The 72089-nt window shown below is 38.1% G+C and overlaps 3 protein-coding genes across 17 annotated transcripts; 2 read left to right on the top strand and 1 right to left on the bottom strand.

Annotated features, from left to right (window-relative positions):
- Positions 1-22201: 22201 nt before the first annotated feature.
- LOC141608247 (uncharacterized) lies at positions 22202-36563 on the bottom strand. The gene is made up of 5 exons (XM_074427610.1): positions 36057-36563; positions 33999-35948; positions 28029-28069; positions 27902-27937; positions 22202-22742 (listed from the first exon to the last, which is right to left on the bottom strand). Exons 1-5 carry the CDS (start codon positions 36561-36563, stop codon positions 22202-22204), a joined length of 3075 nt encoding a protein of 1024 aa, XP_074283711.1.
- Positions 36564-54700: 18137 nt separating this feature from the next.
- On the top strand, positions 54701-66380 carry LOC141605967 (transcriptional corepressor LEUNIG-like). 15 transcript variants are annotated; one of them, XM_074424909.1, is made up of 18 exons: positions 54701-55158; positions 55709-55806; positions 55950-56059; positions 57432-57719; positions 58346-58434; positions 58518-58608; positions 59011-59095; positions 59451-59500; positions 61540-61833; positions 61905-62072; positions 62479-62724; positions 63138-63255; positions 63626-63741; positions 63826-63975; positions 64362-64517; positions 64740-64856; positions 65075-65284; positions 65946-66380. In XM_074424909.1, the coding sequence occupies exons 1-18, from the start codon at positions 55127-55129 to the stop codon at positions 66087-66089; spliced, it is 2562 nt and encodes an 853-aa protein (XP_074281010.1). In that variant the 5' UTR covers positions 54701-55126; the 3' UTR covers positions 66090-66380. The 15 variants fall into 15 exon arrangements, with proteins under 15 accessions (XP_074281010.1, XP_074281013.1, XP_074281016.1 ...); XM_074424912.1 differs by having other exon boundaries at positions 54761-55158; positions 61908-62072; XM_074424915.1 differs by having other exon boundaries at positions 54915-55158; positions 61908-62072; positions 64365-64517.
- A 434-nt stretch (positions 66381-66814) lies between these two features.
- LOC141605969 (protein PGR) lies at positions 66815-71066 on the top strand. The gene is made up of 5 exons (XM_074424923.1): positions 66815-67208; positions 67466-67579; positions 68384-68606; positions 69327-69575; positions 70666-71066. The coding sequence occupies exons 1-5, from the start codon at positions 67063-67065 to the stop codon at positions 70795-70797; spliced, it is 864 nt and encodes a 287-aa protein (XP_074281024.1). The 5' UTR covers positions 66815-67062; the 3' UTR covers positions 70798-71066.
- The last annotated feature ends 1023 nt before the right edge of the window (positions 71067-72089 follow it).

Genomic DNA, 72089 nt, shown 5'->3' with positions numbered 1-72089 from the left:
GCTACCCTCGCCTCGAGGGCAGCAATCTCGGCGTCCCGGACCTCTAACTCCCTCAATAGGCAAGCTATATCCTCCTGGGACTGCGCCAGCTCACGCTCCAGGTCGCGCTCCCTCTGCGAGTGACAAAGAAATGCCTCATTTCAATAAATTCATTCAACTATTTCAAACAAAAATGCGAGAAATTGCAACAAAATTCAAATAAAGAGAATGAGAGGTTCATACCTATCGTCCTCGACCACCTGTAAGCGCCACGATGGTCGTGGCCCATAGCCAGTTGGCCACTCTCCACAACGCCACATGTTGTGACGGCGCCACCTGCATTTCTAAAAAACAAAAGGTTTTCAATAAAGAACAAAATGCATTCTTATGTAACAGAGACAGCAAAAGATAGCCGAAGCTGGGGGCTTACCCTCCTCACTAAGTGCTACCACTCCTCTAGGCCAGCATCCGTCACCTCCTCGCCGAAGTCACATATCTTGGAGATTGTCGTCATCCCCACCGTGTCAGTGTACTCAAGGGTCTCTTGGTACGCTGGGGGAACGACGCCTGCCACCTCGACCTCCTGCAAAGCTCAAATGAATTCCTTATTCGACGATAATTCGTCAGTTTGTCAAATTAAGTCAAAAGAAAAAGAAAACTACTTACCACGACCGGCCAATACGCCAGCCTCTGGCGAATAAACAGAGAGTACTCCTCACTAGGAAGGAGAAGAGCGTCACCACCAACGTCTGCCAAGTCGACCTCTCTCTCAGCATCCGAAGGCTCCCTAAACATTGTCCGCGGAGGATCAACGGGAACTGTGAAAGTTTCGCGAGAGCAATGACGAGTCAAGCGCTCACCCAGGTATCACACTAGACCCATAGGCATCCTTAGAAGCAACCGACTCGAGCTCCTGGGTCGAAGGACCTCAGCCACGAAGGTCGGAGCGTCGGGGTAGTCCACCCAAGGTTTGGGCACCCACTAAAACAAGCAAACGAGGGGTCATTCCTATGATCGGCTCTAAGTAGGAAAGGGGTCATTCTTATGATCACATCTAAGAAACAATGAATAACAGTAAAGGGAAATTAATTAAAGATACTTACATCACTCAGCTTCAGGGCACTCACACCCCGTTGACAAACATCGTAAGAAGAGCGCTGACTCTTCCTACGACACACCATCCAGTCCCTCACGACTGGGCAAGCCCTCGGCTCTGGCTCCGTCCTCTTGGTCGCGAAGCCCGAAAAGTAGGAGTACACCTACACCTGAAAAACAAGACAATCGATAATGATCTTTCACAATTCCATAGCAAATACGAAGTAATGATCTTTCATGATACGCAATAAAGATTCATACCTCCAACAACAGTCCAGGACCTACAGTAGCAGGAGAAGTCCCCTTCTCCATCAGCTCAGGATGAACCATGGCCCTCATATAGCGAGTGAGGACCGCAAAGCCAGGAGTGACCCAATCCCACCGACCTAGGTCACTCAAGTCAGAAAGGAACGGAAGAAGCTTCGTCGATAGCCTCTCCCCCTTGTCTCCGAGGTAAAGCAAAGACAAGAACCACCAGAGCCACATACGAGCCCTCTACTCCGCAATACAAGCAGGAGGAGCCACCTTCCTCCCATCCATCGTCACCAACGTCGGGGTCCTACCCATAAAGTAGTCCCTGACATAAGTACTCGGCACCAACCCGGGAACGCTGGCAGCATCCTCTGCCAGGTTCCAACCGATCAGCCTCTTGGCCTTAGCCAAGTCCACCCTCATGGCCGCCAATGGCCACACCATAGCCTCCTCTCCACACGGCAGACCAGAGATCATGTCGTAGTCCTTCAGAGTGACCCCGACCTCCCCGAAAGGCATGTAAAAGGTCGAGGTAGTGTCCCAGTACCGATCAAAGAAGGCTCGAATCAGGCAAAGGTTAGCCCGAAGCTTCCTTTCCTTGATCGCCCTCCATGCTCCCACCAAGGCTCTAAAGGCTCCTAGCTCGATGATGGCCTTCTCCTCCTCCGTCAAAGCTCCGTAGGCCTCCATCATCGTCGTATAGCCGTAAATATGTTCCCGACCTCCGATATCCATTCGACGCGAAGCTATCTTTAGCTCAAAGCAAAAGACAAATGAAACGGCAACTGAATAAAGAAAAATGATGAGGAAATAACAAGTTCAAGACTTACCATACTCCTCGCCGTCCTGTAAGATAGGTGGCTCTCTGCTGCCCAAATGAGATGCCGACCATCCCATTTCTCAGCCCACTCAGGTGCCCCCACTAGCTGGCGACCACCTCGTCCGACGTTGGCCCGCCTCGGGACCTCCTCGACGACCTCCTCGAAAACCTCCTCGACCACCTCCTCAAAAGTGAGAGAAGGGTCGAAGTCGGTGTGCACATCCATGGGAGCCCTCCCCGACATAGAAGCCATGTCACCTGCAAAATTAAAGTAAATTAGGCCGCGTCAGATGACGACGAGCCTCAGTGAAGGTGGTTTTAAGCCTTTTCAAGCCTCAAAAATGGCCTTTTCTGCTATCTTTGGCTATTTCTTTCAAAACCCGGACACTCGTGTGATAAATTGGGTCAAGTTAAGTCTAATTCCAAGCCTAGTCACGGGTTTGAGTCGAAATTTTGGCAGCATTTCGCTATAATGGCGATTATGCTCGAGAAAAGTGTCCTAAAAAGGCCGTCACAAATCAAAAATCCGAAATGGTAGGAAGTTTACCCATCACACAGGATTCCAAAAACCAAATTTCATCAAAAATAGGCAATCCTAAGGCCATTTTCGAAGTGATTTTCGAAATAGTTGAGGAACCGTCTCAATTTCACTCAAATGCTCAATACTCAACGAAAATTCAAAAAGAATACATGGTTATGTTCCTAACATTACCAATTATCCATTTATAATGTCAATTTTATAAGGCAAATCCATTTGGGGGAAAAGCCCCAAATTTTCGAGATAATTGGGTTGAAAACCCTAATTTTTTCGATCAATGTCAAGCAAATACAAGAATTAAAGCAAGGATAAGACACATACCTCGATTAGTCATGATTAATGGAAGGATTTGATCAAATTTTGACGGATTTTGGTTGGAATTTGAGAGAGTTTAAGAAGTTTTTGTGATTTGGTATTATGAATAAACACGACTTCTGTCGAGTTTTTACTCAGACAGGGACGAGCTCAGGAAAGGACACAGCAAATACTGCGCCTCTTCCAAGAGTCGCAGCTCTTGCTGTGCCTCTTCCCCAGCTCAATTTTCAAAAGTTCGTCATGAGTTCGTTATTTGTGGACCCATCTTTGGTGTGCCTCTTCTCCAACACCATATATCATATATTTGGATTCTTGGGAATTTATTTTTGTCCAGACCTGTATTTTCTTCGAGCAGACTGTGAATCGTCGTAGTACTTTATCAAGCCCAGCAAGCACTACAACAGATACAGCCTATAACAACGGTTAAAAACCGTTGTTATATAGAAAAGCGGACGTTGTTAAAGCGTCTGTTGTTAAAGGTTTTAACAACGGCTGGTTTTATTAAGAAACCCGTTGTGAAAACTATTAACAACGGTTTTAAGTATAAAAAACCGTTGTGGAAAGGGTGACTAAATTTTGGTGGGAAAGTTATAACAACGGTTACAGTATAAAAAACCGTTGTTATAACTAAAGACAACGGGTTTTTTCTAAATAACCGTTGTTGTTTATTTTTTTAAAAAAAAATTAAATTAAATATTACTAGATGCATGCATAATTACGGCCCGTTATAATTCTGATGCATGCATTATTACTGCCATCCCTATATATGAATGGACAATATATGGAATGAGAAGGGTTATAAGATTTGAAGCAGAGATATGAATACATGCATTATCTCAACCACCGTTCCATCATCTCACTATCTCCAAACCTAACTGCTAAAACAAACTCCAAACCCTAAATCTTTCAAACAAACTCCAAACTTCATCAACAAAATGAATGATACCATCTGTAAGACTGTTACTATGACCGAGCACAACAAGAGTTTCATCCGCCGGTTGCTCGACATCGAGGACAGGTTTAGGAGCTACCTTGTGGAAGCTCGATTCGCACTCAAGGACGCCAAAAAAAATGGCTTGACAGAGCAGCAGTTGTTGCAGCTATATGACGATATAGCAACTGCTGAACGAAACCTCCAAATAGCTAAGGAGGAGAGGATGGATATCATAGAAGAGAATAAGACTCTCTATGCATATCTAAGAATTGCATTTTTATCAATGTAATTCGTTTTTTAATTTATGTATATATATATATATATATATATATATATATATATATATATATATATTAAGTTTATCATGCATTCCTCTCTATCATCTTGCTTCTTCTTTGTTTTATTTTATTTAATTTGTTTTACAAGCTAATAAACGCAGAAAAACAACAGTGACAAAACTAATTAAGTGAATAATACTTAGAGAAAGAACATAATGATCGATAAAAACACATGCAAATGAAATAATTAGATAAAGAAAATAATGACTGAGATGACAAAACCTAAATTAAACCATGCATATTTACCTGATAATTAGAGAAAGTAAGAGACGATGAAACCAACAGTGACGGTGAGATGATAAAGCGACGATGAGAAAGAGAGAAAGAGACAATGAGAAAGTGTGTGTTTGTGTTTGTGTTTGTGTTTGTGTTTGTGTTTGTGTTTGTGTTTGTGTTTGTGTTTGTGTTTGTGTTTGTGTTTGTGTTTGTGTTTGTGTTTGTGTTTGTGTTTGTGTTTGTGTTTGTGTTTGTGTTTGTGTTTGTGTTTGTGTTTGTGTTTGTGTTTGTGTATGTTAGTGTTTGTGTTAGGTTTGTGTTTTGTGGCTGTAGCTGATCTGTGTTTGTGTGGTTTATAGTATGGAAAGTATTGACAACGGTTGTTAAACAAAAACCGTTGTCATTACAGAAAATATTAACGGGTCCATAGTAAACCGTTGTTAAAAAGTATTAACAACGGGTTTAAAAAATAACCGTTGTAATTACTTTTCACTAACTTTGCGCCAATTTTGCGCCAAATTATTAACAATGGTTGTGCATGTTTGACCCATTGTTAAAACTTATAACAACGGTTATCTAACCATAACCGTTGTAATTAATTTTAGTAAAATTCGCTTCATCCGTTCTACAACGTCTTATGGTGATTTTCGTGAATAAGCGTTGTTAAAGGGGCGTTGTAGTTGCCTGGATTTGTAGTAGTGAAGGATATTTCATCAAGACTTCGCTTGCAGCAACGAGCGGATTTTCGACAGGTGTTTCGACACGCCTTATAAATACCATATTATTTTTCCCAGCGAGAGTTCATGACAACCGATTCTACTTCTAGAGATATGGAGTTCTCTTGAGACCGACGCAATCAGATTTACCCCAGCAGTTTCTACCGACGTCTTGTTGCCCTCAATATTATGTTTTGTTTCCCCTTGGAGTTCGGCAAAGGTATCGTTCTCCGGATGTTCTCATACCAACCTTCTTCTAGGTTCCCAACCTACCCATATTCCCACGCCTAGCCTTCACCTATAGGATCATAATCCTTTAGGATCGCCTTTTTTCTAGGTTCATACGCCTAAACCACGGTCACCCTTAGGCCGTCTTTCTCGCCGATGTTTTCCTCTTACGGTCCCACGCCCCTAGCACAACTCTTATATATCTTTTAGGTCCTAGCCTTAGCTCCTACGCTTAGCCTTATATCCTACGCACCTCCGGAAACATCTCATAAAAGAAGTCTCAGGTATAATTTCTTCTTATGGATGGCGAGCTTCCATACATAGTCTAATGGACTTTAAACGACCCTCCCCGATAGTCGACAGACTCTAAAATGTTCCCGGCGACAAGTCCTTGGCTCAGACCCCTTGATCCGCCTCGCGTCGCCATAGTCGTCAGGTTGTAATCTTCGATTGACCTTATGGCTATACTTTGACTTTCGCCTTGTCCAAGCCTCGGTCAAAGTGGGGGCTCTGTAGATACCTCATTTTTGCACCTCCCGCAAACCACCCGGTGATGATTGGGCCGCATGTTTGGTACACGGAACGATTTATGATAGTTCATAAGTTTATCGTCAAGTGATAGCTCAAATACTTGTGTCTACCTCTTGGTCATCATCTACGGGCCATTACGGTCGTTTTAACAGTAATTAGAGTTCATTTGGAGTCCGGGTCAAAAACTGTTTCATCTTCTAATAAACCATTTAAAATGCCGAGTTGGAATGCTCTAGAATATTCCGGATATTTATTCCATAATTCAATTTATATTCTTTTGGTATTATATTTCCCGAAAATCTTATTTTAAGGAATAAGGAAGTCGAGATCTACCGCAATTCCATAAAAGAAACGCGGAAATCTTTCTTTCGCAGGAGGAAACCTCTGGGGAAAGAACGCAGCACCTGCTGCGCCTCTTCCAAGAGTCGCATGGCTGTTGTGCCTCTTCCCCAGCTCTTTTCTGCGTATTTTAAGATCTTTTCGAGATTTGTTTCCAAAGTTTTAGTCATTCCATAATTCCTCCGTGTGATTAGTATAAATAGGGACCTTCGTTCCTCATATTTCTCACGCGAGTGTCCGCCCTTCTCTTCTCCCTTTGCATTCTAAGACCGTGCTCCAAGCTTATTGACATCTACGTGCTTGATCAATCGACCACGTAAGCTCGGATCCTTCTGGGTACCAGTCATGTTGCATGACCGACCAATTTGACCAACTACACCTCAATTAATCAATCAATTTACTCTAAATCCTCTTACGAGGGCACTTTTATCATACATTTGAGTCAAGCAATCACTAAACGTTAACGAAGTTAATCTCGTTTCGTCAAACATGTAAGTCTGAGGGTGTAAATCCCATCTTTTATTATTGTATTTTATTATTGTACCAATTAATGTAAGGTTTATCTCAAAAATATGCTTAAGAACGATTTCTAAAAACCATTTTATCAAATTGTTTTTACGGATTAACTATAGGCAGACGTCGAGAAGAAACACAGCAACTGTTGCGCCTCTTCGAAGAGTTGCGGCATCTGCTGCGCCTCTTCCAGAGGTTGCCGCAGTTCCTGCTTTTCTTCTTCTTCTTCGCCTCTTCGTTAATTCGTTTTCTTTTCTTTTCTTTTTCTTATTTTCTTCTTATTCCTTCACATATAATTATAACATGTGTTCTTAATAATTTATCGTCTTTAAATCCGACTTAAATCTCTTATAATCAATATTTGCGGGTTTTCGCCAACAAATCAAACCCGGATTTTGGAGATTCGATTTGTTCATATCAAATCTCTAGATTCGATTTTTGTATATATTTTCATCTGTTTATCACGACTTTCGTATTATTTCTGTCTTAATAGTTTAACCTAAATAACCCTATTTAATTTCTAATTCGTCTTAATTCGTTCTAGTTTGTTTTAATTCGTTTTTACCGCTTTTATGACCAATTCACATGTTAATAATATGTTAAATCACTTTCATCCGAGTCAAATATCAATAATCGATCATTAAACACACCAATGAAATCAACTTTATACCTCGGTCAATCAAGGCAAAAAGCGGTGCTTGACATAGGTACTAAAGATAAGGGATCGTCTCCTTTAGCATCATATCGCTAGAATGACTCTCTTTGCCATGGATAAGGCCGTCCACAATCCAATGGTTATGAGTAAGGGGTGAGAGTACGTATTGGGAATCTCTTTAATCGAACACTAACTCCCGCCCGCGTTTGCGTCCTCAACTGATCGATCGTGGTTATTTAAGCGCAAGAGTTGATAAAACAGTTTAAATGCATGAATGCGCATCCAAAAGTCTTAACCTAACATGTGAAGATTTTCTAAGTCGGTTTGTTTATCCACATATCATGAAATTGATCTGAAATTTGGATTTAAGGGGTAATTTGCATGCAAGACGGAAATTAAACAACCATTTACCAAATTCGGGTTATGATGCTTAAGCCTTAACACGATCCATTTATTTGAAAAGGTGTGTTTAAAGGATAAATTGTGAAGTGCAAACTCGTCAATATGATCCGTCATGAATTTGAGTTTACCGTAATCGGGATCGTCCTAGACAAGTACCAAAACGAGACAGAATAGTGTCAGGCAGCCTCATTGGGGCGCGAGTCATTAGGCGATACATAGGGCTCTGTCCAGGTTTTAAAATATGAAAACAGACGGCCTCTTGGGGGTGCGAGCCATAGGGCGACCCAAGGGTTGTCTCCTTGTTGTTGAAAATGTTGTTTAAAACTGTTTTTGTGTTTAAATGATTTGCAAGAATGATTTGCATGACTCGGAATAATTACTATTATCTTAGTAATATTTGATGTCGGATTTGAAAGCTTGACACAAATAATTTACAAATAAAAATGTAAAACGTGTGTGCTTAACCGTTTCGTCACCGTACTCGAATTTAATCGACATGGTAGTTATTTTAACCAAGGGTGATATCCAATATGGTCAAGACAAAGATTAAAATAAAATGAAATAAAAGTGAAAGGAAAATGTATGATTTGAACTAATATATTAAGTTCATTTCTTTATAATTAGTCAATATTTATCATCATACTCGGATTAAACCGAAATGGTATAAAGAACCAAGGATGATTATGAATTTGACTAAAATGCTTGCAAATGTGAATAAGTGAGGAAAAATGCTAATTAAAAGAAAAAGGATGTTAAAATACCCATTTATTTTTAATTAACCAATAATTTCATCGAGTCACAGAATAATCCGTCATGGTATGAGGAACCAAGGATGATTTTGTGACACCCCCATATACCAAGGAGCCTTAACAAGACCTTCCCTAGCACATAAAGGCATCACCGTCTCAGTTGCCCGAGAACAGTAATTATCAAATGTCGATAAACGAACAATTAAAGTTACATTACAGTGATTAACAAAACTAAGAAATACAAAAGGTACAACTCGGACTACTATCCATTACGTGAACTACACTTCTGTCATGACTTATCCCGCCAAGTAACCAGCTATCATCCAAGACATCACCTGCTAAGACTGACTGCTCACCATAAGGAATCACGACAGACACAACAGAAACAAACAAGAAGACAAACCACACAAGGTCAGTAACTGAAGAACCACACCAACTATTGTTATCACAATATAATACAACAAAACACACACAAGCCACATCTCCTCCTGTCAATCACCGTCACCGACTGTCCACTGGACCAGCCCTGCCAATGGGGGATCGCAGTCGTACCCACCAAATCCCCGCTCATCATACCGAGCGATAACCATGTCCCATTAATATGCATATCCCCTCCCGTGGCGGGTTCCACGGAGGGCGAAACTAGGGCGTGAAGCCACTCCCGCAAGTGACTCCACTCAGCCAAGGACGCACCTCGAGAACCAGAGACAAACAACCACAATCAGTTGTACCACAATCGATGATAATCAAAATAATACAACACCAACCAATTACTACAACCAATCAGCCACACCGACACAACAACAATCAGACCACATCAAAGACACTCTAAACAACCAACAGTACTGAGTAGACGAACCTACCTTTAGCCAACCGCAGCGATTCCACGTCTGAGCACATGACATCAATCAACCAAGCAATACACCTATACAAACAGTACAATCATCTATCACTATTACTACAACTCAAACTGAAAACAACAACGACTATGATGATGATGATGATGATGATGACATACCTACGCATAGCAATCCGGCGTCAAGACCGCTACGCGACTCAAGCAACCCATCCCCATGGCACAAGCATCCTCAAAGGCTCCATTGGAAGGAACTATGGTGAAGGAAAGAACAAGAGGAGACATTTAGGTTTAGAGAAGAGAGGCAGAAATGATTTGCGGTTTCAAGAAACACGATTTATAATTCCCCGCTGGAAACCCGTTACTCGATATCCTACTCGATTAAGCCTCCAAGCTACTCGATCGAGTAGCCTCGACTAGATCGAGTACCACACACCCATAGCTTACCACTTAACAAGACATCACTCGTAAGGTTTCCAAAGGTCAAGACATGTGAGTAAGGTCGGTCAACGGGTCCCTAAAAGGACGGGTATTACATATTTTGGTAATGGTCAAAATATTTGTCATAAAAATGAATTAAAATGGTAAAAACCATAAATGGAAGGAAGTAAAAATAAGATAAAAATGTTGCGGAAAGATGAACACAAACACGTTGAGTTCTGGCCTGAGAAGCCATATGAGGCGCGAGCCCCTAGGCGAGACAACGGGCTTCTGTCTCAGCCAAAACTTAGTTTTGTCTCGACCTTTCCATATTTTGAATCATGTTATGCATTGTTCATGTTTATAAAGTCATGAAAACAGTAAAAACGTGAAATAAGTTGAATATTTACACCCTTAAACTTACATGTTATGATGGTTGTGAGGTAGACGACTTATTGAGACGGTTTTCTCGTTATGCGACTACTCGGGATCAACGAAGTTTAAAAGAGTGCCTTAAAAAAGGATTTTGTTTTGAAAAGATGTTGAAAATATGTTGTTTGAAAGCATGTTGATTAATGTTGAGTTGGTCGAATGGGTCAGTCGAATACACGACGACGGTACCAAACAAAATGTGTAAGGCTTGTGTTTTCAATCGGTAGGTCGAAAACACGTGTTGATTTTTTGATGTAAGAAGTCGAAAGGTCTAGAATTTTAAGGGAGAAGGAGGGGGCGGACTTTCGCGTAACCTAAAGACGTGAAAATGAGGAGGTATTTATAGAGAAATTTGGGGTGGTAGGTCGGTTGAGTTTTCTTGGAGGTTAAGGAGGAAGCCTAAAGAGGCGCGAGCAACTTAGTTCCCCAATGGGCTGTCTTGTCCTTTTCAATTTTGACGTGGCCTTTGATCTATCTATTATTTGGATGGTTTGATTTGTGATATTCAAATAGGATGTCGTGTAACAATATGGTCATCTAATAAGATGGTATTTGGGTGTTATTTGGGGTGGCATTTTGTGCTTGACTCGGGTTTTATTCGTGTTGAGTCGGGATTGAATTTTGAGTCGGTTTTTGGCCCGATGTCGGTTTTGACTCTAATTAGTATTGTTTTAATGCAAATGACGTGACAAAGCCATTCATGGCATTATTTTGACATTCGAGACTCAGGTTGACTCAGATTGACTCGGGTTGCAGGTTTCTTGGTCGGTTTTGGGTCCGAATACGGTTTTAACTCTAAATAGTGTTGTTTTAATACAAATGAAGTTTGAAAACCGTTTTTAAAATCATTTTTCATATCCGAGTAATGCATTAAACCGTCTCATATATAACCAATCCACGCACGCATGTTAAGAACATGTTGTAGTCTGATCATCATCGGGTATTTTTTTTTAAGGTGCAGATACTGGGTATCTACACCCATCCACCCAAGCATGATCCCAAAATAAAGCTCGTCTTCTATTTCCCACTGCAGTGGTCGTACTCCTTACTATCGTCCGGGCTTGTGACGATATTCCAGCCCAGACATTAGACATATTATTTTTGGGCTGAAAAATATCAATGTCGCATCTATTATTACAATACTTTGCACGAAGAACACGCGACCATAAGCTATGAGGTTCAGCTAATACTCTTCACCCGAATTTGGTTAGAAATGTCGCATTAGCTTGCCTGGCTAATACTATACCTAATCCGCCTTGAGATTTCGGCTGTTAAATCGTCTCTAGTTAATGAGATGTACTGATTTTTTATTTTCATCTCCACCTCATAAGAAACGACGAGATTTTCTGTCAATGGTGTCGCAAACTGTCCGCGAAATTTTTGCAATTTGCATGCTATAATTAGCTATTGTTGACAAGCTCGATTTGACCAGTGTCCCCCTTCTTGCTAGCGAAAATTTTTTAGTGGACGAACCCACTAATCTTTTATTGATTTTCTCTTTTAAATGCACAACGGTATGACGAGTTACACGTCCATTAATTGTGGGCATAGCAAGATAAGTACCAAGATTAGTTGTTTCCTCGAATCCTAGGACCCGACTAACATTAGTACGAGTTGCTTCATCTGTATTGCCGGAGAAGAAAACACGCGATTTGGCTTCACTAATTTTTTCACCTGAAGCTTGAAAAAAATTATCTAGAACATATCGCATGACTGTGCCTGGTCCTTAGTAGCTTCCCCAAATAAGACCATATCATCTGCAAAGAACAGATTGGTAATAGACGGCCCATTACGACCAAGAACGATAAGTCTCCAATTATTATCTCAAACTTCAAGGTCGATAGACTGTTGTAATTTATCTAAGCACATAACGAACAAATAAGACGATAATGGATCGCCTTGTCTTACAGCTCAAGTTGGGGAAAATTGCTCAGTCGGTTCCCCATTCCATAAATTTTGCATTTGTGTTGAAACACATTCCATCACAACGTCTATTAGAAGGCATGGGAATCGCATATCACTCAAAGTATCTCGAATAAAGCTCCATCTTACACGATCGTATGCCTTTTCCAAGTCATTTTTAATTGCCATGAATCCATGTTTACCTTTTTTTTCTCATAGAATAAATAGATTCTTGGAATACAACAATATTATCTATAATTTATCTTCCCGAGACAAACTTTGGGTCTCAGATATAAGATCCGGCAAGACTTTCCTGATCTGATTAGCTAGAGTATTACTAATTATTTTATAGGCAACATTATACAAGTTGATAGGGCGGAATTGAGAGATAGTTTTTGGAGTATTTACCTTGGTTATGAGAACTAAATGTATATCATTGAGACCCTCTGGCATACCTTTACCCTCTAAAGCTTTAATTACCATATTGCAAAGAGACGCTACTACGAGCCCCCAGTTTTTTTGGTTAAAAAGAGCTTGAAAAACCGTCTAGACCTGGCGCCTTTAAAGCACCCATATGATTAATGACTCGTTCAATCTCAGCAATGTTAAACTATCTAATTAACCATTTCCAATCGTCATTAGTAAAATCCTAAAATAAGTCCCAAAGAAGCTTGTCTTCAACGTACGTGAGCTGCTCTTCAGTGTATAAGATTTTAAAATACCCCACCACAATTCTTTTTATTTCTTGCGGTTCATCGTCCGTTCCCCCATCTTCCTTTTTCAAAGAATTTATACAGTTTTGCCATCTCCGAACTAAGGTGCTAACATGGAAATAGGATGTGTTTCGGTCGCCATCTTTAATAAAATCCAAGAGTAATTTTTGGAACCATAAAAGTTCCTCACGGGCTAGGACATCATCGAGTTCTTTACGAAGCCTCGCTTCCAATTTAATAAGATAGGTAATTCGCTTCACTGATAGTTCTCGTTGACATCCTTCTATGCGAGCCATCAACTCTTTTTTTGCCTAAAAATGTTGCCAAATACTTGTTGATTCCATTCTTGAACTTTAGTTGAGAGAGTACCAAGTCTAGTAGGGAAAATATCGTCTGAAGGCCAAATAATTTCAAAAATTCTTTAAAATTTTCGTGAGTCATCCAATATGCCTGAAAGCAAATGGGACGATTAACGGCTGCCAATGGTGCAAACCCATTGGGTGAGATTAAGAGGGGACAATGGTCGGACTGAATGGCAGGAAGATGACAGACCATTACTTCCTCAAACATCGTACCCCAATCAGAATTGCATAATGCCCTATCAAGTCTTTCCCTTTGTTTCGTGTCAATCGAATTACCCCGAGCCCAGTGTGTGAAGGGTCAGTAAACACGAGCTCAATTAATTCGCAATTTTTGATCCAATTGTTAAATTTCTCACATCTACGAGCCATATTTTGGTCACCACCATGTCGCTCATTTAGTGACCTTGTTTCATTAAAATCCCCTGAAAGCAGCTAAGGGAGATTATTCATTCGAGCAAAATTCTCCAGTTTTGACCATAGTTCTCGTCTATTTTACGGGTCCGGACTTGCATAAACAACGTTGAAAAACCAAGGATATTATCCATTTTGAGCAATTTCAACGGTAATAAATTGTGTGTTCCATAACCGGATTAACAGTCACGATGTCCGTTTTCCAATACAACCAAATACCACTGCTAAAACCAATTGCATTAACCCATGAATGACCATCGTATCCTAGTAAATTTCCCGGCTTAATAGCATGCTCTCCCCCTGTGCGTCTCGACGAGTGTAAGAATAGAGGGCTTATAAGTTCGTACTACTTCCTTAATAGCGCTGATTTTATTTTTTCTACCGGTACCTTGTACATTCCATACCATAAAAGTGATATGGGATTGGTTAGGGCATAGGTTAGGGATCAGTGTACTCATATGATTAGGTAAATAATCAAGAGATGATAGATAAGCATGACTTACAAGTTTAAGGATTTTATCAATACTCCATGGTATCAACAATTCTATCGCTGGATTCGAAGGATTGTCCTTCATTAGCTCAATTTTGGCATCCATTATCAGGCACTCCGAAATCATCACCCCCATATAGGGAGCGGGCATCTCCGGTCAGGTCGATACCTTCAGTTGCTGAGACGGGGGGTATCACTACTGTGTGTGGGTTTTCGAGAGGCACCGGGGTTGAGGCAGTGGGCGGTCGAGATAGGAGAAGTACGGATGGGGGTTCGTTGTTTGGTTGAATTTGGTTAGAGCTAGGCAAGGGTACTATGTCTTCAATGTCAGAGTTTTTCGAAATAACCTGTTGTGCTTCAGTATTTGATTTTCTTGTGACAATAGAATTATTGGTAATATCTTGTAGGGTTGAGAAATTATTTTTAAGAATATTAGTGGAAATATTTGCTTGAGTAATTTTAGATTTTTGGATATATTTGGTGTAATGTTTTTAGGGAGGATTGTTTGAGATCAGTTTATTTGTTTTCTTATTCAAAGATAATATTCTGTGATTGTTTTTGGAAGATTGAGCATTATTTTGTGGAGTATTATTATTATTATTATTATTATTATTATTATTATTATTATTATTATTATTATTATTATTATTAATATTATTATTATTATTATTATTATTATTACTATTATTATTATTATTATTATTATTATTCAAGCCAATAATAAGGGACTCACTCGAGGTATTCGGGAAACCGGAGATCGCTTGATTATTTGCTAAAATATTGAACCTCGATCCCGCGCTATTTGAGTTTTGTCCGAAATTGAACACCGTATTTTCGGCATTAATATTCGAAGCTTGCTTACCAGGGATAGCCTCGGGCTTTCTGCGTGAGTTTTTTTTTTACTAGCATCCAATCGCCAAAATTATCCTTCTCCTTAGAACGGAGACCAGCTTGAATCGAATCCTCGCGTGATTTAGAAGTAAGAACAACTGGCTGTGTCGTGGTGCCTTCGAGCTCCATACTAGAGTTAGTCGATAAATTCTTAGGACATTGATCTATCAAAAGACCTCGTTTCCCGCACTTGAAACATATCGTTTTTAGGCCTTCGTATTGTACACAATAGACTTTACCATTTAAGCGAAATTTTGAGAGTAATGGTTTTGAGATGTCAACTTCAACACTTAGTCTAGTGAACTGACCTCGTTCAGCCAATGATGTATTCTTATCGATGCGAATGAATTTTCCAATTTTCGAACCTATCTTTTTTAAAACATCTCATTGAAGTACTCGACAGGTAGATTTGGAATACGAACCTAGGCTGTCAAATGTTTGATATTGTCTTCGGATGAAACGAAGTTTGGAATCCATTTTCTGATTGTCAAATAATGGACGTCAATCATCCAAGGGCCTTGAGTTAGAACGAATTCATAATCCTATTTAGAGGAGAATCTAGCGACATAATAATTTCGCGTAAGATCAGTCAAGGTAAGCTTGCCTTTGATTGACCATTTCGCTTGCAATTTCCTCATCAAGCCAATGTACCCAATTTTTTTATCGAACATTTTGATAATAAGGGAATGGCGTCATGGTTTTTGAATGAAAGCTTTCTCCTTCTTTGTGAGACAGATGCGTGGACATAGTGCTTCGCCCTCTTCTTCTCCATCCTCGTCATTGTCCTCTTAATCAATATCAATATCGTCCAAGGACATATCCTCAAATGAATTATCACTGGAGACAAATCCCTGAACCATCTCTTTGTATGACACGAGTGCGGATTTCGGTTGTGTTTTGTGAGAGCCAATAGGAGGTTGACTCGATGGTGGATCTTTCGAAACAACAGCATTCGATGAATTAACGAGAAATTCTTCGATATGCATCATTTTCCTTTTTGCATTTAATTTAGATGGTGGAGGGGTGCAGACGGGGCTATCACCTATGTGATCAACGGTGGTTAAGGCAGTGGTCGAATGAGTGCCTCCGACGGGAGACCGACAATAGGCTCAAGAATTCGAAATTCGATACTTTTCTCTCACTAGAATATTTTTCTCTCGCTATAAATTGGAACGCTAGACGTTCGGATAAGTATGATTGTCATACATATTATTGGTATATTGCTATTAATATGGAAATAATAATATTTTGTCTATTTTCACTCTATTGCCAGTAGTATACATCATGATTATTTTTTTCAAGAAAATACTTTTATATCTTTTTATTTTCATTTTCAAGTCATTTTCTCTTTTTTTGTTGTTGAAGTAATTTTTTGTTTTCTCGACATTAATAGAAGTTACAAATATTTTTTAGCCCTTTAGTTTCACATTTCTTAGCTCGTTAGATTTATTTTAAGAATAATTCAGTTTGCATTAGTTCCAAATTAGGTTTAAACCCGTGAAATTCACGGGCCTGCTTTTAAAATTTTGCTTAAGTATCATTAATCATGGTGAAGATACTCTGCTCATTATCGAAACACAAAATATTCAATTCTACATATTAAGAGTTTAGGTTGGTTTTAAATTAATGTCAAACTATTTCAACTTTTAATACTTTATATATACTAAAAGTTTAGCCTAAACACTTTGAGTTGACATGAACCCTGCATCTCGAGCAACTAAACTTCCAAGAGACGGTCTCGCTGAACTTCCAGAGCTAGAGACTACTCTTTTATATTTTGTTGTGCGCTTGTTTAATTCTTTTAGTTAATTTACATTGCGCCAAACCAACCCTTTAATTTAATTGTTATTTTCTTAATAAGTGTAATTATTTTTATTCATAGTTTGTACCTATTTAACTCCCCATAACATAAAAAGACTTGGTTGATAAAGAAATAATCCAAAATCAAAAAAGTTAGGTTAAAAACTTAAGTTTGTTTTATTTACTGAAAGATTGACATATATCAAATAACATATTGCATGAGACCTCATTATTTTATGAAACATTATTGCACAAAAAGGTAACTCTTTTACTACTATGCATCAAACAAATACCTGCAGTAAAAAAAACATTAAAGTTGGTAAATAAATTAAGAAAAAACCCATATGCGAAGAACCGAACAACATAGGAGTAGCAAAACCCAAAAAAAAAAACACTTATCTAACTACCATCCCCAGCTTCACAAACATAAGAATATTGAAACCCAGAAGCGAAAAACATGATCGGTTGTCTGCTACCATTTATATTTCTCTTCGGATAGAATATTGATCGTCGGCGAGTATCATCTCTGATGCATGTTCGTTGCTCAAATAATCGGTCTCATTGAGTTTTCGTACCTTGATGTAGACAAATCATGGTGTTTATGATTATTGTACTAGTAATTAATTTTATTTTTGACTAATTAATTTTATTTCGTACCTATTTATATTGAATTTTATAGGGCATTTCTTTGGATATCTTCTAAAGATAATTTTTATCTCTTATGGTATTTTGGGTCGATTATTTTGTGGGAATGATCAAAAAGATAATTTCTAAATATTACTAAATTATCATTATCATATTGTATAATCTTAGAAGCACGTAATTGCAATCCTAAATTTCCTAATTTATAGCTAATCAAGGAAAATTATGTTACGTAATAAATTAAACTAACTTAGAAGAAATCTCTGTGATTTAAGCAACATATATTTTGTTTCTATTTCTATTAAATTAGTATAAAATATAAAATGGAATATTCTATTAAATATAACATATCTTAAGCTTTTTCCTCCTCTCATATCTCAGTTAGTTTTTTTTTTTGTCCATTCATTTTAACCTCTCTTATATTTCTGCCACATCAAACCGAGATTAAACTTTGAGATAACACATCAGCAAGATTGGCAATTGCATTAGAGAATTATATGATGATTTGGAAATTTCACCTTTTTATATTAATTATTACAAATCTAGAATCTACACTATTTGATATGATTTGTGACTATTGAATTTTTTTCACATCCTTATGTTGGTGTAAAATATTTATATATCTGGACTCTAACCCGAAATTCTAATCCTAACTCGTTACCTAGGCGAGACCCGTGACCTGTAACCCGTGACATACGGGTGATATATATTTAATGGGTAGAATGGATTAGATGTAAGAGAGCTATATTATCAAGTTTGAAATTCTAATCCGAACTCGTTACCCAGGCGAGACCCATGATCCGTGGGCCGTGACCCGTGACCTATGACCCGTGATATATATTTAACGGATAGAATGGATTATATGTGACGGAGCTCTATTATCAAATTTGAAAATTGAAACACCGTTTAAGATTATTCATCGACGCATGTTACAACGATCTATTTAATATTGTATTACAGAGTATTATCTAAATTACCATAAACTCAAAATCAAAATACTTTTACTTAGAAACTTATATATGAAAATATTTGCTATATTTATTGTAGCACCCTCATACACCAAAGTGCCTTACCAAGGACCACCCCAGTATATAAAGATGATCAAATAAACAATAACAGAACATTTATTAAATAACTTTATGCTTTACATTATAACCAACGTAAGAGAGTTACAACAGATACAACTGGAAGGACTATTAGACGTGAGTGACAGCGACATCTATATCGATAGCGTGATGACTCAGTTAACTTCCATGTCCCCCAAGCACCAAGGCTAGCTGTACCTGCTAAACCAACTGTTCACCATCCCCGAATGGATCATCACATTTTTGAAAATACAACACAGGGTCAGTTCAATGTATAATCAAGCTAAGCAATACAATAATATCAAAAGCAATTGTTCCACAATCATCTCCATCTCACCATCCCATCTCATAACTGACTACACACTTAAGTGTGTAGCCCTGCTGCCTCGACAAATAATCCTCACCGCCGGTGGGGGACCGCAGCCTTGCCCACCTAAGCCCCGCTCATCACAACGAGCGATAAGCTATGTTCCTTAATGTGCACATCCCCTCTTGTGGCGGGTTCCACAAAGGGCGAATCAAGGGCGTGAAGCCACTCCCGCAAGTGACTCCACTCAGCTGAGGACGCACCTCGCAATCATCGTTAATACATCTCAACTCCAATACTCCAGAATACAATCAACAACAATATTATCATATCGATTAAATCACAATCATCAATCTTAAATTAATTACGCAATCAACTGAGTAGGGAAACCTACCTTTTTCGCTATTCCATGAAAGTGCATCTAACAACTAGTCAAGCAAGACTCCGAGATGAATCCTACAAGTAATGACATCCTATTACTAAACTATTCGAGAGTTACTAAAAGATGACGACGGAACATAAACTCACCTTGAGAGCGGACCGATGTCGGCAACGGTGACAACCCGGCTCGATGACTACAAGCATGAACCATCTCCCTTCCTGGGTTAGTGTCTAGGTCAAGGGAAGGGGTAGAGTGATGGGAGATAAATGGGAGAGAGAGAGAGAGAGAGAGAGAGAGAGAGAGAGAGAGAGAGAGAGAGAGAGGGAGAGAGAGAGAGAGAGAGAGAGAGAGAGAGAGAGAGAGAGAGAGAGAGAGAGAGAGAGAGAGAGAGAGAGAGAGAGAGAGAGAGAGAGAGAGAGAGAGAGAGATTAAGATTAGAAAGATAAAGGAACCGTCGAAAATGAAATAAGGTTTACGATCTCGCGTTTTATAATAACGCGTTAACAGACGTGATACTCGGTCGAGTATAGACATACTTGGCCGAGTAAGCCCTACTCGGTCGAGTATTCTTACTACTCGGCCGAGTAACCTTCACTAGGTCAAGCAACCAGTAACGTAGGTCTCCTAACCTCTCCCATATCCCTTGCTACGGGTCTCTTTTGGTCAAACGGTCAGTCAACAGGTCCTTAAACAGGGTGGTTATTATAATCTTTCCCCTTTAAAAGGAATTTCGTCCCTGAAGTTCATCCCACACCTCCCAAAACGACAAGACAAGGCACCTAAGGAAAGACCCACCACTCCCACGATGACTAACACCAAGTAAGTTTAAGACGCGTACGACACTAGGTTATAATCATCTCTTGACATAGTTTTGTCAACCATAGAATCACTATACTACTACTGTATGCAACCACCAAGCTAATTAAATAGCAAAGTTGATATCTTAACCCAATTAAGTTATGGGATGACAACTTCAAAAGTGCATATTACATAAGTTTTGTGGCAACTTAGAGACTTGAAAGTAAAAACAAAGGTGAAACATAGAACAAATCTGCCAACTTGTTAGGACTTTTACCGCGATGTTATCCACCCCTCTAAAAAGGAACTTCGTCCCCGAAGTTCATTCCACCCATCAAACCAAACTCATAAGTGCGCAAAGAAACAACAAACCTAGAACATATATCACATCGCGTGACAATTACGACACGCCGGTAATGTAAGTAAAACAACCATCATATTCACGTAATTTAGGGAAAATAGGTACATGTAACATAGACAAAGAGATGTAAATTGTACGTATGTGAACCATGATGATACCATTGTCATTCCGTCACCCCTTTCCAGTTTTTATATTATTATTACCTTCTCAACACCGATTCCAACCGTGTATCGTTTCCATATAAGCCAAGTTCATACCATGAAGACTTAACCCGATACTAGGACACCAAAAGATACATACTTAGGAAAACAGATACTCAAGTGTACTCTACAACAAGTTCAAATAGCAAGGGGCACAATGTCCAAACACTCGGTCGAGTATCAATGAGTACTCGGTCGAGTACGCGATACTCGGCCGAGTATTGGCTTGCTCGGTCGAATATTCTAGAGCAGAACGTGAATTTTAGGAACTCATGTCTATAACACCAATGTCTGATCCTGCACAAAAACTAGATGTTTATCCTCATCTCGAGGTTCACGGTCTAGATGACCCAATAGGAGTACGGAAAACAAGGAGTGGCCTTATGGCCAATTACAAACACCAAAAATAAAAGAGTACGATAAAAGTTCAGCAAATATCCAACAATAAGTCCCGAAAAACAAGTCTAGAAAATAAAGCGGAACTCAGATGTCCGCATCCTCCTCCATCTCCTCGCCACCTCTGGTACCAGATGTCCTTGCTCCTGATGTTCCCGCTCCCTGATAAGCTTCAGATGAGTAGCCTCCACCACCGGTCCATCTCCCTGCCTTGCCTAGCTGACTACCATAGTTGGCTTCCCATGGTCATGCGAGGCAAACAAACTCGCTCTCTGTCGGTGGTCTCCAAAATCTGGGATCAACCCCATAACTATGGAACACTCCGGTGTCAACCTCGTGTCCTCTCTACCAAACCGGCTGTGACAAGTCCTTCCCTATACCCTGGTTATAGGCCATCTCATGCATGTTTCGTATCACCAAGGTAGTAGAGATCCGCTCAGTCAAGTCACTAACCTGCATCCTAGGGTCGTGGACGGTGGGGTAGGGCGAGTACTGCGATGGGTAAAAGCTAGGTGTAGAAAAGGAAGGCTCAGTCTCGTCCACCCTAGCCGCTCTCCCTCTACGGTGCTCGCGGGGCGGGGGAGCGATCGGCTGCTTCTCCGACACAGAGATAGGCTCAGGTAGGTCTAACAGAATCCTGAGATCGATCAAGTAAGACTAAACGTCGGGTCTACGCTCACCACTCCCCGGGTCATACTCTGTCAGGTGGTCCATCACCGGGAGGTGCTCGGGATTGGGGAGCACCATACACATAGATCCCCTCACCCTCCAAGCAAAAGACCCACTCTCCAGCTTCCTAAGCCACCTATTATGACACCAATATTTCTCATCCATCGTAGGGGCAGCTTGAACAACCCAGTACCCGACACAGGTGGAGCCTCAAAGTCAGTTAATCTCTGGGCCAAGCAGGTCACTATGGCCCCACAAGTAAGGTAACGGCTCGAGGATCGTACCATAAGAGCCAAACAAGAGCTTATATACGACCCCGGAAGCACTATAGTAAAAAGGCTTCCCCGACGAGGGTTAAGATAGGACATCAACAGCATTACCTAATGGGTGTTCATTTTGCTCACATCCTCCCTCCCATACAGCAGACAAGTCATCATCCTAAGGAACATACAGAGTGACACATGTCACACGTCATTAATCAACATGGCACTCGCATTCGGAACACGTCTCCCGGTCAGGTAAGGTAGGTAGTGAGGTGCCCCACTGTTTTTCGCCACATCACTCAGGTATCCCTTCTTCTCAGTCTCTAGCCCAAGGTGGTTAGAAAACTCATCGAGTGTCAAATTGTGGTCATCGTTCATAAGTCGAAAGGAAACAGTTTTCCCCTCTACATCATAAACGAAGGAGCTCAGAAACTCCAAGGTGAGGTATGAGTATGACTTCTTTCGAAGATGGTAGAGTCCCTCCATTCCCAATATCTCAAAAATGTGAGAGATATCCCCTTCCACCCCCAAGGTCTCCAAGATTTCAGGGTCCACACAACGAGTCGGCCTCATGGTTCGACCCATTAAGGCCACAAAAGCAGCGCGCTGCTTGAAGTCAGAGAAAATTACCGATGGATAATCGTCCACCGGAGGAACAAGGAGTTCTTGCCTAGATTGGCCAGTTTCCAAGTTGACATTGGCGCGAGTCCACTTCTTAGCTGGGGCTTTTGATTTCGGCATGCTGCAAAAAGATATATTCAACAAGGATTTTCCAGAAATTTTGCCATAGTAAGGACTATTTTTCAATTTATACACTTTTAAGACGGAGTTTTTAAGATGGATTTTTCTCCCAAAAGACATGACATACTAACCAATAAAGGCATTGTTATCATCAATTAACTCACAATGAACATCCTAGAGGCAATCTAGGTGACCAAAATCAAAACTTTGACGCAAACCCTAGAAAATTTTCCAACATTAAAGCGATAATTTTGGGCATAAAAACGGTATTTTGCAAAAGTAAGTCGATGTTTAAGAGCAAGCAAATATGACCAAAACATTACCTAGAAGTATAAATCCTTGAATTACAAGAGTAAAGATTTCAGATTTTGCGGCAAGTTTCCATTGATTGAATTAAAAATAAGAAGGATTGATTAGTTACATTACCTTAGTTGAAAATTGATTAGATTCAACAAGCAAGAGTCAAATCCAAGAGCAAATTCAAACAAAAATCACCCAAGTGTGTTTTGAAAGAGAAAATTTTTGAAGACTTTTGTATAAAATGAAGGTAGGAGGCGGAATAAAGGAAGGAGAAAGGGTTATAAGGCTTTCCGGAAATAACCGAGCTGGACCGCGATTTTTGGGTACTCGGTCGAGTATTTGGATTACTCAGCCGAGTAGCCTCTACTCAGTCGAGTATTTGGTATACTCGGTCGAGTACTCAGATATCAGTAGCGAGCTTAATCTGTCATTCAGAATACTCGGTTGAGTGCCTCTTTACTCGGCCTAATATGGCCTACTCGGTCGAGTATCAACCCTACTCTGCCCAGTTCAACAGAACAGTAATGGAATTATAAGATACAAAGAGTATTTCCCTGCAAAACAATAAACATCGTTCGGAGTTCCACTTAATCGGGCTCGTCACAATTACACCCTATTTCTAATACACACAAAGTACGTCTTGAGTTCTAAAGTTCATCATGATATACTTATGCACATAACTGGTAGTAGGACCATCCATGCCACAACACATATACCACACTCAACTTGGCTATGTTGTAGGTAGGACATGGCATATATTTCCAAGTCTATCGACGAGCAAACATCCACACCATTGTTACAAGTAAACTTACACATACCATTAAGCACATGTTCATATTCCCGTCCTTTTTGTCATGTTATAACACTACCATCGCTTCTTACCTCCCCCGTCCTGTACCACTATGAATAAGACTTTAAACTCATTATCCGACTCATCCATACCTACACGTACACCTATTTTTACTAGTACTTCATTGATGACAACCGTATTTGCGCATTTAAAACTCCATATATTCCACACTCGACACATTAGCACATAGACTTCTACATACATGCATACTTGACACACACACACACTTGCACATATACACTCCTATACACCTACCCTTCCACGGTGGTTGGCTTAAGTATGATTGGGGCCGATATTTTGAGATGAGGGCGCCTTCTCACCCAAAACCGACTTAAGGGGCTCCCAACACACATACACCAGGTTCATTTTAATTTGACACCTTACATTCATTTGGTTCATTGGTTCAGGTTCCAAAATCGTCGCTCTGATACCACTTTATAACACCCCCATACACCAAAGTGTCTTACCAAGGACCACCCTAGTGTATAAATGTGTTACCATCTCGGTTTTCCGAGGTAAGTAGATCAAATAAACAATAACAGAACATTTATTAAATAACTTTATGCTTTAAATTATAACCAACGTAAGAGAGTTACAACAGATACAACTGGAAGGACTACTAGACGTGAGTGACAGCGACATTTATATCGGTAGCGTGATGAATCAGTTCCCTTCCATGTCCCGCAAGCACCAAGGCTAGTTGTACCTGCTAAACCAACTGCTCAGTGTGTCCAAATGAATCACCACAATTTTTAAAACACAACACGAGATCAGTTCACTGTATAATCAAGATGAGCAACACAACAATGTCAAAAGCAATTGTTCCACAATTATCTCCATCTCACCATCCCATCTCATAAATGACTACACACTTAAGTGTGTAGCCCTGCCATATTACTGCCACGATACCTCACCGCCAGTGGGGGACCGCAACCTTGCCCACCTAAGCCCTGCTCATCACAACGAGAGATAACCCATATTCCTTAATGTGCACATCCCATTTTGTGGCGGGTTCTACAAAGGGCGAATCAAGGTCGTGAAGCCACTCCCGCAAGTGACTCCACTCAGCCGAGGATGCACCTCACAATCATCGTCGATCCATCTCAACTCCAATACTTTAGAATACAATCAACAACAATATTATCATATCGATTAAATCACAACATCACAATTATCAATCTTAAATTAATTGCGCAATCAATTGAGTGGGGAAACCTACCTTTTTCGCTATTCCATGAAAGTGAATCCAACACAGCCAAGCAAGACTCCGAGATGAATCCTACAAGTAATCACATCCTATTACTAGACTATTCGAGACCTACTGATAGATGACGACGAAACATAAACTCGCCTTAAGACGCGGACCGATGTCGGCAACGACGACAACCCGACTAGATGACTACAAGCATGAACCATCTCCCTTCCTGGGTTAGTGTCTAGGCCAAGGGAAGGGGTAGAGTGATGGGAGATAAATGGGGGGTAGAGAGAGAGAGAGAGAGAGAGAGAGAGATTAAGGTTAGAAAGATAAAGGAACCATCGAAAATGAAATAAGGTTTACGATCTCGCATTTTATAATAACGCGTTAACAGACGTGATACTCAGTCGAGTATAGACATACTCGGCCGAGTATTCTTACCACTCGGCTGAGTAACCTTCACTAGGTCGAGCAACCGGTAACGTAGGTCTCATAACCTCTCCCATATCCCTTGCTACGGGTCTCCTTTGATCAAGCAGTCAGTCAACAGGTCCTTAAACAGGGCGGGTAGTACATTTATTTCTATAATGGTACATACTTTTGTAAATACAAAAAAAGTTAGAAGAAACGTTCTCTCATGAAGTTGTCTACATATAAGCATAAGTTAAAGAAAAACTAACAGGTCGTGTTTCGACTTTTCATATTTTAGCTGCATCTTATCATAAAGAGAGTTACTAAAATAAAATAAAATGTAGTATAATGAGCTAAATATTCTATTGTAAGGTTGCCATACCCTAAAATTGTATAAAAATAAAATTTTAATGCAATTATATCATTAACTATTTTTAACCTTATCCTATATATAATTATAAAACTAGTTTTGTGACCCGTGAAATTCACGGGATCTTTTGTTTTTTACTATCATATTTTTAGTGAATCAAATCATAACATTCTACAATATGGTTTCATGTTTTAAGACTTCTATAAAATCAAGACAAATTTGTTTTTTTGTACAATAGTTTTATGTAAAATCAGAAACTAAAGTGTTATATAGTAAATACTTTTATCAAAACCATGCCATTATTTGACGTTCTTTTATGAGGGTTTTAAATGGTAAGTGGTGTTACTCAAATCCTTTTACGTGATTTGTGATAGGTCAAATATGCGCAAATGGAAGCTGATTAAAATCAATTAATAATACAGGTATTCGCATAATTGAAAACTGAAGTAACTCAATGGAAGCTGATTAAAATCAATTAATAATACAGGTATTCGGATAATCACATTACCTGAAACCATAATATTATCAAACAAAGATTGCCAAACATGCAACACCCTCATTAAAGAGATTTTAAAATTTTATCAACAAATCCGAAATTAATATAAAACACACGATTAGAATTGTTGTGACAAAAACTAACATTTCACAGCACCCATAATATTGTAGCTAGTACTATAATAAATTGCGGAACTAAGAATTTGAAAGGAGCAACTCGTAATAATTGGATCATTAAGTCCCTATACTTCATCCATTAAACAATATTAAGCAAAAATGTGCTTTGACATTTCTCCAAATTTTCCACCTTCGGGATTCAACCGTATACTTCAAAATAGGTAAACTAAGCATCTCAATCATGTTTTCTATCAAAAGCCATTTTGAATAGGCATGTGTCTCATGTGTATAATTAAAGAAAATGAAAAATAAATTTAACGTGTACAAAAGAATAATGTAGATGTAAATAAACTTTTTAGATTCCTCTCATCTTTATAGTTATTAATAATTGATAATTAATTCACCCCACTAATTTAACATCTAACTCCTTTCTTAAATGATAATTTTTGGGCTTTTCGCTCCATTATTTATGCTACCTATTATCCATGTCAATAAGATTGAGATCCTCGCAAATTCAATTTCATTCTATGAGTGTTATTTTTCTAAGGAAAAATGATGATTAAAAAACAACACATATCAAAATAAAGCATACATTTAAAGTTTTTAAAATACTAATTTTTTTTTATGAACCTAAAAACAATTAGTCATTTACATTCATATTGTCAATCTTATAGTTAGTTTATAATATAGTATTGAGTCGAATGAATAGAGTATTTGTTTAAGTAATTCTAATATTTCTCTTCTTAGTCCTCTTTCTTCAATAAACCATCCCTACATAAAAAAAAATCACTTAGTCATTAATTTTTGTTATTAATTTAAGTTTCTCTTAAATAATGGAAGAAAGATGACATTCAGTCTAAAGATGTAAGTATATTTACCATTGAATAGCACAACACCACAAATCTCAATATCCCTAAATAAGAAATAAACAACAAATATGCGAGGTTTAAAAATGTGATGTACTTCATAACCAATGGAAAATAAAATAAATAAATGAAATCTTAATTTAAAACCTTAATACATTTACCTTGGTGCTGATACAATGATAAAAAAAAAGTTAGTGACATATACAATTCTTTTCGCGATAGCGGTACAAAAATATTTACTTAAATGTTGTCTTGTCTTCCGTCAAAAACTTATAGTCAATTTTGTAGTTAGTTTATAATATAGTATTGAGTGGAATGAAGGGAGTAGTAGTTGTTTAAGCAATTCTAATATTTTCTTTCTCCATATAGTATTTCTTCTCCAATGAACCATCTCTAGGGAGAAAAAAGGACAAAATCCACCGAGTAATTAATAAAAAATAAAATGGTGAAATTTGATTTACGTGATATTAATCTTATCGTTATTAATTTAAATTTTTCTTTAAATAATAATACAAAAAGGGCATTGAGTCATAAAGATGTAAAAATATTTATTTACCTTCGAATAGCACAATACCATAAATCTTGATAGTTCCTACATAAGAAAGTTTTAAAAAGTGATGAGCAACCAATTGAACTTAAAAACAAATAAATGAATTATTAATTTAAAACCTTAATACATTTACCAAACCTTAATAGATTTACCTACCACAAATCTTGATAGTTCCTACATAAGAAAGTTTTAAAAAGTGATGAGCATTTCATAACCAATGGAACTTAAAAATAAATTATTAAATTATTAATTTAAAATCTTAATACATTTACCTTACCTTAATACACTTATCTTGATGTTGATATAATGATAAGATTTAAAAAAGAATATTTACATATACAACTACGATTTTGTTGGCGATGAGGGCAAAAAAATATTGGCGTGAAATTTGGCTCACAAATGTTGTCTTACATCGAACATTTATATCCAATTGAGGATGCATGTTATGACTTTTGGGTGTCTTTTTATTATTATCATTAAATTTAATATATATAATAATTATGTAGTAAGGTTTTAGGACTTTTGAGCATTCTTTTTCATTATTAGCAAATTTAATATAAACATAAATATGGAGCAAGGAGAAATGAAATGTTAAAGGTTTGCTTTAATTTTTATTTTATTTTTTATTTTTTTGTTGGACAAAAGTCACCTTGTTTAATGTTAAATATGTTATTATTTACTCTTAATATTTACACACTATTTATTTTTTTAATTAACGGAGTAAATTAGAATTATGTGATATTTATTTGTTGCTTAAAATATTCTAACAATAAACGTCGAAATTTAAAATTTAATATGAATTTTGATTTTAATTGTTGTTTAATTTATCTACAAACTTAAAAGTCCAAAGTTTAATATTTGTTATGCTATTTGCATTTAATATTTCTTTTTTTTTTCTTTTTTACTTTTAAAATTAGAAATCATGATGTAAACTTTGGTATAAATTTTAATTATAAATTATGAAACTTTGATGTAAATTTGAAAGGGATATATAAATTTTGGAAAAAAAATATACTTAAATTAATGTCATATAATAATAAGTTGATGATTTATATCACATTAACTCGCCATGTCATATTAAAATTTGTCATGTCATATGTAGTAAGTGACATGGCTTTTTGGTAGTGTAAGGTGGCATTTACTACGTGGCATTTTAAGTTCCCCTTTTAATAGTATTGTATAGATGACCTTACATAATACTTCTAATTTATATCTTTCAAAAAAAAAATACTCCTAATTTATAATGGGCTAGGCTAAATAGGTAGATAACCCACTCCATATGAACTATTCTGTAACCCTTTAGGCTTTTATCAATGCTATCATTTATCAGTCTCCTTTTATAACCTAACTAGTGTAGATCTCGCCCATTTGCGGAACATATAGAGGTTTTGTTTTTAGTTATTATTTAAATATTTATACAAAATGGGTCAAGTCATTTTCTAATATATAATAATACATAACAAAAATTTAGAAATGTACAATTTATAAATTATAGTGAATTTATCTTATTTTAATTAAAATATTATAATTTAGATTTTGAAGAAAATATTATTATTTGATTAAAAAGATTAGATTTTTGTGAAATGATAATAATATAATTTTTTATTTCCTTATTTAGTTTGATGCCATTTGGCGGGAAAATTTTAGAGAGTTTTATTCTCTTAGTATATAGGGTATTCCTTCAATACTCTCATCCTTCCATCTTCACTACGCTGGAGTGCAGAATCTTCATAAAAAACTCATATAGTCATAAATCTTTTCTTAATAACTAGTTTAGATCCCGCCCATTGAATGTGCGGTATTTATAGAGTTTTTATTTTCATATTACTTAATCATGCTAAATTAACACTTCATTAATTTTTCATATTTCACGTTATTATATTTTGATATGAGAAAAAAAAAATTAACTCTAAAATTATTCAATAAAACTGAGCAAAATTGAGCTGTAAAATAAAAATGGTATCTCATTAATTGTTCATTTTTCTCGCTATTGTATTTTTTTTCGAGAAAAAATAATTAAAACTGGAAATTAATCCAAGAGAATTGAGTAGAGCTGGCAAACAATGACACGACACGACACGAACTCAACACGAAATAATGGGTTTGGGTTGAGGCCTAATGAGCCATTTATGTAAGTGGGTCGACACGAACACGATACGATATTTAATTGGGTTGGTTTGGGTTGAGTTCTCTAAACACGAACCCGACACGAATGACCTGTTTACTAAATTAATCATATTTTTTCTTCATCCCCCATCACATAAATATACTTAAATTTTCCAAATATGGACATGACACGAACCCGACACGAAATTAACGGGTTAGGGTTGAGGCTTTATGACCCATTTACGTAAGTAGGTTGACACGAATACGACACGAGTTTTATTGGGTCGGGTTTGGGTTGGAGGGTTTGTGACCCGTTTACATGTGATACGAACACGAACCTGACACGACCCGATCTGTTAGCCAGGTCTAGAATTGAGTAATATGAAATGTATTTTTGTAAAATGTATTTTTTTTCTACCACAAAGCTAATGTTTTCAATTTATAAATTCTCTTAATTTTTTTTTTGTTATGAAAGTAATCAAACGATTTACAGTACTATCCTACAACTAGTTTTATAATAACTATGTACAACCGCATCAAAGTTATCGAGCTCTCACACAAAGTTGTTGAATCATTTTACAAGTTATTGAGCTATTTTACGAAATTATTGAGCTTGATATTTATTCTGTTAAGTTCAACAACTTTGTATCATAACTGGATAATTTTGTTAATAGAGCTCGACAACTTTGTAACAAAGCTCCACAACACTGAATAAGTTGTATATACAACTGGTTGTAATACACATAGTATATTAATACGAGTCAAGTCATTCTCAAATAATAGTATCAATAAACGACGATTTAATAATTTATAGTTTTATATTATTTATACTTTAATTAAAATACTATAGTTTAGTGTTTAGTGAAAATTAAATAAGTTGATGAAAAGATTAATTTTAATGAAAAGAATTATATAATGAAATAAATTATAATTATTAATTTCCTTATTTAGTTAATACAATTAAATTATCATATTACCAATAGCTTCCTTATTTAAAAAGATGCTTTTTGGAGGAAAAATTTGTAATTTCACCTATTCTTTTAGTAAATAGGGGATTCTACCTCTCTTTCTCATCTTCAAAGCCAAACAAAATACTTAGTACTTACTCCGTATATGTTATGCATAAGATCTCAATATTGCGAGATATAATTTGCTACTAAAGCTATTTTTTTATGAATGCAATTATTTGCGAGATATAATTTCCTACTAAAGTTTAAATTTTGATTTATAATTTTGTATATTTTGTTGGAAGTTAAATTTTTTTTTCTTACTTTGCCAAAGTTGTTTTTTTTCTTTTAAATATTCATCTCATGATTTTATCAAATGTCATTACTGTTTTCATCGCATAAAGATAATTTGATGAAACTGTCCGATTTTTGTAATTTGGTCAAATTTCTTTTTTTTTTTTCTTCGTTAAATATTTGTGGAAAAAAACAAACAAACTACTAATAACAATTTGCATGGATATAGTTTGTTATTTTTTTACTCCCTCTTATCCAAACCAAAGGTAACACTTACTTAAAACGGACGATCCACACCAAAGGTAAGACTTATCTAAGACGGATGATCTACACCAAAGGTAACATACCTTATTTGGCCCACAATATTATCAAGTTGTCCTTATACCCATTTCATATTTACACAAAATGTCATTACATACACCCCACATATATATCATCCCCAATTAAACCCATAATTACATGACTCACCTATTTTAACCCTCATTGCCCTTACTTTTTTCACATTTTTTTAAATACTCCATTTTTTCTTACGTTACCTTCGATGAAAATCGGAGGGGGTATATCATCAAGTTAACAATAAATATTTGTTATTTCTATACTTTGCATTAATCAATCTAATGCGTAGTAATGAGCAACCCACATTTAACTAAAGCCAAAACCCTTGAGGCAAGCAGTAAACGAAAAATCAGTTAGCGAGAGAAAAAAGAGAGAATCTCTCTCTTTTCTCTTAGAACTTTGGAGATTTGGAAGTTTGGATATGGTTATGTAAATTTCTTGTCTTTTTTCAGTTTTTTAATTAAAAAAAATCAGTTTTGTTTCTTGATTTTTACCTTGTTATAGACTATACTATAATTTACTCTCCATTTCAGCATAGGAGGGTTTTTTTAGTCACATATCTTAGTTAAAAATGGTTTAAATCAAGGATTAAAGAGCAAATTTTCAAGAGTTCATCTTCAATTTGATTATACCCAAATCATTGTTGATATTAGAAATATATAAGTATATGATATTGTGTTTGGATCTTTAATCCTTTTGGATTCCTATTAAATCTGGATTTTTTTTCCGGTTGAAATCTCTTTGTTTCTCTATTAAAATTGTTTGTGACGACAATTCTAGATGACCATTTCTTAAGTTTATTAGTTTATGTCCATTCTTTAATTCTTTTATGGGGTTTTTAAGTGACTTTCTTTTCTTATGAGAGTTTCGGTTGATGCCTTTTTTTTTCTTAATTATATTACTTGGTAACTTGAAAATCTTTGATTTTCGTTTACCGTTCTTATCCTTGCGGATGATATAGGTTGATTTCAATTAACCTAGTTTTCTCAACTTATCAAAAAAAAAATTGATACATTTAACTAATTTATCAAATTGTTTCTTGTGTACAAAATTTAGTATAATGATTTAACATGGTTGGACCCTTCATTTGAAAAAATAAAAGAAAATAAAAAAAATATGCAATTAACTTTAGGCTTACACATCAACATTGTGTTTGTTACTTTAATAAAGAGGATTTACCAGGCTTGTTTTTTTTTTATATATATATATTAGCAATTACCTTACACATGTTAAGGGCTTAAATTGATTTATTTATTTTTTTGACATTACCAATGTTGAGGAAAATTTATTAGTAATTTAGTAAATGATAAATGTTGAGGATGAAATGGAGAAGAATAGTAAATGATGAATGTTGTAGATGAAGTGAAGTTTTATAAAATGAATTTAGAGGAAAAAACGATGTCTGTTGGAAAGGAAACAAATATTTCAATTAGGTTCTTCATATTGGTTACGTAACCCTTAACATCTTACTTGACAGTACTTAACATTATGGTCATGGTGAAGGGAGGAATTGGCTTTCCTGAAAAGTAGGGGTACAAGTGCGATTATCTCATAGAGAAGGGTACAACTGATAATTTCCCTAAAATTTAATTTCATTAAGTTAAATAAATTAATTGATTAAAGTATCGTTAGCATAAATAACCACAAATAGTAAGTTTATAAAATTGTTTTGAAGATAAAATACTTGATTACTTTATAAATTTGCGAAAATTAATAAAAAAAACTCCTAAATTTCGGTCCAGATCGAAATTAACTTGTCTTGGACCGGACCGGATCGAAAATCGAAATTTCAGAAAGTGTGGATCGAGAACCAGATCTAAATGAACCCGGTTCGGCTTTAGGTCAGACCAAATGGTCCGGTCCGGTTCATTTTCCCGGTCCAGACCCGAACATGCCCGACCCTAAAAATCGTACTAAAGTTATTTATCTTTAACCTATAAATCTTCAACCGCTATATGACTACTTTATCAATTATCAGTAACAAATTTCTATTACTATTTCTAATTTTAATGGCGACCTATTAATGATAATTTTATTAGTAACAAAGTTTCATTAATGTTTCTAATTATAATGTTCAACCTCATTAAACAAAAAATCATCAAAGCCATAAACTTATGTCATTCATTTGACATATGCTGCTCAGGGTCTGGATTCCTTATTGTCTTGGTTTTTTTTTTCAATAATTCTTTTGAAATAAACTCTATACTGAATTTCATGTAGTAAAATATATTTTTGACACTAGAGAAGCGTATTTGGTGTTTCTAGCAGAGTATTAAGTGAGATGTACAAGCGAGGAAATATGTAAATTAGAGGGAAGTCCATTATATATGTACACGTAGAGTAGACGGATTGGGGCTATATATTAACAAAAACTTATTCTAGTCAATGACATAGATGAACATTTTTTTTTTTTTGGCAACTGGTAAGAAAGATTCCTGAGCCACTGTCATGGCACGCCTTGCTAACTGTTCCGCCGCAGCATTTATTTCCCTACAAACATAACTAAAGCATAAACAATGAAAATTAGCCGAAAGGACATTGATGTCATCGAGGATGCCTGCAATAAGATAGTGCCTTTTTTCGTTGCCTGCCCATTGGAGTAGAAGTTGTAAACAATCTGATGAAACTTCCACATGAAGGAATCCGCAGTCTCTAGCCCATATAAGAGCCTTCATAACTCCTATAGCCTCGGCTTGTAATGGACTCTCTAAAAAGCCCCTTTCGCTACCATTACATATCACATTTCCTTCCGAATCCAAAGCAATCCATCCCCATGACGCGTGACACGATTTCTGCCAGCTTGCGTCAACCATAAGTCTGATCATAGAACAAGAACCAAAAGTTCCCGTAACATAAACTGGGTTTCCATTTCGAAGGGTAAGCAAGTCCCTTGAGTGGTCCGTTTGTCCATATTCCGTCACGCCATTAGATCCTTGCACTTCCTGAGGTTTAGACTCCTTCACCGCATTCAAAGCATCGCTAACCAAACGGTTATAGACCCTAAAGAAAGCCTCATGAGCGAATCTTTCTCCCCTGAATCTAGCATTATTACGTAAATTCCACAAAGATACAATAATAGCAAGGAATTGAGTTGTTTGTACCTCCCACTCATCAAGGGTTCGTAGGTAAAGGTTCCAATTAATAATCCAATCTCTAGCACTCATGTGTCTCGTTTGATCAGTGTTCACACCTAGGGGTGAACCTGCCCATACCCTAGCCGTTATCTCACAGTCCTTGAAAATGTGATCCACAGTTTCGATAGCCTCACAGAACGGTTGACATAAGCAGCATGAGGTATTCCATGGTATATGTCGTCTCTCAAATTCCGCTCCCACTGGCAGGGAGTTTGAAAGAATCTTCCATACCAAAATCTTCCATGACCGTGGTCCGGGTAGATGCCATAAGCGGGAACCACAGAAATCCTTTTGTCTAAAGCTTAATCTCGTTAAATCCCGCACAGATGCTGTTCTATTGAAGTATTCACTGAAGACCATTCCATAACCGCTTTTCACCGTGTAAGAACCATTTTGTGTAGCGGGCCAAATGGGAACATCTTCTGTCTGGTTAGTTCTTAGAACCGTGGCCAAGATTCTATTGGTGGTTTCCTCAGTAAAAAGTAATTCTATGAATTGATGATTCCAACCCCCAGAGTTCAGCTGTAAATCCTTGATAGTAAGGTCCTTGAGAAAAGTAAAATCCTGCTCTAAGAGTTCACCTTTCGGTTCCGGACTTTGCCCATTGACCCACTTGTTGGTCCAGACATTCAGATTAGAGGAGAACCCAGGCTGCCAGCTTAAGTTATCCAGGATAAGTTGTAAGCCATGCAACACACTCTTGACTCCCCACGATGAATGGTTCGTCCTTTGAGGTCTGAGATCACTGGTCCAACAAGAATCACCAAAAAAAAATTCACGAAAAGTTAAGGTGAATAAAGAGTTTTCTTTCGACACAATTCTCCACGTATGTTTTGACAGCAATGCTTGGTTGAGACATTCGACATTACGGATACCTAATCCGCCCTCCTTCTTTGGCAAACTAGTAAACTTCTTGCTACACCAATGGATCGACTTCCCTGATCTCGCCCCTGCCCACCAAAAATGTGACAGAAGAGCGTTGATCTTCTTCGTCACACTTACCGCTATTTTGAAAACCGATAGAAAGTAAATAGAGATGTTTGATAGAACAGACGAAATCAGGGTGAGTCTCCCTGCCGGTGATAGAAAGACCCCATTCCAGGAAGAAACACGCTTGGTAACATTATCCAGTAAGCCTTTGAAGATTTCTTTCTTGGAGCCTTGGAACTCCGTAGGCATACCCAGATATTTCCCAATGCCTTTATTGCTTTTAATGTTGAACGTTGCAAGACATCCCTGAATTCAACAGAGATTCATATTTGGGCTAAACAGCAACCCACATTTCTCTTCATTCAGCATCTGACCTGATGCGGAGCAGAACTGATCTATAATACCCCTTAGAACCGTTGCTGCATTTCCCTTGTCCCGTATAAAGAAAACTGAATCATTCGCAAAGAAGAGATGGGTTAGTGGTTGTACACCTCTGCAAATCTTAACCCCCGTAAGAGATCCACGAGCCTGCGCAGAAATGACGTTGGAAGATAGAACCTCCATGCATAAAAGAAACAAATAAGGCGATAAAGGATCTCCTTGTCTAAGACCGCATTCCGGTTTGAACTGCTTGAGTGGGGCACCATTGAAGAGAACTTCATAAGAAACTGTAGATACACAGTTCTTTATCAGTTGAACCGTATTTTCGGGGAAACCAAACCTATACAGAAAAGCTTGGAGGAAATCCCATCGAACCCGATCATATGCCTTACTCATGTCCGCCTTGAAGGCAAAACTTCCAGATTTACCCTTTTTCTGAGAATTAACTTTGAAAATTGCCTCATGCGCTAAAAGAATATTGTCTGTGATGCTTCGTCCGGAAATAAAAGCATTTTGGAAATTCCCCACAAGATATCCCATAATTTTCGTCATACGGTTGGTTATGCATTTAGTTACAATTCGCATAAACACATTACAAAGGCTGATAGGCCTATAATCCTTCACCTCCTCGGGATTATCACACTTCGGAATTAGGGCAATAAAGGTTCTATTGACCTCACGTAGCACCGTAACACCCGCCCTTTTCGTATATTTTTCATAAAGAAAAATAATACTTTTACATTACTTTATCTAGTTAATTCCATTATATTACTAAAAGAAAATTTAATTAAAGCTATAAATTTTAAAAGCTTACTTTATGCAAATATACGTTTTAACCGGATGATAATAATAATAATAATAGTGCTAATAGTAATAAAGTCCGTCTTAAATTATAGTAGGTTTAAGACGAATCTCCGTCTAGCAAAGACTGTCACATGTTCACATGTGAGACTAGACCTATCTACTCTCGACCTATCCCGTGTCGACAACACACCTCTCAATTTTGGCACCCAACCAAAATAATAATAATTGAGCTACTCTCTCACCTTGCGGACCAATACCCAGTGACTTTCCTCCCTTCTCATTTTTCTGGAAATACCCCACAAACAACAAATAAAACGAGGAATTGCAGCTGTATCTTTCGAACAAGCAGAGGTGCTAAAAAACACCATTTTCGTGACCTTGTTGCACAGATCCCGGCTCCATTTCTTCACCATTCCTCTTAATTCTTGCACCATTCTTCTCCTTATCTCTTCCTTCATCTTTTAAGGTAAGAAAGGCATAGCCTTGTGGAGTTTTCGTTTCGACCCGTCTCATGAATGTGACGTTTTTAAGCTAACTCGGCTGTTATTACGGTTTCTAGGTGAAGACTTTGAGGACCCAGAAGGCAACTCGTTCATAATAGACCATTCTCTTGAAGATTGAAGAAAGTTAAGGTACCGGTGATAGGTTACTCGACAAACGTCGGGAAACTCGCCTTTCTACTCGACTTTTCTGTGTTTATAGTAAAAGTTTAAACCTTTGAATGATTCCTCGTGTATAGAAGTGATCCTTGTAGTACATGTGGTAAACTTCCATGGTGGTCGTGTTTCTGCGTGTCTCTTTTTCTTCTTTACCCAGTTTAGAGTTTCGAAAATAGGGGTGGCTTGTTTCTTGCTGAGTAAATTGTGTTTGCGTATCTGCTGGATTTTCTGAGTTCACTTATGCTGAAAATGATGGTTTTATTTATGCCCTTTGTGTGTTTATACCGTCCTCAACCCAGATTCTTCTTCCGTCTTAATATGGTGCCATGGTAGAGATGCTAAGTGCAGCCTAAAATCGTGACTCTGCTGTTCTCGAGCCCTGTTTTGGGACGGATTAAACGGCCCCTCAAATCGTTTTCTTGCTTGTGTCTTCATGCTAATGCCGTCACATGTATACTCGATTTTTTTTACCGCTTGGAAAACTCGATTTTGAACTGTCAAATGGGGTTCTGAGTACAGAAACCGTGCATTCCTCGCTTCCCTGTACGATTTCTTTAAACAAATTTCCTTAGGACTGATTGTGCAGGTACATGGGTCGGGGGAATGAACGAACTGTGCTAATTCCACTTTGCTCACCTCACTTTCTTACCCTGTTTGCCGAGAATATTGATGCCATATCCTCCTTTTTCTTTATTTTGTGATTCTGATGTTGGGCTCACCAACATTCAATGCTTGGGCTCAAACCATGATAACTTTTGGACTCACCTCTTCATTTTATTTGGACCCAAATTTCTGGATGTTTGTGGGCTCATCATTACTAAATTTTTGGGCTCAATTTGTCACTTGTATTGGATTATTTGCATTTCATAAATTTCCACATGACGTAAATTATCCATTACCACCTGTTATATTTTATTTATTTTATTTAACCGACATGTATAATTATAAAATGAAATGTTTATTTTATACGCTCAAGTATGAAAGGATGATTATAAATAATTACTTGTGAGAGTCGTATTCTTGTAGAAATGCCATGATACTATCATATATGCTTGATTTACATTTATGCCCTACTTGTGTTGTTCTGACAAGTACGGTTTTGGCCTGCTTGTGCTGTTCTGGCAAGTATGGTTTTGGCCACTTGTGTTGTGCTGGCAAGTGAGTCATCTCTTAGTCTTTCCGCCACTTTCGTGCTGTTCTGGCATTGGGGTACTCGGTCTCTATTAGTAGTCGAGTCTTGGGTGCGTGCTATGCTGGCGCACGTCGAATCGGGATGTACACCCGAGAATCTGCAGATTTAGACTAGGACCGTATCATTATCGTAGTCCTACCCGGGGAAATTATAGTCTAAGAGTAGTAAATGTTAGCATTTTGGATGGTTATATCGGTCATATCTCCTTGAATTACGTGCTCATGTTTAGGTGGTCTTTATGTTGCTCTCTTACATTATTCCTCCATTATTTAACATTGCTTATGCTTTGCTTATTTGCCTATCTTATTCCTTTTCCTTATTCTTGAATCTTTGAACATGTATGATCATATGCTTAGTTACAATTCAACTCATTCTTATCTCACTTAATCTGATCATTTGTTTATGTGCTTTGTCATGTTCATCTTGATGTTTTGTGGCTGGGAGAACCTTGAGTTACTCCCCACTGACTGTGGCTTTCATGTTTACATGAATGACAGGTTGGTGAAGATGCTTATATGGGGTTTGACGTGTGAACTAGCGAGTACCCCGGACTTTTAGATTTCTTATTCACCGCTTAGACTCACCTATTTCTTTATGTCATTCGAGGGATATATTTTCCCCACTTTTGACCGTTTTATTTGTATGGACCCTTGTTTTTATTTCCGCTTTTTCCTTCTGTCGAATGTTAGTGACTCCCGCATGCTAAACTCTATCTACTAAATAAAAGTTTTAAAAACTTCACATTTTTCGCATATATTTAGTAGTTTAATTTCCTCTTTATCGCGGGGTGTCACAAGCACCATACCCGAATTTAGTATGGATAAGTCCGCCTTCGTGAAATCCTCCTTGATCAGATGCCAACATTTCTGATAAAAAATTGTCAGTATACCATCAGGGCCTAGCGATTTCATAGCACCCATCTGAAAAACAGCACGTCTAACCTCTTTGGCAGTATAATTTCGCCGCAACATATCGACATCATCATCCACTACTTTGACATTTACATTTTGCAGCAGTCCTTCAATATTGTTCTCCTGTGTCTGATGTGAAACCGAGAACAATGTGACGAAGTAGTTTTGGTAGGATTTGCTCACCTCATTCGAGTCGTAAATCCAGGTACCATCCCCTCCTTTGATGCCTAAAATAAAATTCCGTCCAGCTCGGCCTTTAACCCAATTGAAAAAGTACTTTGTACAAGTGTCCCCATCCACCATCCACTTGAGTTTTGCACGCTGCTTCCAGTAAACTGCAATAGCCTTAGCAAAACTCCGAACTTCCTCATTCACTCTTGTATAGTCCTCTTCCGATCCTCCATTAATTGCTTCCTCCATACCCTTTTCGAGTCTTTTATCAAAGTCATCCCATTTTCCAGTCCAGTCCATCCTTTTGTCCAAGGTCCATTTTTTAACGCTTTGCCTTACCCTTGATAATTTTTTAACCACCCGAAAGGCCGGTGATCCCACATCCCTTAGGCACCATGATTCCTTAATACATGACAAACAATCCGGATAGTCAAGAGCCCAAGCATCAAGCTTATACGGCTTTTTATTGGTATTCTTAGTAAGGTTCAAGTCCACCTCTATAGGAGCATGATCAGAAATTTGGATCGAAAAGTGTTTTACTCCAGTATCCGGGAAAAGAGTGAACCAATCTTTAGAAGCAAAAGCCTTATCAAGCGTCTCATAAACTCTTTTATTCCCTTGTCTATTATTGCACCATGTAAACTGTGGCCCTTTAAAAGGGATATCAAGCAATTCATTTCTAACTTTCCAATTAATAAACTTGTACGCCCCCGGGATTTGACTTGTATTAGAACTATGCTTATCACAAGCATACTCAACTTGATTAAAGTCCCCAATAATGAGATAAGGATATTCAAGTTTCCCCAAGCTTTCTTCTAAATTTTGTAGAATTGGGAATCGTAAACTAAATTGAGACGCACCATAAAACAACACGAGATACCAAGGAAGGCCATTATATTTTTCAACAAGCAAAATCACAAAATTAGGAGATAGCTCCACAATACTCATACGTGCCTCTTTTTTCCATCCTACCCATAAGCCACCGGCCATCCCCAAAGGATCAACACCGGCCGATTTGACAAAACCTAGGGATCTAAACATAGTACTTATACCTTGTACCTTACATTTTGTTTCGATAATAAAAAGGAAATCATAATACTTATTATTACTGAGTGCTCTAAGTTTAGGAATTGTAGGGGCGAGCACATCATTAAGACCCCTACAATTCCAAAAAATACCACTCATGGTGATAGAGGAGGTTGAGATGGGCCAACCTCCGCAAAGCCGCCGTCATCATGTCCAGGGGAAGAATCACAAGATTCCTCCATATCAGAATCAGAAATCTTAATATGAAAACCACTTCCGCCCACCTTACTCTGATCAGCATAAATTCCTTCTCCCTGACAAGCTCGTTTTCCCATCTGCCTTAAGAATTCTTTAGCGTTCAGCAATGATGAAATTTCCCCAGTTGGGATCAGACCCTCAGAAACCTCCGTGCAACATTTCCTCTTCCTTGCCCTGACAATAGCATCCTTGTTTTGTTGACCAAATTCATTTTTATGGTATGATCCATAAGACCCATACATCCATCTGAGTTGCTTTGGACGCCAATCTGAGAAAACATACGAGCCATGTTGCCCACTTCAGGAATATCAAACATTTTCACCAGAGATTTGCCTTTTCCATAGCTCTTCCTGTCACTCTTTTCAGCAGCACCAACCTGTGAACCTCGTGCAATCAAATTCTCTGAGACTTTAAACACCTCTGGCAATGGCATCACAGAGGCAGCAGCTTCTTGCAACTCCTTTCCTTTGGACTCAATGGCCACTGACCTAAGGTCCAAAGGGGAAATATTCTCCTTCTGATCTTGCACTGCAGGAATGGACATAGTAATGTCCATGGCCTCCTTCTGAGCACTCCCACTATCATGGCTTTCCTTAGCAAACGGATTCACCTCCTCTGAAATCTCAGGTGTAATGAGATTAATTGCCTTGCTAAATTCATATGAGTCATCATCACTGTCCCAATTAATAGGACTCAGGCTTGATGAGTGATCAGGCATGTCATAATCTTGTTCTGAATCACTACTAATATAGATCACTTCATTGAAAAAATGATCAACTTGTTCCAAAGCAGCAACTCCATTAGCAGTCAAGTTTGTGTCACTTCCCTGAGCAACAGTATCCCCTTGAACATGAGCATCAACCCCCACATGAGTAACAGCCCCATCAGGAAGGTGGTGGACAATAGGAATCCCCTCATTTGGCAAATCAAAAGTTTGATTAAACCCCCTATTCTCATCATCCAACCTAGCCCACTCCATGTTTCCTTCAAGCCTATTCAAAATTTCTTCTTGGATACGCTGGTCATGATCAAGAACTCCAGCAGTGCTACCACTGCCAGCATACAGTAAGTAAGGATCATTTTCCTGCAGATGAGCAAGCACCCCCAACTGCACTCCACCTCTATCCCCTGTTAAGTTATTATCTTCAAAGTTCTCCTCCACACTGTGAAATTCTTCAACTGGATTCTCACCCTCATCAATCCAACCTCCTACACCCCTAGCAGCATTGCTACCCCTCTGCATATTAGCATCCTGAACAGCTTGATTCTGAGCCTGAGCATTTCCAGTCCCAGACAAAGTAACATTATTCCTCAGAAGACCATCAGCATTACTTATCCCCGCAACATCCTCCATAACCACATCCCTATTGAAAGAAGGTACAGCTCCCTGATTACTTGGTCCCCCCCTGCACTCCCATTTCCTAGATGAAACAGCACAGGACCCGCAAAAGGCTGTGCAGTGACAGAAAATTTCATCCCCGGTAGAACCCTTGTTGGGGCTGTGTCCTCCAGTTAGTGCGGATAACGTCATTGCACATACACTTGTACGGACAAGTGGGAGCTTGTTGGGGTTGGTGTCCTTAACAGTTAGTGCAAGGACTTATAAATCTCTAAAAGGATCAAAGGGCATACTTTTGGTATTATTATCGGTTGATCCACGTTTATCAATAACGGTTGGCTTGCTAGATAAGTTTGACGTTATTGTCATACGGATGGCGGTGATCATTTGGTCCCTAAAGTCACACCTATAGGATACGTTTGAGAGATGTGACGGTATGAAAATACAGTCATGTAGATGCCAATTTTGACTAACCAGTTAGTCTGAGTTATTTGACTAATTTTTAGTCAAAATGTGATGTTGAGACAATTATTTAATACGGATTAAATAATAATGGCTAAAGCGAATTAAGCAGTTAATTCGTAAATTGAATATAAGCGTCTTATATTTAATTAAATGTATATTGAATATAATTATACAATATCGTCTTTGTCGGACATGTATTAATATTTCAACTAACCCGTATTATTAGTTGATGTTTTAATAGCCGATAACCGATGACGATTTATAATAAAAACCGCGTCATATACATTTTAGCGAGACGAGTCGGATCAGTCGGATCACGAGTTAAATGAGGAGAAAGTGGAAAGCCCACTCCCTCCTCTAGTGACCCGCGGACCGAGGTCATCAAAAGGAGAGGTTTCTTCTCCTTTTGAAACCTAATTCATTTTTGACAAAAATTAGGGTTTTGGAGATTAATTTTCTCTCTGAAACCGAGATCTCACATCTCGAAAAACTCACATCAAGTTCTCCCAATATTGCAAGGCAATCGGAGAACACGTTCTAGCACAAGGGCATTTCTCGGACGGTCTTGGGTGCAACAATTAGGAGGGAATCTCTGTTGATTTCTGTTCTTTACGCCGCACTATAAAGGACCCGAGGTTGATTCTTAATCTTTATCGTTTCATTGTTGTATTTCGTTAAATTTACGTTATAGTCCTAAATTTAAAGGGTCTTATACTTGTAGGGTAATATCCGTATAAGACCCTTTAAATTTAGGACTATAACGTAAATTTAACATGTGAAATATGGTCATAAACGAAATACAACAATGAAACGATAAAGATTAAGAATCAACCTCGGGTCCTTTGTAGTGCGGCGTAAAAAGAATGTAAATCAACAGAGATTCCTCCTAATTGTTGCACCCAAGACCGTCCGAGAAATGCCCTTGTGCTAGAACGTGTTCTCCGATTGCCTTGCAATATTGGGAGAACTGGATGTGAGTTTTTCGAGATGTGAGATCTCGTTTCGAGAGAAAATTAATCTCCAAAACCCTAATTTTTGTCAAAAATGAATTAGGTTTCAAAAGGAGAAGAAACCTCTCCTTTTGATGACCTCGGTCCATGGTCACTAGAGGAGGGAGTGGGCTTTCCACTTTCTCCTCATTTAACTCGTGATCCGACTGATCCGACTCGTCTCGCTAAAATGTATATGACGCGGTTTTTATTATAAATCGTCATCGGTTATCGGCTATTAAAACATCAACTAATAATACGGGTTAGTTGAAATATTAATACATGTCCGACAAAGACGATATTGTATAATTATATTCAATATACATTTAATTAAATATAAGACGCTTATATTCAATTTACGAATTAACTGCTTAATTCGCTTTAGCCATTATTATTTAATCCATATTAAATAATTGTCTCAACATCACATTTTGACTAAAAATTAGTCAAATAACTCGTAACTAATCGGTTAGTCAAAATTGGCATCTACATGATCAGTATTTTCATACCGTCACATCTCTCAAACGTATCCTATAGGTGTGACTTTTAGGGACCAAATTGATCACCGCTTATCCGTATGACAATAACGTCAAACTTATCTAGCAAGCCAACCGTTATTGATAAACGTGGATCAACCGATAATAATACCAAAAGTATGCCCTTTGATCCTTTTAGAGGTTTATAAGTCCTTGCACTAAATCGTAGGACACCAACCCCAACAAGCTCCCACTTGTCCGTACAAGTGTATGTGCAATGACGTTATCCGCACTAACTGGAGGACACAGCCCCAACAAACTCCCACTTGTCCGTACAAGTGTATGTGCGATAACCGATTCTCATATTCATTTAAAATTTCTCCCACTCAATGTAAAGCAATTTGCAGATTCGGATCCGCAAAGGTCGTATTTTACAATCGATCTGTATCTAGAGTGGTTTCCCCGACTAGAGAGTAACTTAACTGATAAAACGAATCCGTATCCGAGCATGGCCATGCATTTCGATTCTGACTCCTCGAGTGGCCCCGAGAAATATCGAGTACACGATAAAGGCTGAATATTTCCTTCAACTCGACTCCTTCCGATCTAAGCACACCATGAAATGACCCAGAAAAAATCTACTTGGCCCCCTGTTACGGATGACCGTGAGAAAGAAACCAAAGTCACCCAAAATCGGCCTTAGTCTCAAGAGACGGTCGATAGTCAAAAGAATCGACTCTTAGGATCACCATGGAAGTCCTATCCACGACCGGGCACCGAATGTTATAAAACATTTAGGACTCCACGTCGTTGTCACAATTGTGTCCTACGAAATATCCGTATAAATCGCCTCTGTGATTGGTCAGTCAACCGGTTGACTTATGGCTCGTTGAACCCACCATCAACCAACGTCACAAAATAATTGCCAGAGTTATCAGCTCATGTGGGCAATTAAGGACTGAAAAATATAATGTTCGTTCAGTTCACTTTGTGGTGTTCAAAAATTGTCGTACAATTCCACATGAAAAACAAAATATATAAATATCAAAACGATGATGTCGTATAGAGTACAAAAGGGAATGAATCTAATCCATAAAAGAGTACTACAACTTAGGAACACGTTTAATTCCCATGGAATTAACGTGCCCTTCATGCTTATCTTGTCGTAATGCTTTAGTGAGAGGATCTGCTATGTTATCATCTCTAGCAATCTTTTCTATCACTACTTCCTTTTGCTCCACGTAATCCCGGATTAGATGAGCTTTCCGTTGTACATGTCTAGACTTGTTGCTAGACTTTGGCTCCTTAGCTTGGAAGATGGCACCACTATTGTCGCAATAGATGGTGATCGGGTCATTCGAACTAGGCACTACGGATAGTCCATGTAAGAATTGACGCATCCATATCGCTTCCTTTGTAGCTTCAGACGCGGCATAGTACTCGGACTCGGTCGTAGAATCTCTTTGTAACAGTTTGTTTCGAACTCTTCCGGTGATGCAGCGCCATTAAGAGTAAAAACGAATCCGATCGAGATTTCGAGTCATCTCGATCCGTTTGGAAGCTAGCAGCATCTGCAGAACCGGTTGCGCATAGCTTTTGTTCGCCTCCATAAGTCAATGCCCAATCTTTAGTCCTCCGTAGGTACTTAAGAATGTTCTTGACAGCCAGCCAATGTGGTTCACCCGGATCTTTGTTGGAATCGACTTGTCATACTCAATGCATATGCCACGTCCGGACGTGTGCATATCATGGCATACATGATAGATCCTATTGCTGAGGCATAAGGTATCCGTGCCATGCGCTCTTTCTCTTCCGGTGTCTCTGGTGACTGAGACTTGCTCAAATGCACCCCTGGAGCCATAGGAAGAAACCCCTTTTTGGAGTTAGTCATCTTTGAATCTCTCTAGGACTTTGTCTATGTAAGACTCTGACGAGAGATAACATCCGTCGTGATCTATCTCGATAGATACGGATGCCCGGAATTCTTTGTGCCTCTCCCAGATCTTTCATCTGGAAATGGTTTTTCAACCATACTTTCACCGAAGTTAAGAGAGGTATGTCATTCCCAATCAGGAGTATGTCGTCAACATACAATATTAGGAAAACAATCTTGCTCCCACTCGACTTGATATATAAACATGGTTCCTCGACCGATCGAGTAAATCCATTTTCTTTAATCACTTGGTCGAAGCGATGATTCCAACTCCGAGATGCTTGCTTAAGTCCATAAATGGAACGCTTAAGTCTGCATACTTTCTTAGGATGTTGTGGATCGATGAAACCTTCGGGTTGTACCATGTACAACTCTTCCTCCAAAAAGCCGTTTAAGAAGGCGGTTTTCACATCCATTTGCCAAATTTCATAGTCATGAAACGCGGCGATCGCTAAGATAATCCGAATGGGAACGCAAAGATGACTACGGGTGCAAAAATTTCATCGTAGTGCAAACCTGGCACTTGGGTGAAACCTTTTGCAACTAGTCGTGCTTTATAGATGTCTTGTTGACCTTCCACAGAATGCTTTATCTTGTAAAGCCATTTGCATTGAAGGGGACGAACCTTAGCAGGTAAGTCAACAAGATCCCATACGTTGTTCTCATACATAGAGTCCATCTCGGATTGCATGGCCTCAAGCCATAGCTTTGAGTCAGAACTAGTCATGGCACCTTTATAGGTTGCGGGTTCACTACTCGTTAAGAGTAGAACGTCATCTATGTCATGTTCCTCGACCATACCAATGTATCTGTCCGGAGGAATAGAGACTCTTCCCGACCTCCTAGGTTCCTCAGGAATGTTAACCGCAGCCGGGATTGAAGGAATAGGTTCCTCCAATAGTTGCTCGGTACTTGGTTCTGGAATCTCCGACAGTTCGAAGGTTCTATCACTCTTTGCATTCTCGAGAAATTCCTTCTCCAAGAATGTCGCACTAGCCGCAACAAAAACACGTTGTTCGGTTGGCGAATAGAAGTAATGACCAAGTGTTCCTTTAGGATAACCTATAAAGTATGTCTTGACCGATCGCGGGCCGAGCTTATCTTCAGTTCTCCACTTGACATAAGCCTCGCAGCCCCAAACCCGTATAAAGGACAAGTTAGGGACCGTTCCCTTCCATAGTTCATATGGAGTCTTGTCAATGACTTTAGACGGACTTCGGTTAAGTATTAGAGCGGTGACATAAGAGCATAACCCCATAACGAGTCGGCAACACGGTGTGACTCATCATGGATCGAACCATATCAAGTAGTGTTCGATTTCTCCGTTCGGACACACCGTTCAACCGAGGTGTTCGGTGGAGTTAAGCGTAGGGCAATCCCACGAGTCCTTTAGGTGTTGATCAAACTCGTGAGAAAGATACTCGCCACCACGATCCGAACGCAGTGTTTTAATCTTCCTACCTAATAGGTTCTCGCACCCTATTCTGGTATTCCTTGAATTTCTCAAAGGATTCACTTTTGTGCTTCATTAAGTAGACATATCCATATTTACTTAAATCGTCCGTGAAAGTGATGAAATACCTATAGCCTTCTCGTGCGGTGATTGACATAGGTCCACATACATCCGTGTGTATGAGTCCTAATAGGTCAGCAGCGCGCATTCCAACACCTTTGAAGGAAATCCGAGTCATCTTACCGATGAGACATGATTCACACGTGCCAAATGATTGAAAATCAAAGGCCGAGATAGCTCCATGTTTAATGAGCTGTTTTACGCGTTTCTCATTAATGTGTCCCATACGGCAGTGCCATAGATACGTTTGATCTTTGTCACCAACCTTTAACTTTTTATTCATTACGTGTAATATTTCGGTTGTCTGATCTAAAACATAAATTCCATTCATGGAGACTGCCTTGCCATAAATCATATCGTGTAATGAGAAAATGCAAGTATTATTCTCTATTACAAATGAAAAACCAAGTTTGTCAAGTGCGTAAATGAAATAATGTTTTTGGAAAGACTGGGTACATAATAGCAGTCATATAATGACAACTCAAATCCGCTAGGAAGTTGGATCACATATGTCCCCTTTGAGATGGCAGCCACTCTTGCTCCATTCCCAACACGCAGTTCCACCTCACCCTTTACGAGGGGTTCGATGTTTCGGAGCCCCTGCACATGATTACACAGATGAGAACCACAACCAATATCAAGTACCCAAGTTCCGTAACTTGCGTGGTTAATCTCAATCATATGAATAAAAGTAGAAGAAGAAGAAGACATACCAACAGGTTTAACACGACCTGCCTTTAAGTCCTCATGATAAACAGGACATGTACGCCTCCAATGCCCAGTCTTGTGGCAATGATGGCACTCCATGTTTTCATTCTTGCTCTTTGTCGCGCCTGATGAGGTGCTCGACTCACCAGGCCCACTCTTACCTGGACCCGACTTCTTGAACTTCGGTTTACCTACTGCTAGGTTTGCCTGAGCTTTGCCCTTACCCTTTCCCTTGTTTGTCACAACGAGAACATCCTGTTTATTGCTCCCCATGAACTTCATGTCCTTCTCGGTCGTACGAGAAGGGAGTGCGAGTTCATGGGGACTTTTCTTCAAATCATTCATATAGTAATTCGCTCTAAATTGCGAATAACCATCGTGGAGTGAGTGAAGTATGCGGTCGATCACAATGTTCTCGCTGATCTTACAATCAAAGGTCTCGACTTCTCGACATTCTCAATCATGCCGAGAATGTGGGCTAACTGGTTGGCCCTTTCTCGAGTCTCGCATCAAAGAAGCGAGTGGTATGCTCATAGGTCACGATTCTCGGTGCTTTCGAGAATTCCTTGGTGAGCGTGGTGAAAATCTTATTCGCACCATGGGCTATGAAGCGTTTCTGCAAATTGGGTTCCATTGCAAAAATGAGTACGTTTTTAATCGCACCCGCTTCCATACAGAAATCATTAAACTTGGTGATTTCAGCACTCTCAGCCGTGGGACCTGGGTTTGCCGGGATGGGCTCTAATAGATATTTGAGCTTCCGTCGGCAGCGGCAACATTCCGTAATGCCGCCTCCCGGTCGCGAAGTTTGATCCATCATTCTTCAGTCGAGTAGACTGATTCATCTGATTCATGAAGATCCGAAGCCAGGACTCACGGTCCAATGTGGCACTTGGCATTGGGTTATCAGCAGAACCAACCATTTGTTATTAGCAGTTTAACAGTTCGTGATCTACACTGAAAAGAAAGAAAAACAAAAACGAAATAAGCAACTCATCGAGGTGATTTAAGTCTATTAAAAAAAAATTTAACGTGTAGACTCGCACACTTGCATAATTGATCTCCCTCAAGAATGATACAAGTGATCCCAAGACTCAATTTCTGTAAATTGATAAGCCAACTGTTTAGCTAATTCTTCCGGAAGAACTCTTGGTCGATAGATTTCCGTAAATCCTATCTATAGTCCACCATAGTCACAGGATCGTACGAGTGACCATAGTGTTGAGATAAAATAGGTCAATCGGTTCCAACTTACCCGACGTAGAAGGGGTCATATTATGCCTACCGACGAAGAAGGGACTCATTGGAGTTTGACCTATAAAGACCGTTCTCAATTTTGGTTTATACGAGGAAGATCCCATCAACTTAATTATAATTCATATTTAGTGAACGAATAACTAGCGTCTGCGTGAATGAATTAATTTAGGTGATGGCTTAGCATGGATCGTGTGACATGAGAATGTCAATGAAAACTAACTCGTGACCTCTATATGTGTCAATTTTCATGCAATAAATAGGTGGTTTGGTTTTTAGGCGGAAAATGATGCATACTATCGTTACGATAAAATAAAAATTGAATGCAATACGTAAATAAAAATTCCTAGTGTGGCCTATCCTAATAAAAAAAAAACATAAAACAACTTTGGAATCCACCGTTGGACCCGAGAAGCTTGTCTTGATGTTCCATCTTGATCCAGGTAGCGGAAGTGAGCATCCGGTTCTCCATCTTTGGTCTTCTCAAAAATTACAATTAAAAATTACAAAATATAAACCTATTTACATTCTAATTAAAAACTGTAATTACAAGTGAAAAATCCAAAACGGAGATACGAGATCTCAAAATACAACCAAGACCGTGTTCCATCATTACGGTAACACGTTCTACTAAGGCCACACTAAGTAACAACTGATTGTAAAAATAAATACGTAATCAAAGGCATTCAAAATCATTCAAAAACGATAAATAAAGATGCATCAACTAAAACAAATTCATTCGTGACATAATTCTGTAATTATGTTAAATTTATCCAAACCACCTTTTAATGATTAAAATTCATGTGATAAAACCGCTTCTATCAATTTAATTTTAATCTAATACAGTCCGTTACTTCAAATACGCTTTAAAATAACTTAATGGTACGCGTGTGAACCGTTTCACAATCATAGCGAGTGTACAACATCCGTATAAAGCACATTTTAAGGCCAAAAGAAAATTTAAAGCAAAAGGAATAAATTTTCAAAGCTGCCAAAACAAAATCCCTCGATCCAGGGACATAAGTGCTCGATCGAGGAACTAAAGGGCTCGATCGAATGAGGCTGCCATTCGATCGAGGGGTTTGCCAATCAGGGGGTGCTCGATCGACTAAACATGAGGTCGATCGAGGACCTATATCAGCAAGACTGTTCGATCGAGTACGAGGAGGTCTCGATCGAGCAGTCAGGGTTTAAAAGGTGGTCGATCGAGTAAAAAACATGACAGAAAACCTCTCGATCGAGTAAGAACATGCTCGATCGAGTGCAAAAATTTCTGGGAAAACAAAACCCTCGTGAAAACAGTTTTGACGAAGCAAAACAACCTCAATTTCGATCAAAACCGCATCAAAACAATTTAACAATTTGATAAAACTTGACATATTGTTATAATCTCCGTATAAAACAACAATATGCATAAAACAAATCGAAAACAAGATGATATAACCGTGTAAAACATGTCACGGTTTCAAAAAAATTGCAACAGCCAAAAAAATTCCTGCCGAGAGGATAAAAACGCAGCTGCCGCACGAATTTCAAGACAAAAAAAACGTTTCGAGATCGTTTGATGAAAAATCACAAAGAAAATTTACGTGGCCTCGCTCTGATACCACTTGTAGGGTAATATCCATATAAGACCCTTTAAATTTAGGACTATAACGTAAATTTAACATGTGAAATATGGTCATAAACGAAATACAACAATGAAACGATAAAGATTAAGAATCAACCTCGGGTCCTTTGTAGTGCGGCGTAAAGAACAGAAATCAACAGAGATTCCCTCCTAATTGTTGCACCCAAGACCGTCCGAGAAATGCCCTTGTGCTAGAACGTGTTCTCCGATTGCCTTGCAATATTGGGAGAACTTGATGTGAGTTTTTCGAGATGTGAGATCTCGGTTTCAGAGAGAAAATTAATCTCCAAAACCCTAATTTTTGTCAAAAATGAATTAGGTTTCAAAAGGAGAAGAAACCTCTCCTTTTGATGACCTCGGTCCGCGGGTCACTAGAGGAGGGAGTGGGCTTTCCACTTTCTCCTCATTTAACTCGTGATCCGACTGATCCGACTCGTCTCGCTAAAATGTATATGACGCGGTTTTTATTATAAATCGTCATCGGTTATCGGCTATTAAAACATCAACTAATAATACGGGTTAGTTGAAATATTAATACATGTCCGACAAAGACGATATTGTATAATTATATTCAATATACATTTAATTAAATATAAGACGCTTATATTCAATTTACGAATTAACTGCTTAATTCGCTTTAGCCATTATTATTTAATCCGTATTAAATAATTGTCTCAACATCACATTTTGACTAAAAATTAGTCAAATAACTCAGACTAACTGGTTAGTCAAAATTGGCATCTACATGACTGTATTTTCATACCGTCACATCTCTCAAACGTATCCTATAGGTGTGACTTTTAGGGACCAGTTGATCACCGCCATCTGTATGACAATAACGTCAAACTTATCTAGCAAGCCAACCGTTATTGATAAACGTGGATCAACTGATAATAATACCAAAAGTATGCCCTTTGATCCTTTTAGAGATTTATAAGTCCTTGCACTAACTGTTAAGGACACCAACCCCAACAACCCTACCCCCTGGAGTGAGTCCAAGGTCAAAGTCAATCACCCGTTCAGGGGACTCCTTCCTTCTACTATCCCTTAGTCCCCTCCCATTCCTTAGTCTAACTCGGGAATCCACATACCTAGTAGTAGGTGGAGTAGCCCGCAGATCCAGGTTGAACATGGTATGCGTACTTTGGGTTTGGAAAACAACAAAACCCCTTTCTTGAATTCCGGCAAGCATACCATTAACACTTGACACGACAGCATTTAGGCTCTCCCTACACTGAGACCCCTTGTGACCTACCTTACCACATCTAATGCAGTACTTAAAAACTTCCTCATATTTGAATTGAACCCACAATAGGTACCCCCCTTTTCATAGCTAGGAAGAACCCAGGCATTAGGGGTCCATTTAGCTTAAGACAGACCCTAACCCTTAGATAGTCATAGTCAGGGACTTGGTCAAAGGGTTCAACAAAGAAATTCTGACTAAGAATCTTACCCGCTACCATTGCCACATCCATAGAAAGATATTCAAAGGGTAGCCCACACACTTTGACCCACACCTCCGCAAAAGGAAACCGTACCGTCCTTGGAACAACATCTTGGTACCATTTTGCAAATACCATAACAGCACCATCCAGAGTGGCAGTACTCCTCTCCAACAAACCCTGTAGATCCTTCATATCAGAGCAATGGAGGACGTAAATCTCCCCCATTCTAAAGGCCTTCACTTTGTCTTTTGTACTCCAACGTTTCTCAATAATATCATTCACTTTTTCCGCCTCAAAATACGATAATCCACTAAGAACCCCAGAATACAGTTACCCCAGAAATCCCTTGATTTACCAAGTTGGGTAGGATCAATGTTAATAACCCCACCAGACCTAGGGAAGCGCCAAAGATTCACATGTAAGGGGTTTGTTGGTTGAAATTCAGCGTTGTGATGGGTTTGATGAAAAGTTTGGTGATTGTGGTTCACACCAGGGTTAAGTTGTTGCACACCCACACCCTGACCCTCAACACCAATAGCAAATCTTCCAAATTGGTACTCAAATTCCATTATTCTGGCCTTGTCTTGGATAATTTGGGAATAAATAAAAGGTTTTCTTATATTTGTTGAATTTGTAATTGAAGAAGAAGAAGTAATAGAAGATGAATTAGAGGAAGATGGAGAAAACTGTTCCATTGCTTCCGTTTAAATAGTGGAAAGATTGGAGGAGCCGAAGAATCAAACGTCAGTCCCAATCCAAGCAAGAGCAACTGGGATTGGCGAGAGAAATATCGAGACCCTCAAAAACCCTAACCCCCAATTAAACACACTGTAGTAAAATGATTGTAAAGGAACTTTACCAAAGAGGCTAACCAGATTCCTTTATTGTTGCAGGAACTTATTGATTCAGACAGTCAATTAAATGCTGCTTAGAGTAATCATTTAAGGCAGAAGTTGGATAATCAAAGTGGATATCGGATTTAATTAAAACAAAATAGGATAAATTGGGGAATATTTGTAATCAGAAAATCAATTAGGCTAAGAACCTATAGACCTAATTGAAAGACGGATGAAAGGAGAAAATCTAATTGAAAGACACTTGAAGCTATTGCAGTAGCTAGATTGAAATTTTCTGTTTGAAGCTCTCGAAACGAGAGAGAAGCTCTCTAGAATTTTAGAGAGAGAATGGAAAGTGGTTTCAGACTTTCGAAACCTCTTGACATAGATGAACATGAATGACATTTATTAGCAAATATATGTTGTATACTTTTAGACAATCCCGCGGTTTTCACTGGTGATAAAACTAATTGTTACTAGAATATTCAAACTAATTTATATTTTTACATACGTATAATTTGGATATGAATTACCTTTGTCATTGACAATTCACCTTGAGATATCATTCAAAAATTGGCCAACTTCATCTTCAAAAGTAATTTCAGAACCAGCCCCACTGGTAGAAGTATCATCAGCATTCCGATGAAACATAAAAAGGAGAAAGTCATATTATTAAATCGAAAAAATGTAAAAGAGAGATAATATAATTAGTTCACAAAGCGGAGTAATAGTTGTCTATCTCTCATTTACATAATACGTTACATACCGGTTATAGTTTCCCGTTAGTTCTTTTCCCGTCACCCCTTCTATCCAACTTCCATTACCAGCTTACCACCAATCCTCTTCTCCGTCCTCTTATTCTGCTCTTTATTACATCGGTAATAATTATGTCTAAACGTAAACTTGTCATGATAAATAGGACTCGGTAATAATTATCATTAATTCCTTCTAGCAACGTATTACACTCATACGAGAGTAATAACTCCCATTCCCTCCATTCTCCTGTCCACTTCTCTTTACCACTATCACGTTTCTTATTTATGTATTTGAACTACTCTTTATATAGTTATATTTCGATCCCAAACCCTTCAACTTTAATTAACCAAAATAACGAAAATAAAAATGGATGAAATACAAATTCTTATTTAAGATAGTTATTAGTAATATTAACCATGATAATCGCACCATGTATCAAGTAAAGTGTAGTTGAAAAGTTTAGTCCATAAACAACAATTAAATATTTATCTTAATAAAGAAGACTAATTAGCACATAATAAGAACCTTCTGTGCGATGAACCCAGAAATTATTCTACAGTAGTTGATAAAATAGACTTTTGTCAAACCAATTTCCTCTCTAATTCACCATAATCATCAATACTATTTCTTCACAAGAATAAGTTTATCTCCTTATAGTTTCTGGGTTTATTTATTACCATGTCACAGACTAATTGGGAAGCTGATAAAATGTAAGTTTGTAACTTCAAACACTTCAATCTTTTCTGGGTTTATTCTGTAATTCAATGATTTTATTGATTAATCTGGAATTGGGTTTTGCTGTTTTGGTCAAATTTCAAGTTTTTTGATTGAATTGGTTGGTGGGTTTTGTAATTTTGGTGGTTTTGTAATCTGGGTTGGTGAAATTTTTACTAGTTCTTACTATTTTTGTGCATAAACAACGTTACCCCAGTACGTCAATGGTTCCCGCGAATTGCGGGGTAGGCGGTCGCCTTACCCTTTTATCAGCTACAGAAAAGAGGCGGTTTCTGAATGACCCGAGATTTCTATTTATGTGCAATTTTATAGAAATTAATTGGGGTTTTGATAATTGAGCAGTTGTTTTGTGTTAATTTATGCTTAATTACTATTTTTAGTAACCAATTTTAAGGGATCTTTTGTCAAATTTTAGGCTTGTTCTGCTTTGCTAGGGTTGATTCCTTGTGAGATTGGTTTGTTTTTCATACTGTTAAATTGTGTGAGAATTGATAAAAAATTGTTGTGTATTGTTGTGGGAAACAGGTTAGATGTTTATATACATGATTATTTTGTGAAGAGGAAATTACATGCTTCTGCTAATGCTTTTCAGCAAGAAGGAAAAGTGTCTACTGATCCTGTTGGTAAGTGGAGCCCTTACAAAAGGAACTTGTAGTAATGCTGAATATTGACTAAAAGAAATAAAGATCTGAAATTTGAATGAATCCAGTGTCGTCGTAACTTTGTTGGATTTGCTTTGTGATGGTTACTTTCATTGGTTTTGTAGCAATTGATGCTCCAGGGGGATTCCTTTTCGAGTGGTGGTCGGTGTTTTGGGACATTTTCATTGCAAGGACTAATGATAAGCACTCAGATGCAGCGGCGTCTTACCTTGAGGTGGGATTTCATTATTTCGTTCGTCTACGGTTCACTTTTCTTTGTGATACTAACTACCACATTACTTACAGTTCATTGGTATTCCTAGAGTTCAGTGTGGTATTTTTTCTGCACTTTATTTCTTTTCAGCAGTTGTTTTGCTTTTAAATGGAAGAATTTTAACCTGGCTTGTATAAGGAGATATGTGTCCCCTCCAATTTCCTTTCCTCCCTTCCATTCCCCTCTGGCCCCAACTCACATTTAAACAAGGTATTTTGTCCCCTTCTGTTCCCATCCAAGCAATGGTCTAAGGTTGAAAGTTCTAATTATTCGGATGAGCATAAGTCAAATGACATTTTATTCGGATGAGCATAAGTCGTGTGGTTGAACTTTGTATTTTTGTAAGTGTCTTTTACTAGAGTGGTAGTTTTGTTCTTTCAGCGTGATTTGATTACTCTCATAATATTTTTTACTTGTGAGCTTGTATATGTTTGTTGAACCTCTAAAATACCTTTAAACGACATCCAATTATCTTATCCTGTTTTTATTTCAAGGAGCCATATTTTTGGAGTTGGCAAAGAAATTTATTGTAATAACTGAAAGCGCACAAAGGAAATTAATTACACAATGCAAAAAAATGCTGTATGTCCTTTTGACTCTTCAGCAACAACATTACCCCAATGCCTCAATGGCTCCCGCAAATTGTGGGGTAAGAGGGGTGTGTCGGTGGTGGGGGGTGGTGGTGGTGGGGGGGGGGGGGGGGGGTTGGATTTACGCAGCCTTACCCTTGTGTCACCAATTCAAAGAGGCTGTTTCTGAATGACTCAAGATGAAAGTTGAGTCGAGAATTGCATGGAAGGACCACTACTTTACAAGAGCAAGAAGCACAACCACTTTAGCGGGCCATTTTGATTTATTCCATCATAATCAAGAACCAAAGAGTTATTGAGTCTTTGGCTCCATTAGATATATGGAACAAGCCCTTTGACTCTTCCTGGATTTAAATTTTCTATAGCTCGAAAACTATATAATGGAGAACAACCATATAAGATATAAGATATAATACAATATTTAGCCACGAAAACTGTTGTTCAAGAAAAGAAGCTACAAGAGAGGGATTGTAAGAGTGGGGGTTAAGCGGCATGGATTTTACCCTTGTTTTCTTCGTGGGTTGTGCCAAATAGACTGTTCCTGTCCTATTCTTAGAAAGGTATTATACTGATGTTAACGCTTTTACCCGCCTAAAGAAAAAAAAAATTTCTAGCACATTAACATAAGTCAAATGAGGATAATTTAAATGTAACTTTGGGAGTATTTAAAAAGTTAACGGATATGGATTACATGTTCTTGTTGATGTCTATTAATCTATCTTATTTCATGATTTTGGCGGCAGACTCAAGTATCCAAAGCTAGGGAGCAGCAATACTTACAGCAACAAAAATCCCAGCAACTCCAACAACAACAGATGCAAATGATGATGAGACAGAATCAACAGCATCCACAACAACAACAGCCCCGGAGAGACAATGCCCAGCTTTTAAATGGTAATTCCAATGGAGTTGGAAATTCTGATCTTCTTATGAGACAGAATCCTGGTGGATCTATGAATGCTGTGGCCGCAAAGATATTTGAAGAGAAATTAAAGCTTCCGACCCAGAGAGATCTTTCTGATGACATTAAGGTATATGTTTTCTGATGACCTTTCTTACACCAACAACCACGTATGTTATTTTGACTCAGCTACAAGTGTCGGATTCGACACAGTGTTAGAGTGTCTGTACACAATTATTTTATGACGAAGTTCCCCATTTTTGCCCTAAAAGAAGTGTCGAGGTGTTTGTCGGACATTCAACACGCCGTGGAAATAAAGTGTTGAAACAACAACAACAACAACAACAAATGGCACACAACTTTACCCTTGTGTTGTTAACACAACAACCACCACCTAGTTCCTCAAGGGCTTCCACAAATGGCACACAACTCTACCGTGTTGTTGACACAACAACAACCACTTAGTTCCTCAAGGGCTTCCACAAGTGGGGCACAACTTTACCCTTGTGTTCTTAACACAACAAGGCTGTTCCTTGATGACCGAGGATAAAATTTGTGTTAAGAATTTCATTGATGAGAAGTGCAACCACTCTATTGAGTCAATTTGCTTTATTTGATTTTAAAATAAAACCAAAGACTAGGTAGTCGTTGTCCCCGTTGTAAATGAAAACCCTTTCACTGATTTATGTGTTTTTTTTCCATGGTCTTGTGGATAGAGAATTTAGGCTGAGTTCTTTTCTTATATTCTTGTTTTAGCAAAAGTTTATGGACAACGGGGGCCCACGTTTGGATCAAAACCAAGCATCAATGTTGAAATCAGCTGGAGTTGGTGGCCATCATCCAGGGTGAGTATTTCTATTTTTGTTATATTGATCTCATTGTTTTTTCTTAGGCCTTTCTTTGACTGATGATGGCTGTGTACTGGAAGACAAACTTTGCATGGGACTGTTGGAGGAGGCATCTCAGGAAATCTTCAGCAATTTCAGAATCAGAGTCCACAACTTCCAATTTCTGGACAAGTATGTCTATCCTTTCTCTTTGCTGTTCTTTTGACTGAGCTACAACCCTTTATTGTTTATAATGTACGGAGTAGTATTTCTACTCTTATAAAATCAACAACAGTAAGTGTATGCCAATGGTGAAATTGGTGGGATTTGTGGAGCTCAAAGTGTTGACGGTTCAAATGTTTAGGGGTAATAAGATAAACTACGGGGGATTGAACTTTGAAGGCTGTTTCCTGTAGAATTTTCTTGTTGCCCTATTTCACAAATTGATCGGCGGTTGAAGGCCACTTTACTACACCGTCTATGTTCTCTTTGATTCACTTTCTAGTGAATGGGTTGTGCTACCTGAAACTTTTTGTTGTCCATGTATTTGTTTGATGGTTAATGTGCGGATCATACTTCTTGATGATATAGCAGGATATGAAATCTGAAGTGAACCCAATTATAAATGGAAGAGCTAGTGGTCAACTTGGTCCAGAAGCGTCTTTGATGGGCGTTCCAGGTACATTCATAGCAAGCCTTACTTTTAGAGGGTTTGGGTCTTGGTGTTTGAACATGAACACTAAAATATTTGAGGTATTGCTTCAGAATTTATGAAATCATTCACTAGTTATTACTGGCAAGAGTGATATGAAGTTTCATATGTAATTAATTTCGTGAATGCCGCTATTGCCATCAGGAATGAGGTTTCCTGTATAACATATTTGTGTTTAGGTTCAGTAGGTGAACTTTATGGCATCAAAATGTTCATTTTCCCCCCTAAATCTTGTTCTATTTTATCATGAATTAGTGTGCTTTATTGTTTTTTTTTGGGATGCAGTGGTGCACTATCTTAACAGTATATGCTGGCATTTCAGGGTCAAATCAAGGTGGAAACAGCCTGACACTGAAAGGATGGCCATTGACTGTAAGTTTACTTTACCTTCAGCTGTCTTATTTCTGTGTCTCTGGCTTGTAAGACTGTATTCCATACAACAACAACATCAGAGCCTTAATCCCAAAATGAATTGGGGTCGGCTGACACGAATCATCTTTTAGAACCGTCACTGGGTGAACGCACACCTCAAAATGTGAATAGAAAATGGAAAAGTGAAACACAAAAGGGAGAGCGAAAATGTAATATAAAGTCAAGGTAAACTTATTGGTTTTAAAATCGAATTCCGGATTTCTTTTATAAAAACTTCAAATTTAAATTGAGAGAAGAGATTAAAACGATTTGAAAACCGAAATAGAATTAAGGATCTGGAATGCCCTAAAGTAAACAAAGTAAAATATATAAGAAAGTGGTTGGTAAAAAAGTGTAATAAAGGAGAGAAGAACAAATAATTTTTTTAAAAAATTAAATACAAACACTAAATAAATATGTCAAAAAAAACATCAAATACTATAAATCCACATGTATCCTTTCCCTCCATTGTGCCCTCTCCGTCACCATACTCTCCTCGAGCCCCAGAAATCTCATATCGTGCTCTATCACTCTGAACCATGTCTGTCTCGGTCTCCCTCTACCTCTAGGGACTTTTTCAGTTCTCCAAGTCTCCAGCCTCCTAACTGGTGCGTCCATAGGGCATAAGACTGTATTCCATAAGTTATAAATATATTATGCTCATTTATCAATCATTTTACATGGTGGTCACTTCTATATCTTTTTTTTTTTTTTGCTTTTGGTGTGTCTCAAACTTCTTAACTCTTATATGATGACCCTGTCACCTTATAACTGTTGCAAGTTGTAATTTGTAATTAGAGACAGTCATGTCGACTCATGTGTGTTAGTTTTCAATCGTTTTTTTTTTATTTTGGTAATGATCATTAGTTTGAAATGGGAGGGATTAGAATTGGCTGATTACCGGATTTAGCTTGTGGTAACTAATGCATTTTTTTTTAATCTGTGTGTTTATTTGTACTCTTTATTATGTAAGTTGGAAAATTATTTGATCCTTAATGTCTACTGTATAGGCACACTCTTGCATGTATTGTTGGTCTTTTTTTCTCTACCGATCTTCTCCACTTCCTCTTGTTTTCCCTTGCAGAAGTTTGTTTTTGCTTTGGGAATGAGATTCACAATGCCATGGCTTATATTACCTCTTTTTATTTTTTATTATTAATTTTTTTATGATATTTAAGGTTTTTAAAATTTGTTTTAATCTTTTCTCTCGATTTAAATTTTAAGTTTTTATAAAAAAAATCCGGAATTCGATTTTAAAACCCCTAAGTTTACCTTGACTTTTCATTACATTTTCATTCTTCCTTTTTGTTTTTCTTTTTCCCTTTTTTTATTCGCATTTTGAGGCGTGCATTCACCCATGGACGGTTCGAAAGGATGATTCATGTCAGCCGACTCCAAATCATTTTGGGATTAAGGCTCTGATGTTGTTGTTGTTGTATACTATCTTTCTGATCTTTAAGTTTACCTTGACCTTGCATTACATTTTTGCTCTCCCTTTTGTTTTTCATTTTACCTTTTCTATTCGCATTTTGAGTTGTGCGTTCACCCATTGACGGTTCTAAAGGATGATTCATGTCAGCCGACCCCAAATCATTTTGGGATTACTTGCCAAAATGGCAAGGGAAGGCTTGCCCGAGTTACATCCTTGTGGTGGGACCCTTCCCCGGCCTAGCGGGGACGCCATTGTGCACCGGGCTGCCCTTTATACTATCTCTGTCCAAGCAGCTAGTATACGTTCGCTTTTGGATTTTTTTTTTCTTTATATAAGCATGTGCAAGTGGGCTAGGGAGTCGCACATTCATTCCCCACCGTACAAAACTTGCTTAAAAGACCATAAATTATTGTTTGAGAGTCTGTGACGCATCATAATGGAATACGTAAATTATGGTTTTGGATAAAGGGAGTGATAGTGTGCATTCAGTGACGAGCTTCGGCATACTTACTCATGAAGCTTATTCTTGTTGTATGCTGCATTTGTTTGATTCCTCATGTTTTTGTAGGGATTTGAACAACTTCGACCTGGGCTTATGCCGCAGCAAAAGTCTATGATTCAGTCGCCCCAGACTTTGCACCCAATGCAACAACAAATGTTGTTTCAAGGACAACATAACATAGCATCTCCTTCCACGGAGCTCGAGGCTAGAAGGCTGAAAATGATGTTTAGTAATAACCAAAATGTAAGTATTGGGAAAGATGGGCAACTAAGTAATCTTGGCGACGTTCCAAATGTTGGTTCTCCTGTGCAAGTTGGTTGTCCAGTTTTGCCTCATGGGGACCCTGAAATGCTTATGAAGGTGCATAGTTGTTTTTATCTGCATTGCAGCATTGACTTCCATGCATGACAAACTGACTTTTGTATTTGTAGCAGCAACAACTAGCAAACAACCAACAACAATCACAAATATCTCAAAACGCGTTGTCAAGCCCGTCGCCACTGGTTTCTAATCAGATCAATCAGGTTGATAATAAAATAGGGGTTGGAAGTATGACTATGGAGGCTAGTACTCCTAATTCATTTCGCGGAAATGATCAGGTTTGTCAGTTTGTGGTACCCAACTGAGTTTTCTGTTCATTAGTTCGTAGATTGCGTCCTCCATATTATTAGCCAAGAAGTATACTATATTTTGTGATAACAGCTTCGTGTCCTATTTGCTTTAGCAATATTTTTTTTTTTTGAGGATGTGGATGGGTGAACTGTTAAGAGTGGAGCTATTGTGTGGAAGGAAAGTGCATTGATATTTACATATTTAGTACTCTGTAGTTTGACATGACTGAAACAGGTGGTTATTGTTTTAATTTAGAAGAAAGACATTAATAATTTCTGCGAGTTTCTTATGATATTTTATAAAGTTTATCAGGCGTAGTGTGGTGGTTGGCTTCAATTTTATGTTCTCCCTGCGTCATTCCCGTATAATTTGTTTTGCTAATTGGGTTTCTAGGCTTCAAAAAGTCAGATGGGGAGGAAGAGGAAGCAACCAATGTCATCCTCGGGCCCTGCTAATAGCTCGGGTACGGCAAATACTACAGGCCCTTCACCCAGTTCAGCACCTTCAACGCCATCGACGCACACACCGGGCGATGTTATGTCTATGTCAAATTTACCACATAGTGGTGGTTCTTCGAGGCCCCCACTTATGTTTGGCTCTGATAGTGTAGGCACGCTTACATCAGCTCCGAATCAACTAGTAAGCATTTATCACATCCTGAGGTTATAAGCATGTTTTCAACTCCATTGGAGCCAAATACTTCTAGTTTCCTAGGCTTTGGGTTAGGATGCATTAAAGCACAGTGACCCATTAAGTTAGTTACGCTCCTTTTTGTATTTTGAACTTTGAAGTAGCAATTATCAAAGCAATTTTGATTATGGATTATGGATCAATTAGGAAACTGAACCTAGAGGTAAGGTTACGTACATATGGACCCCCTTTACCCTCATTGTGGCATCCCTTGTAATGTTGTTATTACAAGGTTGAACCAGGCTGATGGTGGATCTTGTGAAAGTTTGACTACTCGAATCAATTGATTACTTTTATAAAACTTCTAGAAGTGTCCTATGTAGGTTGTGATCTTGTTATTTATTAATGTATTGGAAATGCAGCCTGATGTGAACCGATTTGATGATGATGCAACTTTGGATGATAATGTTGCATCATTCTTGTCTCACGAAGAGGGGGATGCAAGGGATGCTATTAGTCGGAATATGGAAGAAAGCAAAGGTAAAAAACTTTTGATCAAAGTGTATACTCCTTCCTATAATTTGAATCCACTGCACTTTCTTTTTTAAGATTTTCAAACGAATTCACTATATTTCTACTTTGGGTAACTAACCCACAAAACGCACCCATGTGAGACAGTGAGAGTGGGTCCCAGTATTCTGTCGCACACTGAGTTTTTTCTCTCTCAAATAACCATAGCATCGAAACTGCCTTCTTGTGGCTACCATTACAACCAAAAAAATGTTAATTCTAATCCAAAAACTTGGGGACTAAAATGACTCTAGTGATTTCAAATGGATGACTGGATGGATGGATTAGGATTCGAGGATGCACCTAGTCATTTAATGAACATACATTTCATCTTTTGCAGTCACAGGTTTTACAGTCAAGCAGAAAGCGAGTATTCAGGCAAGCACTAGTAAAGTCAACTGTTGTCATTTCTCTGCAGACGGAAAACTGCTGGCCACCGGTGGCCATGATAAGAAGGTTAGTGCTTGGTAGATCTAATCAGCTGTTACTAATCGCCTAATCGTGTTAGATTTACTAGCTGATAATTGAATCATTTTTCAGGCTGTGCTGTGGCTCACTGATAGTCAAAAGCATAAATCCATTCTTGAGGAACATACTCATATGATAACAGATGTTCGGTTTAGTCCAAGCATGTCACGGTTGGCAACATCATCGTTCGACAAAACTGTTCGGGTTTGGGATTCTGATAATGTTAGTATACTTACTTGGAGTTCATTCCTATTTTGTGAAATGGATTCTGTGTTGGTTTTGTTTCCATCATAGTGTTAGAATGGTATCTATAGACGTTTCTGTGCAAGCCTACCCAATCCCTTACCTGAAGTGACTCGACAGTATTCAACCCATATGAGCCAGGCCTAAGCCTAAGTGTGTTACTGAAAGACCTTCATTTAATCTTTGAATGTGGGCAGTCACTTGTTGGCAGTGTTTCTTGGTTTTGTTCCCATTTATTTTCTTATATTAGGCTTTTCTATATCAAAGATGCGAGTTATATACTCTTTTTTGTTCATCATTTCTATTGATATCATAAAGCTTGTATTGTACAATTTCCTAACTAGATAATACAAAATCTCTTTCAGCAGGGCTATTCCCTTCGAAATTTCACAGGCCACTCTACATCTGTCATGTCATTAGATTTCCATCCAACAGAGGAGGATCTTATCTGCTCTAATGATTCAAATGGCGAGATACGGATCTGGAGTATTACAAAGGGCAGTTGTCCTAGGGTTTTAGAGGTATTGGAATAGAACGATGCTCTGAATTTGATATCTCATCTTCTTGTTTCATGCAGTTGTCAGCCCATAAAGTTATTGAGTGGTGATACTCATGACGTGTTCTAAAACTCGTTAGCATCAAATCTGCCTTTGTGGCTCCCTTTACATTAAAAAAAGTAATATGTGCTTGGTAAAAGATAGTTTACTCCCTTTTCTTCTTTGTTATGTGTTGTTTTTCTCCAGGGGGCTACAGTAATGGTCAGATTTCAGCCTGTTTTTGCAAAATGTCTTGCGGCTGCTTCAGATTCACATGTTAAAATAATTGATACACAGAGCTTCCGATGCATTGAGCAGTTACAGGTAATGATATGTATATATGCATTTGCATGTGTATTTTCTGAATTTCTTTTACTGCAATGGCTCGTCATTCTGTCTGAGAATCACATGGTCTTTTGGCTTGGCATGATTAACTTACAAATGCAATGTTAGATGTGAAAGTTGTGCAAACAACTAAAGAACCCATAATTACTTTTACTATAGAAAAAGAATAATATTGATTGCATAATTTCATGTGTTAGGGCCATGCAAAAAAATTGCATTCCATCTGTTGGCATCCTTCTGGCGAACGTCTGGCATGCTTGAGCGAGGACATGGTAAGAGTGTGGAGAGTTGGTTCATCGGGCAGCAAATGGCAATGCCTGCATGAACTAAATAGCAATGGCAATAAGTTTAACACGTGTGTATTCCACCCTGTCTTCCCTTCTCTGCTTATCATAGGCTGTTACCAGGCAAGTTTCTTACTGCACATACTTTCTTTGAGTTTCTATGTCTTCTAAACTGACTTGGCAAAATTGTCTTGATCTTAATCATTGGATTTAAGCGGAGAAACATGGAATAAGCTCAACCTCGAGCTAACTTGACATAAAACTACCCAACCCCCCAAAAATAACTACGGTGACAGTAACATTAGCTCAGTATCTCACGAGTTTTGCGAACGGCAGGGTGTAAGATCTCTGATCTAAAGCAGATCTGCCTTTGTGTTGCCAACATATAAAGGTTGTTTTTAGATAACCCATACTGAGAATTGTGTCGAGCATTGCATCAATGATTGCTAGTTCATAATAAAACGATCACACCTAGTCTAGTGAACCATTTTGCTTTATTCCATCATAATCAGGAACCAAATAATAGCGAGTTTATACTTTATTTAGCAAGTAACATTAATAGTCATGTGCCCACGTCTCAGAAAGACCGATAAGCATCAAGCCTAAAATGATCTAACTAGCATTGATCGGGTAACAGCCCCAACTTGGACGCCGTGTCCACCCTACACAACCCAAATAATCCATTTGTGAGGCCTATACTTCAAATAGATGTACATCCTTAAAGCCGTCAGTCAGCCTGTATTCCATTTATGCTATGGCTAAATATCTTTTGTTACATTGCCAGAATTTGGAACTTTGGGATATGGTGGAAAACAAAACAATGACCGTAATAGCTCATGAAGGACTAATCACGTCCTTGACTGCATCTACTGCCACTGGGTCGTTCGCTTCTGCCAGCCACGACAAGTGTGTCAAGATATGGGAGTGACGGGCCTTCATACTCTGTTTTTGATGGGTAGAAAAGCCCTAACATGTTTTCTATCAATATATAGATCAAATAGTTCCCAGAATTTGTGTTTAGCTACCAATAGACGAAACTCTGATGTACACGAACGCCATATGTGGGTGAAACTCATGAGTAATGGGTGAAAAAGTCTTTTTTTCTAAATACTGAAACCAATAAATGTTATCTTGAAACACACACCATCTAACGTATCTGTATTAGAGACCGCCATTATAATTTCTTAAATGTGGGAGGTAAACTTCATAAATCTTCTCCTTATTTTGTTGACTTCTAAACAATGGTGCTGCTAAGGGCCTACAGCGATGAAACAACCATCCTATTTTCTGTGATGTGTTATTTACGAAGTATACCAGTTACAAGGGTGATCTTGGTGTGGACGAGGTTTATCTCATAACGTACCTTATAGGTATCGCTCTTATTGACCTTGGCACTTTCCCAATTATGTTGCGGTGAAATCCGTAACTGTGATATCTGATTGTGTTTTTTAGCGAAGACTAATAGAGAGGGTTGTCTTGTCTTAAATCAAGTTCCGATACCACGATAACAACTTGCCGGAATTTAGTCATACATAGAAACTCATCGCTCAACAATGAAATGAATCACCGTATGGAAAATGAGATGACGTTACACGGTGGTCTCAAAACCACTTCCTCACATGCTCCATACAACATAGTATTCCATACCAACCTATCACCCGACCCGTATGTTGCAGATGTAACAATTTGTGCAATGCTCCTATAAAAATCTAAGGCTCTGTCACTCTCATATGGTTTACCTGGTATACCGTTTACAAGTTCTCTCGTCACCCAAAGAAAATAATTTGTGCAATTGCAGAGGTCATTACTCAACAAATAAAACTCCATAAACCTTCTCTCCTAACAATTATTTCCCCAAATTTCCTGCATTTTCAATCAACCTTAAATCCCAATAACAAAAAATGGAAAGAGTTTTGATGCAACCATTAACTGCCATTTTAATTTCATTTCTAATTGCAATTAGAGCATACAGGAAAAAATCCCTTAATTTATCAGGAGCACTTTCTGGGTTTCTTGTCATGTCCATACATCTTGCTGCCAATCTCAGGTTTACATAAATTTCATCTCTTTATTCTTATATCTTATTGATTTTATTACAATTGTTCATAAAATGAAAAGGGTAGTCAATTAATTTAGTGATCGAATTTATTTTGTGTAAGACCGCCTCACACAAGAATTTGTTCTAAACGGGTTTTTTTGTACCGCTTTTTTAGTGTTTGTTTTTGTTTTAAACCAATATGGCGATTCGTTTTAAATAATATTAGCGTAAAACCGCCTCACAGGAGACTAATTAGCATTATATAGGTTTGGAGCTCTATTGCTGGTGTTTTTCTTCAGTTCATCAAAGTTGACTAAAATTGGGGCAGAAAAGAAACGTAAATCTGACGTTGAGTACAAGGATGGTGGACAAAGAAACTGGTAAGCTGTTACTTTTGTTACAAATACTTGTGTAAACTCTTAAGCCGTCTAAAACAGTTTTTTTGATAACTACTTACGGTTATTAATACGGTTCTTTTGTAAAATTTAGTAATTTTTTGTACTTCATTTATGTTTTTGAGCTTGTAGAATGTAGAGTTGACTTTTTTCCTTTTGGGGGGTTTATTTGCATATGATTGAATCTACTCTCTCTGTACCGGTCATTTGTTGTCTTATTCCATTTTTGGGTGTCTCGGTCAATTGTTGTCGATTTTATTTTAAGAATGAACTTAATGAGCAATTTGATCATTTACACTCAATTTAGTCCACTTGTCATTTAGTAAGTGGCTTCCCCCTCCTTCCTTGGTCTTTGTGCCAAAACCAAAGGACAACAAACAATTGACTGGGACGGAGGGAGTAGTGTTTCAGTGTTGAAGGGTACCAGAAATGGAATGAATTTGTTATCTGGTGTTTTCGGTATCTGTTACTAGTATTGATTGACTCTAAACTACAGAGTACTACTGAGCGATATTACGTGTACTAAACATCGCCTTCCTGTTTCGCTCAATTAGCCTCATTGTTCTGAATTATCCTCGCATACAAAAAGCTAATGCGGCTAATTCAGTAATATAAATGTCGTGTCTTGTATGTTCGGGTATTATACTTCATATGATCAACAGCTGGGGTATGTTCCTTCAATTGCTTTGATATCTTTGGAGGCTAAGTGGCTAACCTGCTTTGTTCATATACGGAGTATCTTTTTTCGTTTGCAATGCTCACTCTACCTTGGGCCTTACCACTTTGTAGGTTACAAGTTTTATGCAACAGTGTTGTTGCTGCTGTTTTGGTTGCAACTATCTGGAAGTTGGTAAGATGGGACGACAAATGTTTAGATTCCAAAGAATCTTCTCTTATTACTGCACTCGCAGGAGGCATAATCGGTCACTATTGCTGTTGTAATGGAGACACTTGGTCTTCCGAAATTGGCGTACTTAGTGAAGCTCAGCCTCGACTCATCACAACCCTTAAGGTGAAAGCATAACTGATGTCTATTTAAAATGTCTGTCTTAATGCCTTCATAATTTTAAGAATGTATGCCATGCTTAGCTCTATGTTTGAGAAATTTGGCCGTTTACACTTTACATTACCTGGATGTTAAGGGTGTCTCAACATCTATGTTATTTACTTATTTGTGAATTCATCAATATCATTTGTTTTTCGTGGGAATCATCTGTTAAGTATGTGTCAATTCTTTAGTCTCAAAAATTGAAGGAGCATACCCAAGCAAACATGTTTATTTAAAGTGTTGAATCATGAGTGTATGGTCGTAGACTCGTAATACTGGCTGTTTAGCTAGCTATTGATAGTTCAATACTCTCTCTGTCATTTTATAAGTCTTTCTCACTTAATTAGACTCATTGCTCTCTTTAATATCTCTCAAAATATGTACAAATATTATGAAATGTACACTCTTTTGAAACATTTCCATTGCGAATCCAAGGTTATATTTTTCATAATTTTTCTCAAAACACACTTTTATAAAATTAAGAGTCAAAGCTTACCTCGAAAACCGAAAATTGTTGATTATATGAGAGTAAGTGTTCACAGTTTTTCACTTAGCCTATTTTCTGAAAATGTTTTGCATTCTAGATTTACTGTAAAATGAATTGAAATTATCAGCAGAATGAAGAAAGTTGGTTCTAAGATAATAAGGACTAATATGCTGATGCTCTTCCGTGATGTCTGTCAGCCTGTCCGAAAGGGTACAAATGGTGGGGTAACAAGAACCGGGCTCTTAGCAGCTGCAGCAGGAGGCGGTGTAATTGGCTTGACATTCGTTGTCCTTGGATTTGTTACGGCAACATGTTCTACTGACATAGCTTTAAAGCAGTTACTGGTAATTCCCCTTTCTGTCCTATCGGGACTTGGTGGCAGCGTGATAGATTCTTTATTGGGAGCAACTCTGCAATTCAGCGGTTTTTGCTCAGTTCGTAATAAGGTAAATCCTATGTCATCTTATTAATATGAGAATATGGATAACCTATTGTGTTGCTAAATTTGCCCCCTTCGTCCATTTGCCAGTAAACATGTATATTTTTGGCCTGTTGCCACTTTTGTGTTTCCCCAAAGCTTTTGTGCCAAAAGTGTAGATAGCAGACCGAGTAAACACTGCTCCACTACATAGACCTGGCAAGAAAGATGCGACCTGAACAACAAACAGCCTAGCTCTGAGACCGGAAATAGCCTGATTTTAAGTGACCCAAATTACCCCCCAAATGAAATTACATCCAAGTTACAAAAACAATCATCAGACTAAACAACCCAACTTGGATCCAAATGACCCAATCCTAAACCACCATCCTGACGTAACTTTATCGAAACTGCTCTATGAAAAGCTTGGACACCCTAAACCTGGGTTACCGGACTCACATGACTCCCAAGCAAACAGTGAAGGAGTTCGAGCGTATTGCATCGTGGTGTTTACTTCTATCTAAGAGATACTACTATATAAGAGTATCACTTATTTGATGTGGCATATTCATAAGGCAACCTTGCCCAAAACAAACCTAGACCTAAATCCGAAATTATCCGAACTCGGGTGACCCAACTCTGTACCAGTCTCTTTATCCAAGTCTTTTTCTAAGTGACCACATCAATATTTCCCATAAGGCACAAACAATCCTCATTTCTCATTGATGCCCAGAATTTGAGGTGGCAATTTTTGTTCTATCTCACAAATATTGGGATTTGGGATAGCTACTTTTGGGAGCATCCTTCCTGCTTCAGGTGTTACGAATAATTTTGCTGTTGGGGTAGCAGCTACTCCATGCTTTCATTCATCCTTCTGTGCTTTTACGTACTCTACTATACGTCGTTGAACCTGGAAAACACGCCTGCTTTTGTTTTATTCACTCGACTTCTATGGTATGATACCCTTGTTTTTCGATTTATACTGTGCACCGTAGAAATGTAACTATTAATCATGTCAATTGAACCTTGTCTTACAACCTCTGAAGTGAAGAGCATGATTTGTTTCAGAACAAAAACTCGCACGTTATTTATTGACCATTTCTGAATTGCCATTGAAGGTTGTCGGGAAACCGGGGCCAACTGTGAAAAGAATCTCAGGCCTTAGTATACTCGACAACAACGCCGTCAATTTCGTCTCAATAATTATTACAAGTCTTCTAACGTCGGTGGCTTGTGTGTACATTTTCTAAGATGCCTTCGATTGATTGTACAAGATTCATCATATACACGATTCTTCCAGAATCCAGATAGTGAAGATGCTGTTGTATAACGTTTTGTTGATCTTATCCCTTGACAAATTTTGACCAGACTGATTGATACTAGGATCCTGACTCTACAGAGCAAAGATCTTGAAAATTTACGAGGTATTCTTGGATACTGATAATTTCTGGATCTCTTTTGTAATCAGCATCCTAGAGAACAAGATTTTTATAGTATGATTATGATTTTATTTATCCAATTATAATCTAAAATCAAAGAATAATGAGTCTTTGTGCTTTATTGAAAATAAAATTGGGTACTGTAAAATTGGCAAATCATGCAATCGTAATGCTTTAAAGTGAGGTAGTTTTGGGTCTTGACCCGCTGTGAAACGAGTGTGACAACTAGTTGGTGTTCGCAATCTTAATCAGAAGCAGAAACCAGGGTGACGATTATTTGCACAATCTCGAGCAAAAATGAATGTTCGCATTGTAGGGAAGTATCGTATGAGACAATGTATTCGGAGGATAGAATTACCTAGGTCGAATTGCAGGATCATATTCTAACCGCAAATTCTCATTGAAGACGGTGATATCCGTCACAAGGTTGTGACGGATACCGTTTTCTCTCACAAAATGTCCATTGAGAGGTGAGTGGGAAGCACATGGGAGTGTCCCACCTTGTCCCCTCTCCCTCTTTGTGAGAGGTCACAAGCTTGTGACGGTATTAGCCCGTCACAAGCAGGACTAGCTTTATTCTAACACCCCAAATATTACTGAGGTCTGTTAGGTTATTAGGCGTAATGTCGTCATAATTCTGCCATAGTATATATGTCGTCATAATATAATATTATAATATACTAGTTTGAATGCCCGTGCGTTGTAACGGGGTAATCGACTTATTTATAATGCTAAAAAAAAAGTTATATGGGTTTAATGTTTACCTTCGATGTCTAATGATTTGTTTACATATTATTAAAATCTCTCTTTCAAAAAAAATAAAAGATTAATATATTCGTGGGTTAACTCTTATTTATAATCATATAATCACCCCACCTTATACTAATCTTTCGATGTGGGACAATTCTACTATTTATAAGTAATATATTCACCAAACTTGGATTATTTTTTCTGATGTGAGACAATTCTACTATTTATACGTAGTATATATTCATCAAACCTGCATTGTTTTTCAATGTGGGATAAATAAGATACTCAGAATTACACCATCTTTTTTTCACTTAGTTCAACATCCAACCAGATCCTAAATACCGAATACGGAC

Source organism: Silene latifolia, chromosome 10 (genome assembly GCF_048544455.1).
Source record: "Silene latifolia isolate original U9 population chromosome 10, ASM4854445v1, whole genome shotgun sequence".
Classification (NCBI taxonomy): Eukaryota; Viridiplantae; Streptophyta; class Magnoliopsida; order Caryophyllales; family Caryophyllaceae; genus Silene; species Silene latifolia.
This window is presented reverse-complemented; position numbering and strand designations above follow the sequence as displayed.

What these genes read in the sequence shown, in the direction of transcription:
- LOC141605967 (XM_074424908.1), top strand. Translation starts at nt 55,127, where the DNA reads ATGTCACAGACTAATTGGGAAGCTGATAAAAT. An exon ending in AACTTCCAATTTCTGGACAA is followed by an intron (nt 58,609 to 59,007) that starts GTATGTCTATCC and finishes TTGATGATATAG; the next exon opens with CAGGATATGAAATCTGAAGT. An exon ending in CCGGTGGCCATGATAAGAAG is followed by an intron (nt 63,742 to 63,825) that starts GTTAGTGCTTGG and finishes ATCATTTTTCAG; the next exon opens with GCTGTGCTGTGGCTCACTGA.
- LOC141605969 (XM_074424923.1), top strand. Translation starts at nt 67,063, where the DNA reads ATGGAAAGAGTTTTGATGCAACCATTAACTGCCATTTTAATTTCATTT. An exon ending in CATCTTGCTGCCAATCTCAG is followed by an intron (nt 67,209 to 67,465) that starts GTTTACATAAAT and finishes AGCATTATATAG; the next exon opens with GTTTGGAGCTCTATTGCTGG. An exon ending in GATGGTGGACAAAGAAACTG is followed by an intron (nt 67,580 to 68,383) that starts GTAAGCTGTTAC and finishes ACCACTTTGTAG; the next exon opens with GTTACAAGTTTTATGCAACA.
- LOC141608247 (XM_074427610.1), bottom strand. Translation starts at nt 36,563, where the DNA reads ATGGGATATCTTGTGGGGAATTTCCAAAATGCTTTTATTTCCGGACGA. An exon ending in CTCAGGAATCTTTCTTACCA is followed by an intron (nt 28,070 to 33,998) that starts GTTGCCAAAAAA and finishes TTTCTTATGTAG; the next exon opens with GAACTATCAAGATTTGTGGT. An exon ending in TGGTATTGTGCTATTCGAAG is followed by an intron (nt 22,743 to 27,901) that starts GTAAATAAATAT and finishes ATCTTTTTGCAG; the next exon opens with CATGCCGAAATCAAAAGCCC.